Consider the following 72,089-nt stretch of genomic DNA (forward strand, 5'->3'; position numbering starts at 1 on the left):
AAATAGCGCTGTAGTGTAGACATACCCTAAGAGTTGCGTATACAGAGAAGGTAGCTGGCACTAAGCTAGAATGTGAATTTAGAGCAGAATTTAGAGCGTACTAGCTATTCCATGCTGTATCTCCTCAGGTGGACACTCTTACCATGCATTAAGAGTGCCCTGAGGAGATTTAGCTTAGTATACTTCCAAATTACATTAAAATAATGAGTTCAAAGGCACTCTTAGCGTGTCCATATGGGGTGTTAGTGCATAGTAGCTAGTATGCATCAGCTATTGCAGGTTTTTATCAGTGTAGATAGGCCCTAAGAACAAAATGAATTTTAAAAATATATTCCTGTTCTGGATCTGAAATAGCACAGCTCTCACATCCTGCCCCAACAATTACATTCAATTCCAGCTATCTGCCAAGGACAATTAGGATTTTGTTTTGTGAATGTACCTGCTCAGCTCAATGTTTTTCTTGTCTCCTCTTAGTGCTTCTTATAACAATTTTTGTACTAGATTTATTACTGTAATGACTATATATGTAGCTTGTTAGTACTTTAAGGTAAATGTTCAATTCTACATTCTACAAGTAGCGTTCATTATTTTTGTTTGTTTGTTTCTTTCTTTTCTTAGCTTTATATTTAATTTCTAGGCCAAATCCTGGGATATTTCCTCCATTTTTACTTGGATTGAAATCAATTGGAGTTTGTTTGCATGGAGGCCATATGAAGGCAGAACTCTGGATCTGCCCATATAACTGTATTTGGTATTTTCTTTCTGTGCCTCTCTCTATATATATTTCACGTGCTTTCAGCTGTGAGTCTATTCCACTTCCATTCCTATACTTTCCATTTGGTTATGCCTGAAGCCTGACATCTGTACAAAATCCCTTTTAAGTCCATGTCAATACAGGACCAAACAGAAATTTTTTTGCCAGCCTTAAGTTTGGAAAAACTTAAAAAACCAATAAATAGTCTCGCAGCACCTTAAAGGCTAACAAAACATGTAGCTAGTATCATGAGCTTTCATGGGCACAACACACTTCTTCAGATGAAGCTCATGATACTTATCTACATATTTTGTTAGTCTTTAAGGTGCTGCTAGACTACTCGTTGTTTTTTAAGTTTTTCCATTTACAGACTAACTCAGCTACCTCTCTGAAGATTAAGTTTGGAAAAGGTCAGGGATAAATACTGCCCTCTACTGTGCTGGTGTATGGAGGGATTGAAGAAGGACAGGTCAGAAGACATCAGGGCTACGTCTACACTGGCCCCTTTTCCGGAAGGGGCATGTAAATTTCACTAGTCGTCGTAGGGAAATCCGCGGGGGATTTAAATATCCCCCGCGGCATTTAAATAAAAATGTCCGCCGCTTTTTTCCGGCTTTTAAAAAAGCCGGAAAAGAGCGTCTAGACTGGCCCCGATCCTCCGGAAAAAGTGCCCTTTTCCGGAGGCTCTTATTCTTACTTCAAAGTAGGAATAAGAGCCTCCGGAAAAGGGCACTTTTTCCGGAGGATCGGGGCCAGTCTAGACGCTCTTTTCCGGCTTTTTTAAAAGCCGGAAAAAAGCGGCGGACATTTTTATTTAAATGCCGCGGGGGATATTTAAATCCCCCGCGGATTTCCCTACGACGACTAGTGAAATTTACATGCCCCTTCCGGAAAAGGGGCCAGTGTAGACGTAGCCCAGGAGTATTATTCCTCAAGGGGGACGTCTACACCGCAAAGATATTTTGGAATAACATCCATTATTCTGAAATAACTATGCGAGTGTCTACACAGCCATTCTGTTATTTTGAAATAATTGCAAAATAAAGAGTGGCTTATTCCTAAATCTATAAACCTCATTCTATGAAGAATAATGCCTGTTCTGAAATAGATTTCGAAATAAGGTGTGTGTAGATGCTCCACTGCTGCTATTTCAAAATAGCCCTTTATGAGGCCCTTTCTAAGTTATTCCTCCCCAGTGCCTCATGGGGCTGTAAATCAAGATAGCACGTCTACGTTAGAGAAACCTGCCTCAGACTAATTTTGAAACTTCCCTGCAGTGTAGAGGTGTTATTTCGAAATAAGCTATTTCGGAATAACTATTCCAGAATTGCTTATTTAGAAATTTATGTGCAGTGTAGAGGTAGCCCATGTATACATCACGGCTGGATCTTTTCCAAGCCCTGAAAAGAATGCTAAGTCAAACTGCCTGCTGATGTGCTGACATGCCCATGGTCTAATCCTGCACACCCTTAACTCAGGTCTACAGTCTTTACTCATGTGAACATTCCCTTCTGTCATCATCATAATCTCTCTCCATATATATAAAAAAATATTCTCGTGGGACAACAGAGTGACGTCATCACGTCTCTCTGCATCCTGCCTGCCTCCACCCTCCCTCTCTGCTCTCCCTCCCCTTTCCCCAGTGCTTGGGAGCCAGAGCTGCCATACCATGGCCTCCCTTCTCCTTGGTGCTCAAGGGGAACTGGGGCTGTTGCACCACAGCGTCATCCCCTTCCCCCAGCGGCCAAAGGAAGAGAGCGCAGGGCCTGGGGAAGATTAGGCCTGCTCTGCCCTGCATCCCTCCCACCAGCAGCCAGGGGAGAGCACAGGTCCTGGCAAGGCCTCAGCTCACTCCCCATCCCCAGTGGCTGTTGTGGCCTTGGCGCATCTTGGTGACTGGGAGGGCAGAGGTGGGGGATAGCCAGGGCTGGTGTGGGCTGGGAGGAAGGGGGTAGAGCCAGGATTGGCCTCACCTCGGGCTGGCTGGGGGGGCAGGCAAGAGTGACATGTTTCGGCCTGACCCTCCATGGTGGCTGGGGGAAGAGCCAGGGCTTCCTACCTCCAGAAAGGGGGGTGGGGTTGGCGAACATAGTGAACTGGGGTACAGCCCCCTAGTATTTATTTATATTACAGTAGTACCAAGGAGTGCCCTGCAGCTAGTTTGTGGGTAAGAACTATGGGATTGTAGGATCAGGGACCATAGTCTGTGGATAGGGGAAATGTACTGACTGCTGCAGACAGCAGGAGGTGCTAGGTGGGAGTATATATCACTTCTTTTCCAAGAGGTAGAAAACTGTACTTCCTAGACTACTCTTCAGGCCAGTTGTAATACATTTCCCTTGCAAGAGTCCTTTTACAGATGATGTATCTGTTCCTCTTCACTGTGCTGGCCATGGTGTGTTTCAGATCTCTGTGTATTAGTAACAAAAAGCTCCATTTTATCAGTTTATCATTTACGTTAACACAAATAGTAATATTGATGGAGATTGTACCTTCTGTTCGATAGACCTCAGCACACAGCGTACTTCAGGCATCCTTTAAGGGGCATGTGGAGCTGCAAATTTGTTTTCAAGGAAATACAGTGGAAGGAAATAGGTTAGTGTAACCTGAACTCTTCTGCTTCCAATATGATGTCTCTGTGCAGTAATTGGAATACACTTCAATATGCTTCACAATAAGCTGCATTATTCTCAGTCACCACTTTTTACTTAACCAAGAAACAAAGAAGCAACAGGGATTTGAAAAAGATGCCTGAGCAGGGTAAGAGCCTACAAATGTATTTGCAGAGCGTAACCACCAAGGATGAGGAAGACTTGTTCACTGCGGGAGGAAGAGGAATTAGTAGGAGAAATGGGCTGAAATGAAGAGGCAACATTTAGGCTGACTATCCAGCTAACACAACCTGGCAGTGAAATGCATTAGGATGTAGCAGTCACCCAAGGGAAGTGGTGAGCCATCACTTGGAGGCTGTGTCTACACTGGGCCACTTATTCTGGAAAAGCAGCCGCTTTTCCGGAATAAGCTGCGAGCTGTCTACACTGGCCCCTTGAATTTCCGGAAAAGCAGTGACGATTTACTGTACAAAATCAGCCGCTTTTCTGGAAAAGCTACGCTGCTCCCACTCAGGCAAAAGTCCTTTTTCCGGAAAAGCTTTTCCGAAAAAGCAGAAGAAACGGAAAAAAGCGGTTTGGACGCCGCGAGACCCCGTAGGAGCCCTGGACTTCCTGGTAACCCGAGCTCTTAAAGAGCTCGGAGGCAGCTGGGCGCACGTGGCAGGAGCGTGCCTCAGACGTGCGGCCTGAGCTCTGCCACGTGGCACTGTACTGCCCAGCAGCCACCTCGCAACCCAGCATGGCAGCTCTGGGTGGTGAGCCACCTGCACCCCCAGCTCAGGAGGCCCCCAGGGGCCACAAACGCTGGGCCCCATCCTGGACCCCCAGGGAGCTGGAGTCCCTCCTGGACCTCTGGCAGGAGGAGGAGGGTCTCCATGACCTGCAGTCCAGGTGCAGGAATGTTGACATTTACACCCGGATGGCCAACAACCTGGCGCAGCAGGGACACCCCAGCCACAATTGTGAGCAGGTCCGCTCAAAAGTGAAAGAGCTGTGGCTGGGGTATGTCCGGGCCAGCGAGGGCAGGGGGGCAGGACCAGATGCCTGCCCATACTTTGAGCACATGAATGCTTTTCTGGGCAAGCCAGCCCCGCAAGGCCCGGACGTGTCGGTGGACACGTGCCAGTGCCCCCCCATCATCCGGCCCACCGAGGCGGGGGAGGGAGAGGACAGCGGCAGCACGTCTGGAGGAGAGGAGGCCAGCGTTGACACCACCCAGTAGGCCCCCTCCAGCAGCTCCTCCGAGGCTGAGGCCGGGGAGGAACCCACTGGTGAGTCTTTGCAGTTTGCACTCCCAAAAGGCGGGGGGCGGAGGGCGGGGGGGGGGAGCCAGGTGCCCGGAGGGAGGAGGGGGAGAGCATGTCACTCAGGGTATGTCTACACTACCCCGCTAGTTCGAACTAGCGGGGTAATGTAGGCATACCGCACTTGCTAATGAAGCCCGGGATTTGAATTTCCCGGGCTTCATTAGCATAAGCGGGGAGCCGCCATTTTTAAATCCCCGCTGCTTCGAACCCCGTGTAGCGCGGCTACACGGGGCTCGAACTAGGTAGTTCGGACTAGGGTCCTATTCCGAACTACCGTTACTCCTCGTGAAACGAGGTGTACCGGTAGTTCGGAATAGGCACCCTAGTCCGAACTACCTAGTTCGAGCCCCGTGTAGCCGCGCTACATGGGGTTCGAAGCAGCGGGGATTTAAAAATGGCGGCTCCCCGCTTATGCTAATGAAGCCCGGGAAATTCAAATCCCGGGCTTCATTAGCAAGTGCGGTATGCATACATTACCCTCCTAGTTCGAACTAGGAGGGTAGTGTAGACATACCCTCAGGCCATGTGAGCTGCACGCTGTGTAGCATTAGGCAGCAAGCAGCACGTGCAACCATGTGCAGCCTGGTGACCGAGCGGCACATGGCAGCTGCAGGGCACGCCTGGGACCGTGCTGCTCACACACATTCGGCGGGACCAGGGGAAAGGGTGGATGCCGGCTGAAACTGGCCAGGGCCCCAGGGACTCAGCCCAGAGCCCGCAGCTCCACCAAGGGTGCAGCACGGAGAACGGCACACTGTCCCATGCCTCGCTGTGAGGCACAGCCAGCTGCTATTGGGTACACTGCAGCATCACGGTCCTGTGACCGTGGACCCCACTGAGCCCCTCGCCTGCTCCTGGAGCCTTGGCTGGCTCCCCGAGGGGAGTCCCCACTGCGGCCACACATGTCCCTGGGCTACCGGCCTTGCAGGAGGGATAATGGGAGGGACAAGGGTCCCTAAGTTTTGCTGCAAGGATGGGACAACCCCCACCCAGGAGATATCCCACGTGAGGGGATCTGAGAGCCCAGACCGCCTCTGCCAGATGTGCTCCCAGGCACTGCATGGGGATGTATCTCACTCCCTGTCAAACACCAGTGATTAGCCCAAAGCTTTTCACAGTCTCCACCGGCAGGGAGTTCCACAGGTGAACGCAGCACAAGCACCCTCCCACCCTCCACGGGGCCAGGATACAGACCAGTGCTTACAATACCAGAGGGAGGACCCTACTCCAGGGCGGTCCTCCTTGCCAACATACAACACAGGGGCAGGAGGGGAAGAGAGTGGGCCCAAGCCACACAACTGTGGGGTCACCTTGGCTCAGGGGTGGAGGGCATGCGGTGTGGGGACAGTGGACGGCCTGCCTGACTGACCCATCTTTTCTTCTCTTCCCTGAAGCGGGACCCAGCACCAGACCCTCCACTGCGGCAGCAGCGGCACCCCCAGCTGGCCAGCCCCGGAGGCGCAGGCTGCGTCAGAGGGACCAGCTTCTGCACCGCCACGTGACTGCCGTGGAAGGAATCCAGGGCTCCATTGAAGTGCGGGTGCAGGGGGACCTGCAGTGGCGGCAGGAGGGCTGGGCTGCCTTCCTCACTGAGTGCAGAGGGATGCGCACCTCTATGGACATGCTCACGGCACATTTTGTGCACGCCATCCACTATGGCATGGCCGGACCCCATACCCCCGCCATCTCTCCTGGAGCACAGCCCATGCCCCCTCCTATCCCAGCTCCTGCCCCTGCTCCTGCTCCTGCCCCTGCTCCTGTCCACCTCCCTGTGCAGGCTGCCCCGACGCGCTCTGCCCAGCGTGTGCAGGTCCCCCCCCGGAGAAGCGCTCGCAGGGGCCGCCCATCGCAGTAACTGCCCCCCTCCCTGTCCCAGTTGAAGGTCTTCCCCCCTCTCTGTCCCAGTTGAAGATCTCCCCCCGCTTGTAAATAAAAAGTTGTCTATTTTTCAGTTCATTCTTGTGTTTGTTATTGTGTTACTCTAGTAACTGTAAGAAATTATTTGAGATGCCAATTAGCCACTTAAATTTAACAGGGTTACAAACTGTGGACAACAAATTCTTTACTCTATCACCGGGGGGGGGGGGCCTTTGTAAGGGGTCATTGGATGGTGGCACATAAAGAAATACTGAGACTTTTCAGTAAAATGTAAACCACAAACTATATTTACATAGCTAACAAACAAGCAAGAATGGTTACAAGATGCACACTACAGAGTATTAAACATAGTCTAGGCGCAGGGAGGACAATTGGGTAGTGTTGCTGGCCACCTCAATCCTTTGGTCCTTCCGGGCCTCAGGAGAGGAACAGCCAGGAGATCCCTCGACGGAAGACGCCTGGAATCAGGTACACTGACTTGAGCCTTCCGCATGAACCCCGAATCCTCTTGGCTTCAGGACAGGCGATGGTGGCCTAAAACCTAGCCTAAACTAAAAAGAAAAACCCTACCTAAGCCCAACGCACCCGACAAACAGTCATGATGACGGCCGATGTGCTTTGACCCGATGCTTTACAATTGGAGGGGGAGGTAAGGGGAGGGGGGTGGGGAAGAGTACGGGATGGGAGGGAGTAGTCTGGGGAGACCCAGGCGACCCTACTACAGGTCTTGGGCAAACATGTCCACCAGGGCCTCTCTGATGCGCACTGCATCCTGGCGCACCTGGTGGATGGCAGCTGTGTAGGGCTGTTCCAACGTCTGTGCCTCGGCTGCCATCCATGCAGGGAGGAAGGCCTCCCCACTGCACTCCACAATGTTGTGGAGCATGCAGCACGCGGCCAGCACCTCCGTTGCATTCTGCTCACCCATCTCGAGACGGGTGAGCAAGCAACGGAAGCGGGCTTTTAAACGTCCAAAGGCCAGCTCCACTGGGTTTCAGGCCCGGTTGAGGCAGTCGTTGAACCGGGCCCAGTTCTGGTCCAGCTGCCCCGTGTACGGCCGCATTAGCCAGGGCATCAGGGGGTAGGCCGCGTCCCCAACGATGCAGATGGGCATAGGCACATCCCCGACAGTCCAATCCCGCCGGGGGAAGTAGGTGCCCGCCTCCAACCTGCGAAAGAGTCCAGAGTTCCGGAGGATGCGGGCGTCGTGTGCCCGGCCGGACCAGCCCCCGTAAATGTCCACGAAGCGGCCCCGGTGGTCCATGAGGGCCTGCAGAACAATGGAGCAGTACCCCTTGCGGTTCATGAAATGGCCCGCTCGATGCTCCGGGGCCCGGATGGGGATGTGGGTGGCGTCCAGGGCTCCCCCGCAGTTCGGGAACCTGAGGGCAGTGAAGCTGGCTATTGTATCATCCACGTCGCGCAGATGGATGATTCGCGGGAGCAGGACGTCGTTGATTGCGTGGACGACTTGCAGAGGGGTGCAGAGAAACACAAGGGAACACATCACATACGGCAGGGGTGAGTGTGCGCTTCCTTGGGCCCCCCCCTTGATTCCCTCTGTCCTCACACACACACACAGGCTGTGTCTAGACTACATGCCTCTGTCGGCAGAGGCATGTAGATGAGACACATAGGCAAAGGCAAATGAAGCCGCGATTTAAATGATCGCGGCTTCATTTACATTTACATGGCTGCCGTGCTGAGCCGACAAACAGCTGATCAGCTGTTTGTCGGCTTGCGCGCTAGTCTGGACGCTCTCCTGCCGACATCAAAGCCCTTTGTCGGCAGCCCCGTTATTCCTCGTGGAATGAGGTTTACCGGGGATGCCGACAAAGGGCTTTGATGTCGACAGGGGGAACGTCCAGACTAGCACGTGAGCCGGCAAACAGCTGATCAGCTGTTTGGCGGCTCAGCGAGGCAGCCATGTAAATGTAAATGAAGCCGCGATCATTTAAATCGCGGCTTCATTTGCCTTTGCTAAAAAAACAAATCTACATGCCTCTGCCGACAGACGTACCCCCCCCCCCACACACACACACACACTCTCCAGGGCCCCCCTCGCCCCACGGCCACCACCACCACCACCGGGCCTGTGCAAGAGAGGGACGGCCCAAACCCCTGGGTGACCCAGCCTGGAGTTTTGCTGTCCCTGGGCCTGGAGTGCAGCACCCTCCCCCCATCCCACTCCCCCTGGGACTTACCTCCACGACGATCACTCCGATGGTTGATCTTCCCACCCCGAACTGCTGTGCCACCGAGCGGTAGCTGTCCGTTGTGGCCAGCTTCCAGAGTGCGATGGCGACCCTCTTGTTCACGGGGATGGGTGCCCGCAGCCGGGTGGTGGCTCTCTGCAGCGCGGGGGTGAGCTAGGTGCACAGCTGCAGGAAGGTCCGCTTTCTCATTCGGAAATTCCGGATCCATTGCTGGTTGTCCCATAGTCCGAGGACCACCTGGTCTCACCAGTCGGTGCTGCTCTCCAAACTCCAGATGGGCCTCACCACGGTGGGGTGCTGATGTGACATGGTTGCCAGGGCCTCCCTGGTGAGGGAGTCCAAGGCGATCTCTGCCTCCTGGTACATGTACACCATGGCACCGGCCTCCAGCATGAGCAGCAGGCACTTGTACAGCTGAAACAGGGGCCCGAGCAGATACGTGGCCACCCACGGCTCCATAGCAGACAGAGCAGGGCAGAAAAAACAAAACTCAGGGAAAAGCAGTTGGGGGCCAAAGGGTGGTGTCCCCAAAACTCAGAGGGCAACCACCGACCCTGCGAAGGGTGTCAGTCCCTGGCAGAGGCCCCAAGGCACAGGAGCAGGAGACAAACGGCTGTCCGACGAGACCCCTTTAAGCACATGTCTGAACGGTGCTCTGGCCCCGCCCCCGGAAAGGTCTGGTGGCCTTTGCCCTCTTCAAAATGGCTCCGGACTTCTGCTTTTCCGGAAAAGCGCGCTGCCAATGTAGACGCGCTATTCCAGAAAAGTGCATCGTTATAATGGTAACTCCGGGGCCAATGTAGATGCTCCTTTTCCGGAAAAACTTAAAACGGAAAACTGTTCCGTTCTAAGCATTTCCAGAAAAAGGTGCCAGTGTAGACACAGCCGGAATGTTTTCAAAAGGCTGCACAAGAAAAACCATGTACTGCCAAGGAGATGGGGGATGGGGGTATGCCTCTGCAACTCTTGGCTTTTTCATATCTACAAGCAACATGAGGAAAGATGGAAAACCAACACTGGGAAAGTTAAAATAAAGGGAGCCATTGACAGTGAGAATGAAGCAAAGGACAGGTGAGACTGTGTTGAGTGACAAAAGGAAGGTTGAGGATGTTGAGCTTTGTCTTTGAGTATCCTGCTGACCATGGGAAATTCAACTTGTAGCACTAAAGAAAAACAAAACAACAAATGCAGCAGCAGTTTCTTGTCTCCTTCTCCTCCCTCTCCAACATAAGCCAGCCAATTGTCAGGAAATGCTACAATGCAAAATCCCCTGCAATGCAGGTACCAAACAAAATCATGACCCCAAGCTCCTTGTCATCTCCCATGAGCTGAAATGGCATCAGGCTAGTTGACTTTAAAATCTCTCCCCTCCTTCAAGTCCACAGTTACCTCTGGTAGAAGTCTTGCAGGAACAGGCAATAATGAGGATGGTGGCTACTGTTGGTAAAAATGAAGGGGGAGAGTGTGGAAAGTTGTGTGGCAACAAGGCATCTAAAGATCTGAGATGAATCCTTCAATTAATGATAGTTGCCTATTTCAATATATTATTTATTTTTGTTTCTGATTACTAACTCCTTAGGGTTTGGTGATTGCTCATTATCTCAAGTGTATAGGCCTGTTGGCAATTTTCTGATTGGTTTTGGACTTTCCAAACTGATTGACAATGGCTAACAGCAGTTCCAAACACTGTAGCTCATCAGTTTGCATCTTGTACATTTCCCTTTATCAAACTGGAAGCCCTTAACAATGTGTTGCCTATACGTTGTGGGTAAAATCCTGGCCATTGCGGTTTAGCTACTGACTTTACTGGGCTAAGGTTTCACTCCTTGCGTACACAGTTGTTAGGAATAGGTTACGTTTGGTCAGTTCCATTTGTTTTCCTCTTTGATAATTCTGATGCTGATATTAATGCAACTAATATCTCCTTATCTCGTCGATAGCCTTAAATTAGAGTCATTAATATAAATGGGATTTTCCTAGTTCGTCATAAAACTGCACTGTGAGAAGTTGTAAAAGGTAGGACACTCATTTGGGTTTTTTTCATAAGAGATGCAATGAAGTGACAAAAATTATAATTATTTCAAGATTGGGTTTCTTTGAGGTCAACAAAGTGAGGATGCTTATCTTGAGCTGCAATGAACTGTATATTTCTCACAATGGTAAGCAATGTATTGCTCGTGATTTCAAGGTGAGATTTTTTACAGGTGCAAATAGGAGAGATTTTATTTGTAAAAACTACATGCAGGATAACTTGATTATTAACACATGCATTAGTAATGCTAACATGAACAGTGCTTCCAAAATGCTTTCACACACATTCAAATGTGTGAGAAATAATACTATAGCAGGGGAGCAGTTTTAGCCTTATGGTAACCCCAAGAGGTTAAACATCTGAGACAGTTCATTCTGCTGCTAAATGAAGCATTAACAAATGCCACATGTTACATGCTATTACACAGCACAAAGGATTGCAAAACTGTGGGAAAAGCCATGATGGGGTCACAGGAGAAGGGAGAAGCAGCTTTTCTTACTTTACCTGCTCTGTGAAGCAATCTTTTCCTCTACTCGTGGAATGAGGTGTACCGGTAGTTTGAATTAGAGATCCTAATTTGAACTACCTACTCCGTGCCATGTGTAGCTGCAGGCACGGAGTTCGGACTAAAGGGGATTTAAAAATGGCGGTGCCCGAGAAGATGCAAATGAAGCCTGGGATATTTAAATCCTGGGCTTCATTTGTAACTCCAGCTGCCCTCATTTGCCTACCTAGCTCGAACTACCGAGCTAGTGTAGACATACTCATGGAGACAATTCTTACTTCATATAAACAGAGACCTACTAACTTCACAGTCATGAAAAATGCATCACAGACTATGAAATAAGCCTTTCCCCATGAAATCTGACATTTCCTGTTCCTAGCAATGCCCTACCTAAGTGGGCTTCCTACTTCCAACTGGGCAGAGGAAGGACAGGACTTTTCCCTTCCCTACAAATTGCTCTGGGGTGGTGGAAGGGAGGGATCAGACCTACTCTGATGTGGGAGGAGGGACGAGATCAGACCTACCTCTGGGTGCTGTTCCCTGCTGCAGGACATTATATGAGACTGGGCAGAAGTCTGGGATTTCTGCAACTGAAGGAGACCTGTGAACTTGGACAGGTTCTTCCCTGTGCTGCTGGAGAGCCCCATTAAGAAGGCTTCCTATCTCTGACTGGGCAGGGAAAGGACAAGATCTGTCCCTCCTCTGCAAACTGCTCTGGTGGTAGGAGGAGGGGATCAGCCCAGCTCTCCTCTCCACATTACCTCTTGGAACCTCCCGCAGCTGTAGGAAACTATGCGGTTGTCGACTTCAGAGTCCAGCACCGAAGGCAGCACAGGAGAGGGGGTGGCCCCTGCAACAGGTTTATGACCCACCATCTCTTTTTGGGTTGGGACCCAATGATTACAACACTGTTAAATTTCAAGTTTAAACAGCTAATAATATGAAATGTACCAATTTTCAAATCCTTTGGCCATGGAATTGGCCATAATGGACTGTGAATTTGGTAGAGCCCTACCTGTGAGATATGAAATACATTTTGAGGCTGGTGATATCTAATATAACTGTGCTGCTTGGTGTGATTTGTATTCTCTAAACTGACCTAGTGCATTTCCTTGCAATCAATGTTACTCTAAGAATTCAAAGTTCAAGCCATTAATTAAGTTAGGGAGCTTCATAATGACACAAATGTCTTAATGAAAGTTGGAGATCAATTTCTAGTACCAGTCTAACTCTGCTAAATGTTTTAGTGCAGTTTCCATAGGCAGTCCAGAATCCTTATTCACAGCACTACATGGCCAATGGTGACTAGATTCTAAACAAAAGTGACGAGGCACCTTATAGACTAACTGAAGTGTAGGAGCATAACCTTTCGTGGGCAAAGACCCACTTCGTCAGATGCATGTAGTGGAAATTTCCAGAGGCAGGTATAAATATGCAGGCCAGAATCAGGCTAGAGATGACGAGGTGGATCCAATCAAGGAGGATGAGGCCCTCCAATCAAGGAGGATGTAGTTGCCGCACCATAATAACTCGAACTCAGGAACTAATCCTTGTAACAAACCTCGGTGCCAACTCTGCCCACATATATACACCAGCAACACCATCACAGGACCTAACCAGATCAGCCATACTGTCACTGGTACATTCTCCTGCACATCTACCAACGTAATATATGCCATCATGTGCCAACAATGCCCCACTGCTATATACATCGGCCAAACTGGACAGTCCCTACGTAAAAGAATCAATGGACACAAATCTGATATTAGGAATGGCAACATACAAAAACCTGTAGGGGAACACTTCAATCTTCCTGGACACACAATTGCAGATCTAAGAGTAGCCATCCTGCAGCAAAAAAACTTCAGGACCAGACTTCAAAGAGAAACTGCTGAGCTACAGTTCATCTTTAAGTTTGAAACAATTAACTCTGGATTAAACAAAGACTGTGAATGGCTCGCTAACTACAAAAGCAGCTTCTGCTCTCTTGGAATTCACACCTCCAGATCAGCTGCTAGAAGTGGGCCTCATCCTCCTTGATTGAATCCACCTCGTCATCTCCAGCCTGATTCTGGCCTGCATATTTATACCTGCCTCTGGAAATTTCCACTACATGCATCTGACGAAGTGGGTCTTTGCCCATGAAAGCTTATGCTCCTACACTTCAGTTAGTCTATAAGGTGCCACAGGACTCCTCATCGCTTTTGCAGATTCAGACTAACACGGCTACCCCTCTGATACTAGATTCTAAACAGTAATGAGTAAATATCCAGGCAATACCCTCACTTGCATGCATACATATCTGTGCTTACTCTTTCCAAGTATAAACATCACTACATAGAAGTGTTAGAATTTGTATGTACTGGGACAAGGGGTTTATGGCTGTGGTTGGAGCACTTGTGGGACTGCAGGTGCTTACATGAACAAACTAAGGCGTGTACCAGAACATGTGTATACCAGAATGTATAATCACAGTTTTCCATCCATTCAAAGCCTGGCTGAAAATTTGCCCCTAAAAATGTATTCAACAGAGGAGTTGATTGGAATATGCCTTGACCCACTGGAAAATTTTTGACAAATATAAATTTTTCTTCACCATTATTTTTTTAAGTTTGCCATGGTTATTAGAATTTTTAATAGAAAAAAAACCAAACCCCCATCCCTAAGCTTTGGCCATGATATATTTTGAATTATGCAGAGCTCAGCTAGGGAGTCATAACTCTTGGTATTGCTCACAGATCCTCCAGTAGGAAATTCTATTTCAGTTCATACATGGCCCTTAATAATACCAACGTAAATCTTAATATCTGAAATTGCCAACATTCCTGGTATCCAAGTCCATCACCATTATCTCTACTGTTTATTAAGCCCCTGTTCATGTCTCCACTAATAAACTCAATGGCAAGCCTTGCATGCATCTTAATCACTGAGAATTGTTGACAAGGAACCTCAGGCTTCCAAATCAACGGTTGTATAATTGAGAATGTTATCTAGAACCCGGGGCAGAGCTTCCTTTTTGACAATAAGCTTTAAAATTGGAATTAATTTATATTTTAGTGAACACAGAACACAGATAGAGTCCTGCCAAATCTTACACGAGTAATAGTCCCTATTACCTGCACTGGGTCTCTTTTCATGGAGAAGGATGACTCACATAAGTAAGATTTGTGAGGATCAGACTTTATATTTAAAAATAAATTATTTTCCTTTTTTTAAGTAGATCAGCAGCTTAGAAGACCAAATGAAAACAGCTTTATGTCTTTTGGGTTTGCCAAAATTAATTCACATAAAATAAATGTCTTGGTGTACTTGAAGTACTTATGCATTGTGATAGCATGGTTTCTGCTGCCAAGTACATTCTTCTAAGATTTACACAAGAACATTCCAAACTATAGTTGACTCAGGGAGAAACTACAGTTTGAGTAAATCTTCTAAGAGCTATTGGGTGGGATGTATTGTCCACCTGCGGTTTTATACAGCATTATCCAACAGCCCTGAACAAATGTATAGAGGATTGGTATAGTACAAATCCAAAGCAACAGTTAATTTATTTAGCATATTTGGCTGAGAAATGTCCTTTCCTGCCACGAAATTTCTTGGAAGCACTTGTTTAAATTAAGTTCATTAAGACTGCAATGCAGGGAAAGTTTATTGAGAGTTGTTCATTGAATTACAATTCAGAAACACACCAGTGATTTTGGAGCCCACAGATTAGGCAAGCTAGGACCAAGTTGTGGGAGCAGGTTGCTTTTGAAGCAGGTTTTTTTTTTTTTCTTCAAAAATAATGGGCTCGATTCCTCACTGCCCTGTATCCTGTGTATTTTTTTAAGCAGTACAAAGTACAGGTGTATGAAATTCCTCCATCATGATTTGCTAGCTTTGTATACCATTTTGTAGAAGTTTAAATGCCTGTACATTCTGCAGAAGAATAGCATACAAGTATCCTTACTTTCACCAGGCCCAGGCTTTTACTATTTTATCTTTTCCCTTCAATGGACACACACAAATTAAAATAAACAAATGTGTTTAGCATAGAGAAAAACCAGAGTGAAGATATTGGGACAGACCATCAGCTGGTTCATTGACTTCTGCAGAACTGTACGAATTTACATTAGTTGAGGATCTATTAGGCTTTTAGTGTTTAACATTTTCATCACTTCTACAGTGAAGAGGGATGCAGCAAAATCTCTCAAAGGAAAGTTAAATAAAATTAAGGGATGTCTGAATGATACTGCACACAGTCATCAATGCTTTGGTGTCTTGGGCTATACCTAGACTGCAAAAGCAGTGAGGAGTCCTGTGGCACCTTATAGACTAACCGAAGTGTTGGAGCATAAACTTTCGTGGGCAAAGACCCACTTCGTCGGATGCATCTAGACTGCAGGCTTCTTTCAGAAGAAGCTTTTCAGAATAGATCTTTTAAAAAACTTCTTCCAAAAGAGAGCGTCCACACTGCCAAAGCACATTGAAAAAGTGGTCTGCTTTTTCGAAAGAGAGTGTCCACACTGAATGGACGCTATCTCACATTTAAGCTGTGACTACTATGGTTAGAGTGGCCACCAGGGCACCTGTGCTTTTTCTTCTTTCCTCTTCTTTCAAAAGAACTCCCTCTTACCTGGCCACACACGCCTTTTTCTGAAAGAGCTCTTTCGGAAAAAGGCTTCTTCCTTGTAGAAAGTTTTTTATCACTGTTGGAAACTCCCCTCTGTTCTTTTGATTGTTTTTTAAAAGAATGTGATTGCAATGTGGACGTAAATTAAGTTTTTGCAGAAAAACAGCTGTTTTTTTGAAAAAACTTTGTAGTGTAGACGTAGCCCAGTGACTGCTGAAAGTATGAAATAAGCTCCATTCACACACACTCATTTATCCCTTTTTATATACACAGTAGGCTCAAACCCTAAAAGGGGGATAAGCATTTACTTTGACACAAGGCAATCTCAGGTGACACAAACCCAGTGGAGTTGGTTTTGTGTTCCATCACTTGGCATAGGGTGTGTTATAAGTGTCTGGCCCTGGTGATAGTGGGGGAGGTAGAAGAATAAAGGTTGCAGCTTCAGCAGTGTTACTGAGCACACTTTCCGTGTGTGTGCATGCTCAGTACAAACCAAGCAGCCAATTGGGGACGGGGGAGACGGGAAAAGCATGCGATCCTGCCAGTGGGGCTGACAACGACTGCGGTCCTGGGGGCATGCTGTGTGTGTGTGTGGGGGGGGGGGTCCTGCTCCATACAACTGGAAGGTGCAAGGTCTCAGAAAGAAGGAGTGGGGCCAAGGGCAGTCAGCCCTTAGCACACCCTGGAGCATGGTACAGGGACCTCCCCCAGTGGCGCTCCCACAGTGTTTTAAAAGGGCCCGGAACTCCCAGCTGCATCCGCTGCTACTGCAGCAGCGGCAATTGGCAGCTCCAGGCCACTTTGAAATGTTGGGCCCCCATTCAATTGCCTGATTGCCCTTCCCCCGTCAGTGGGCCTGAATCCTGCATGCCCTCCTCTATACCTTGTCTCTGATGTCAGGGGACAGGGCAGACTGCATGTTGCTCCACCAGATATTTGGTTGCCACAGGTGGGCCAATAAAACATTACAGTAGGGGTTGTTGAAGCTACCAGCTACCCCAGGATCAGGGCAGTGGAGAGATAGCATAGAGCCACCTTCTGACCTTCTCCTTCACTTGTACTGAGTGTAAACTCTCTGCCCCTGGGAAATGGGTTCAGTATATTAGAGCAGTACTCATGAGATGATTGTTTAGAAAAAAAACTAGTTTCTTATCATGACATTTAATTTTGTGAATAAAGCAAGATCTAAATGCTGATTTAATTTTTTTCTGGCCTTTGTTTCATGATGTTAATAACATTGTAAATGCGACTAGAACATAACACACGTGATTATCTGACTAAGAAACCATATTGGGAGTCAATGGAGATGGTAGCCGTGCCTATTATTACGTTTGACCCACATTTCCCATTATAAACCGTGTTCTCATTTGGTTATAACTTTGCCAAATCTTAGCTGTTTGGACTGAAATTTTCCATGCCAGTTGTCTGCCTCATTTCAGGAGAAATGGTTTAGTTGTTTCAGAATGTGATTAGGACTTATTTTTTTTACTATCCAACGTTTTTAAAAGCATAGAAGTATTTGGTTGAAACTCTCTAGTGTTTCCCATGATTTAGAGCTGGGACTAAGAATGAGTGTGTGTGTGTGGCAGGGTGGCTTTGTGCAAGGGCACCATTTCGGGAGGGCAGAGATGCTGCAGCCGTACGTACTGGGACGCTGCTTGCTTTTCTTCCTGTTCCCCTATCAGTGAGTAAGGGGAAAGTACATGGCTTCTGTCCATGCCTCTCACTTCTGGCTGGTGAAAGGAGAGGACCGAGGAGTTATTTATGAAATCTATGTACTTTCTCATTGCTCCCTGACAGTCCGAATGACCAAAATCAAAACAGGATTTTGATGACCATCTCTAAGTGTTTATGTGACTAAGTGGAAGAATTTTCTGTCTGCTTTTCAGTGTCATTAGACATACATCCTCAGGGTAGTCCTTTTATTACAACATCCTGTGAGGAAATGCAAATGCCATTGGTTTTGTTGTCACAGGTGCAGCAATTGCTTCTGTAATATCTCTTTCCTGTTCTTCAATTTGCTGCTGAACACTGAATCAACAGATTCAGTTCTAATACTCTGGTCTTTTATCTTCTAGAAATAATTTTGCCACTGAGGTTTTTATAAGCTTCCTTCCCATCCTCATTAACAGTTTTACTGATTTAATGGCTATATTCGGTATGTCTATCATAAATTCAAAGCAGATGAGGTAGCATGCTGTAGTGATCAAATTCTTCAAGTCAATCACTTTCTTTGGTAGACGCTGCAAGTGTAGCACTAGTTTTTGTAAAGGCAGCAGCTGTTCCTGGCTGCCGCTCCTGGCTATCCAACCTCATGGGGGGAAGTGGCTGCTTCTGGGGCTTTCTGCTCCCAGCCCCACATGGGGTGGCAGCTGCTCCTGGTCTCCTGGCCCCATGCAGGACAGCATCTGCTCCCAGGGTTCCCTGCCTCTGTGATGCAGCAGCTGCTCTGGGGGCTCCCTGACTCCATTCCTTGTGGGACAGCAGCTCTACCAGGGCCCTCTGCCCTGTCACTGGCCCTGCGGGCTGCCACCCACCAGACCAGCTCCTCACACAGCTGCTCTCAATGTCTGGAGCTGGAGCTGTCTGGTCTAGCAACATCTGTGGTCCTGCCACACTCCAGATGTTGCTGGACCAGAGAGTCCCGGATGAGAGAGGTTCAACCTATACAGACAGATTGTATGAGGCTGTGATATCATGCTCTTTTAGAATTCTGCACTACTGTATGCATGCATAAGCAATAAATCATGCATACCTTTTAATATTTTTGCACAGAAAAAAAGCTTCTGCTGGAATGCGTTGCAATTCTGCCTTTTGGCACCAGAGGGTGCCATGGTGACAAAACATAGCAGCTGCTAAGGAAGAGTGACCCTGTAGGTCAGTGTTTCTTAAACTGTGTTCAGCAGCAGTCGGAGGTGTGCCATGGAGAACAACAGAATTCAAAATGGCCACCCTTAAAGCAGCAGGTGACCTTTTTTTTCTCTCAATAACTTTCTCCTGACCCTTCCCCCCCCCACACACCTTTTTTTTTATGCTCAACAAAAAATCCTTTGTGTTCCTCATAAAAAAAATATTGTTTGGTGTTCCTAGGTTTTAAAAAGTTTAAGAAACACTGCTGTAGGTCCTTCTTCACAGTGCCTGTTGGGCCAGCACAAGATGCAGAGGCACTGGGGAGACAGACAGGCTCATAAATGCTTGTGAGGGAGGGCAGATTGGGGTAGGAGCTGAAAAGGAATGGAGGCCACAGGAGGGAGGGTTGTGCAGGGCCACATGGGCAGAGAGGGAAGGGGTGTAGTGCTACAAGGGAAAAAGCGGTGGTTGATGGGGGCACAGAGATACATGGGGCAGGAGGTGTCTGAGTGAGGGTGGAGAGACACACCATGGGGACAAGGCAGATGTGTCTAACTGAATAGGAGAGGCTATGGGTCAGCCAGGGTCTGCATGGAGGAAGTTCACTAATAGTCCCTCCCCACCCTAAGAAATCCTGTTCCATACTTTTCCCACTAATTCCCAACAACCCTCCATGTTCACAACTTGGCCCCTTCCCAGCAATTACTTCCCACTCCCACAGCTTCTCCATTACCTCAACTCCACCAAGCTTTTGCACTAGTTCTGAAGAATGCAGGAAATGTGGTTCTGTACTGAAGCTTCAATGAATTATTACTCCGAGTTCTGTATTAATATGCCTAATAAGGAATCTGCATGTAAATATTTTCTTAATCTTTTTTTTTGTCTGTATTGTTATAGATATACTTGCTGACAGGGATTTTGAAATAAATGAACACATATAATAGAAACTTATGTGATTATATTGTATAATTTTGACAAATAAAAATATGCAGAATTTTGCAAATATTGAGTGCAGATTTTTTTGTTGCAGAATTTTTAATTTTTGGCATAGAATTCCACCATGAGTAATATTCTGTCACAATATCCACTGTAATAAAAATCTGAACTTCAGAAAGGTTATGGTTAGATTTGCTTTCAGGGTGAGTTAAAAAACCAAATAGCTATATTCTCTTTGAAACATGGTGAAATTATAGTACTAGAACAGATCCTTATATTCATATAATTTTAAAGACAGAGGTGCTGGAGAATATAATTATTTTTGTGCATAATTGCCACTTAAAAATTATACTATTTTGAGCTCAGACTGAGTCTAACACATTTTTATCAATGCACCCCAATTTTTGTAAATTGGTGATGAACTGTGAAAACATATGTCTCAGGTTTTGAAGTTAACCTCAGATATGTTGAATAGCTTATCTGCAACATGGCTCTTTCCTTTCTTGGCAACCTAGCTAAAGCTTTGGAGAGTCTAGATCCTCTGACTAGATTATAGTTGGGATATAAATAGACCTTCATATGTATCACACCTATGGAGGAATTGGACACTGTAAAATGAAGCAAACAACCACAAAGCAAGTAACACACGCAGAAGATCAATGCATAATTTAATAGTCTATAGGCATATCAGTAAAGCAGAATTACTGATCCAATTAAGCAGCAATTCTTATAATTAATCATTAAACTCAATAATCTTATTCAGAGATATTCTATTTAAATATTTTCCTGAAGTGTGATTTTCTTTTTTTCTTAGTTACTATGGGTACATCTACACTAGCCCCCTAGTTCTAACTAGGGAGGCTAATGAGGGCAACCGAAATTGCTAATGAAGCACGGAATTTAAATATCCCATGCTTGATAAACATAATGCTGGCCGGTCGCCATTTTGGAAACTGACTAGTCCGAAGTAACTGCCTGTATCTACATGCGGCAGAGAAGCAGGATTCCGAGATAAACCCCTTACTTTGAATTAACTGTTACTTGTCGTGGAATGGGTTGGTTTTTGTGGATCACTCTCTCTCCCCATTCCCTGCATAAAGAATCTAGGGTGTTTAATTTAGGGATTGCAATACTGAGTGTCATGGCACCTCAAATCATAGGAACAACACTGTGATCCACAAAGTTAAGTTAGTTCATGGAGGTCACCCTACCTGTTTTGGAATTCTGGCAGTATGAGTTGAAAATGTCCAGTTATCTAGAGAAACTTAAAACATTTGGGCTACGTCTACACTGGCCCCTTCTCCAGAAGAGGCATGCTAATTTAGAACTTTGGAATAGGAAAATCCGCGGGGGATTTAAATATCAGAACAAAATTAGAGATAATGAGGTTAATTCAGTCAGGGAGGGTGAGGTCCACTTCTAGCAGCTGATCTGGAAGTTTGAACACCAAGAGAGGAGAAACTGCTTTTGTAGTTGGCTATTGAATGGTTATTGGCCATTCACAGTCTTTGTTTAATCGTAAACTGATGGTATCAAATTTGCAGAAGAACTGTAGCTCAGAAGTTTCTCTTTGAAGTCTGGTCTTGAAGTTTTTTTGCTGCAGGATGCCTGCCTTTCAATCTGCTACTGTGTGTCCAGGGAGATTGAAATGTTCTCCTGCGGGTTTTTGTATATTGCCATTCCTAATATCTGATTTGTGTCCATTTATTCTTTTACGTAGGGACTGTCCAGTTTGGCCACGTATATAGCAGAGGGTGATATACAGGATGGTGTATATTACATTGATAGATGTTCAGGTGAATGAACCAGTGATGGTGTGGCTGATCTGGTTAGGTCCTGTGATGGTGTCACTGATGTAGATATGTGGGAAGAGTTAGCACCGAGGTTTGTTGCATTGATTGGTCCCTGAGTTAGAGTTACTGTGGTGCTGTGTATAGTTGCTGGTGAGAATTTGCTTCAGGTTGGCGAGTTGTCTGTGGGCGAGGACTGCCCTGCCTCCCAAGGCCTGTGAAAGTGAGGGATCATTGTCCAGGATGGGTTGTAGATCACTAATGATGTACTGGAGGAGTGGTTTTAGCTGAAGACTGTAGGTGATGGCCTGTGGTGTTCTGTTGGTTTCTTTCTTGGGCTTGTCTTGTAGTAGGAGGCTTCTGGGTACATGTCTGGCTCTGTTAATCTATTTCCTCACCTCCTCATGTGCGTATCATAGTTTCAAGAATGCTTGGTGAAGATCTTGTAGGTGTTGGTCTCTGTCTGAGGAGCTGGAGCAAATGGGTTGTACCTTAGTGCTTGGTTGTAGACAATGGATTGTGTGGTGTGTCCAGGATGGAAGCTGGAGGCATGAAAGTAGGCATAGCGGTCGGTAGATTTTTGGTATAGGGTGGTGTTTATGTAACCATCATTTATTTGCACCGTGGTGTCCAGGAAGTAGATCTCCTGTTTAGACTGGTCCAGGCTGAGGTTGATGGTGTGGTAGAAGCTGTTGAAATTCTGGTGGAATTCTTCCAGAGTCTCTTTCCCATTGGTCCAGATGATGATGTCATCAATGTAGCGTTGCTAGAGAAGGGGCGTTAGTGGACGAGAGCTGAGGAAGCGTTGTTCCAGGTCAGCCATAAAAATGTTGGCATATTGTGGGGCCATGTGGGTGCCCATAGCGGTACCACTGGTTTGGAGGTATATATTGTCACCGAATCTGAAATAGTTGTGTGTGAGGATAATCGTCTTTGCCCACGAAAGCTTATGTTCCAATACATCTGTTAGTCTAGAAGGTGCCATAGGACTCCTTATTGCTTTGGCAGATCCAGACTAACATGGCTGCCCCTCTGATAAAATGCACTCTATATACAGCTTTTTCATGTGGGTTGCCTAGATTTCACTTAATTTTGCATGCCCAAATATTCTTCTGACAACAGGTACTATGTATAAAAAGAATCTTGCCAGTGTTTTTATAAATGTAGGTTTCCTGTATGCCAAATGTTTAAAGTTCATTTGACATTTATAATGACAGGGCTTGTAAGAAAACCATCACACAATAGTGACACATTCAGTGTAATTGCTGGATGCAGCACCTGAAGTACAGTGCATATTTGCTTAACAAAAAAACAAAAAACAAAAAATTTAAAAAAAGAAGAGAGAGAGAGAGAGAGAGAGAGAGAGAGAAAGTACATGGGTGATGGGGTGAAGAGAGGCACTACTATGTGAAATGTCTGGTCAGGCACAATGGATGTATTAAATGAAGTATCTAAATATGCCACCAAAAAAATCACATCAAGAATTAGAAAGCCATTAGAATTATGAGCTAAAAATATCAAGAGGAGATATTATCATGTTTAATATACAGATATGCAATACAGGATGGTTTGAATTTGGGCCCCAGACATTTATACATGTGGATTACATTACCCTCAATGTGTGTTGATTAGTTTTCATTACAGGCAGTCCCCGGGTTACGTTCAAGATAGGGACTGTAGGTTTGTTCTTAAGCTGAATTTGTATGTAAGTCGGAACTAGTACATATTGTAGGGGAAACTCTAGCCAAACATTTCTCCAGAGCTCAGTTTTACTCTCCCACACCTCACTTCCCTCAGTCCTTTATTCTCAAGCTGAGGTGTCTGCTGAGAAAAGCTGCTCCGCATCTCCCTGGTCTGCTGGGGCGAGGGTGCTAGCTTCGCGTCTCGCTGGTCTGCTGGGGGGAAGCAGCTAGTGTGGGGTTGCCTTACCCCATTTGTAAGTAGGGATCCGATGTAAGTCAGATCCATGTAACCCGGGGACTGCCTATATACCTCTCTGTCATATGCTTTGTGCATCACACATGGATTTCAAAAAGAGATCTTCTGAAATGAAGATTTTTTCTTGCCTTTCTTGAGACTGAGTTTTGTATCCATTTGCCCATAAAACCTTGTGCTTCGATAGCAATGGCCAGATCCTCTGCTCAATGCTGTTTGAGGTTCTGGACCCATCTATTTCATTATACAGGACCTGGAGCTCTCAAATGTATAGCTTTTCTATGTATGAACTGGAAACAATTACTAAGTTTTGTTTCAAAGCTAGGAATCTTAACTTCCAATAGTGCAAATCCTTCATTTCTAGCCTTGCCAGACTGAGGGATATCACAGATTGGAACTGTGACACTTTTATGTATAAAAATCATCAGTATTATTTTTATTTGTTATTTATGTTCTAGTACAGGGACTTCTCAACCTTTCCAGACTTCTTGCACCCCTTTCAGGAGTCTGGTTTATTTTGTGTATCCCCAAGTTTCAGCTCATTTAAAAACAACTTGCTTACAAAATCAGATATGAAAATACAGAAGTGTCACAGCATGCTATTACTGAAAAATTGCCTACTTTATCATTTTTACCATATATTTATAAAATAAATCAATTGGGATACAAAAATATCATACTTACATTCAGTGTATAGTATATAGAACAGCGTAAACAAGTTATTCTCTGTAGGCATTTTAGTTTGTACTGATTCACCTAGTGGGTTTATGTAGCCTTCTGTAATACTAGTGTAAGTCCATCTGAGAGACAGCTGGGCTGTGTCTAGACTGGCCAGTTTTTCCGGAAAATCAGCCACTTTTCCGGAAAAACTTGCCAGCTGACTACACTGGCCACTTGAATTTCCACAAAAGCTCTGACGATCTCATGTAAGATTGTCAGTGTTTTGGCGGAAATACTATGATGCTCCCATTCGGGCAAAAGTCCTTTTGCACAAAACTTTTGCATAAAAAGGCCAGTGTAGACAGCCCAGATTTGTTTTCCGCAAAAAAGCCCGGATTGCGAAAATGGCAATCGGGGCTTTTTTTGCGGAAAAGCGTCCGTACCAATCTAGACGCTCTGTTCTGAAAATGCTTTTAACGGAAAACTTTTCCATTAAAAGCATTTCCGGAAAATCATGCCAGTCTAGATGTAGTCCTGGAGTTTAGTTTATGCTGTAGAGGCTTTAGCTCCTAAGGTTGCAGGTTCAGTCCCATCTGCCAATGACCTGGTCTGTTGACTTTCCATTAGGCAAATATGTAAATAAATTGATGTGCCCCTGAAAGACCTCTGTTTTCCTCTAGGGGCACATATGCTCCTGTGCCACAGCTCTAGTAGTCCTGCAGTCAGCCCTGTTGTGTTAGGCACTGCAACACCACACCGAAACATGTGCTCTGAGACATGAGGAGCACATAGTCTAAGAATCAAAAACACAAAGTCCAGTGGCACTTTTGTTTGGTTGGTTTTTTGTTTTGTTTTGTTTTGTTTAAAGCAAAAGTGGCTATTTTACTCTGCTCAATCTTTTGGAATTTGGGAATAAACTGAGCTAGGTACAGGGCAACTTTGCACAGCTGCAGGCTACTGGAGAATCTAACGCTCTATTTGCTGTTAAGGTCAGCACTGATGTATTCTGGTTCCCTCATTACACAAGACCCAGGGGATACTATGGGGCCAGACTGAGAATATTACAGGGGCTTCACACAAATGGCCAAGGGCCCAGCAGGTTTCAGGAGAAGTGTAGCTGTCATGGATACTTGTCAGATGAACAATTCCCTGTAGGAAATGATCCCACTGAATCCAAGCTCTCTGAGTTTCCAAATGTCTATAAAAGAATCACTCTGATTTGGCCCACATTTTTTTCTTTTCAGCATCCTGCAAAGCAGGGGCAGATGACCGTTTTGCGGTGCCCCGGGCAGCATAATTCCGCGGGGCCCCCCCTTTGCCACGGCGCATGGGTGGGGCTTTTTTAAGCACGGGGCCCGGGGCGGCCACCCCGTTCGCCCTGCCCTATATCTGCCCCTGCTGCAAAGCCACATAATCTTGATTTAAGAAAAAAAAAAAAATTCCTCAGCTTCCCTCTGAAGAAGTGCTGTACCTCAATCTTCTTAACATCCACCTACTTCAAAACCTTATCATTTCAATTTGTCACACACACTGCTTGTGTGAGTAGGTACATCTACACTGCAGAGTTTTTCCGGGATACTGAAGGTATCCTGGAAAAACTCTGTCGCATTCAGGGAACACGTCTGCTCTTTCAAAAAAAATTTCAGAAGAGCAGATGTGCTTTTATGGCATCCCCGAAAACCTCATCTTACAAGGAAGAAGGGATGTTCTGAAAAAGGTTTTTTTTCTGACATTTGAGCCAGTGTAGATGGGCCAAGTGTCAGAAAAGCCTCTTCCAAAAAAAGAAGTAGAAAAACCTATGCAAATTGCAGCGCACAATTTGCGTAGTTTTTTCCAGACTAGTAGTGCAGTATAGATATCGCCCGTGTGTTCACAGTTTCACTCTTATCTCATCTCTCAGCCCACTGCAATAAACCAGTATTTCTTAACAATACCACTTTCAATCTCAGACCAAATAAAAAGGGAAAAATCAGTATCACTGAAGGAGAATGTTATCATTTCCTTTTTTATTACTAACGGTTTCCATTGTTTTATGGATAAAAAGGACTAGAACATGAAAATGTATGTTACCAGTATATTACTTATAGCCATTCTGTCATTAGTGAGAGATTTTTGATGGGGTACATAAGTAGGGATGATATAACATACACATGAAATATAACTTATTTTTCTTATCCTTTAGCTAAACATTCAGAAAAACAGAACAATTGAGATAAGAACATAACTGTGTTATAACGGGCACAGTTAATTTATCTGCAAGTTATTTTGACCATTCCCATAGATGAGGGGTTGGGGGAAGATCTTATTCCAATGACCAGATTTCACTATTTTTTCCATGATTTATCAACAAGCCAGAATAAATTCATGTTAACACCTCAGCTACAGTTGCTACGCCAAATATTTACTCAGCAACTGTTGGGAACCATCAGTGTCAATGCTGTCTCCTGCAGGAGATGTCACTGGTGTCTCATAACCTGAGTAAAAAACATCTGCTGTTAATCACCACAAAAAGGTATTCCTTTTGCTTTTCTTCCATTACTAAGCAGACCGGAAATTATCAATTGCCACATTCCAAAGCAATGGCAAAACTCCTACTTTAATGTGAGCAGGATCATGCCCACTAAGGAAGTTACTGGCATGCTGCAGAGGGATACATGGAGGACTAGATTGTGATACTTAGCTGTGCTCATAAGTAGGGTGTAATGAAATCAGACCGATCTAAGAGGCACTCTTGGGGTATGTCTACACTACCCCGCTAGTTCGAACTAGCGGGGTAATGTAGGCATACCGCACTTGCAAATGAAGCCCGGGATTTGAATTTCCCGGGCTTCATTTGCATAAGCGGGGAGCCGCCATTTTTAAAACCCCGCTGGTTCGAACCCCGTGCAGTGCGGCTACACGGGGCTCAAACTAGGTAGTTCGGACTAGGATTCGGACTAGGTTCCACGAGGTGTACCGGTAGTTCGGAGTAGGAATCCTAGTCCGAACTACCTAGTTCGAGCCCCGTGTAGCTGCGCTGCACGGGGTTCGAACCAGCGGGGTTTTAAAAATGGCGGCTCCCCGCTTATGCAAATGAAGCCCGGGAAATTCAAATCCCGGGCTTCATTTGCAAGTGCGGTATGCCTACATTACCCTCCTAGTTCGAACTAGGAGGGTAGTGTAGACATACTTGGAGAGATCAAACCTTGGAAAAACACATTCCCTCTTGGAGCTCCATGGAGCACAACTTGCGTGTCACCCAATATCTCGTGTGGTACAATGTGCTCCCCTTCTTCAAAACCTCTCTGTGGTCTAGTGCAGAAAAGGGAGTGAACCAAGGCTGTGCTTCTTCCTTGCCTCCTTCAAAGTGATTCATCCACCCTAGGGGTACAATACAGGGGACCTATCTTTGCACTTCCCTGAGTTCAGGACTTGTGATTCTCACTGTCTTTTGCACCACAGTGGGATATGAGAGTTCATTATAAATTCTTCCTAACATTCTATCCAAGGTCATAGATGAACCATCTTTTTCATGTGAAGACAGTTTAGTCCAGGGCTACTCAGTTTTGGAAGCCTTGGGGCCACAGTAATGCTCACAGCACATGCCGAAGGCCACAACTTAATTGTGGTTGCATATACATGCAAATATATGTGCAAATAGCTTCTTTCACACTGATGGGCATGAACACAAAGATTAAGTCTTAAGCCACTACGCCGTACCCAAATGTGGCCAGTGTAAGCTAGTCAGCACCCCTCAGGCTCTGCTCACAAGGCTAAGCAGCCAGCACTTCCCACAATGCCCCGGCACTCCCAGTACCTCCTCCTTTGGGGCTAGAAATGCAGACACTCTGAACCCATCTGTTCCAGCCAGCCTGTCCGCTTGCGTCTTTCAATGCTCACCCCTCATGGGAGATGCCTCGCTGTTGTGGAGCATGTTCCCAGTGGAGGCCATATTCAAAGGGTCGCACTCATGGTCCATGTGTTGAGCCCTGAATAAATCCAAACTGCACCACGGGTCGCAAACAAGTGGAGCGTGGCCGCATGTGGCCCACAGGCCACGTGTTGAGTAGCCCTGGTGTAGGCCAAGGGATGGCCCAGGGAATTTTATACCCAAACAGTCAAAAGGTCAACTGAAAATCTGGGCCTAAAGATTATTTTGATCAACCACTTGAAGGAATAGTTTTTCACATTGGAAATATGCCCCATTACTCTACCCCTTCCTCTCAAATTCCTGGGAGCTTTGGTTCACAGCATTAGACTATAGTTTCAACGTAACTCATGCAAAAAATCATGTTCATAATATATGTATGCTATTTTTTCCCATTCATTATTATCAATTACTAAAACAGTGAGTCTGTTCAGGAGGCCTTGGAAGTCATGGATTCTGTGACCTTCTGGGACCTCTATGTCTTCAGCAGTGGATATGTCTGACCCCAGGGCACCTGCACCAACATCTGCTGAGATGGTCCCAGGGCCAGATAACCTCGCTGCTCCTACAGCAGCCATGAGGCCAATTGCTCAGGGAGACCAGGGCCAGCCACACCAACTGCTGTCAGGAGCATTTTGCTTCTGCCGTCATAAAACATTTTATGTTGTCTTCTCTAGAAAGAATGAATTCCCAGGCCTAAAGGTTGCACAAAAATTCACCACTTGGAGGAATAGTTGTTTTAATTTAGAATGTAGCCTGTTACTCTATCCCTTCCTCTCAAATTCCTGGGGGCTTGGGTTCACTGCATTGGTGAATACAAGGATGAATTCAGTCCTTTATTTCTACTGATAGAATGATGCTCTTATAAATATAATGGCTGGGGGTGATCAGCTAGAACATCCTCAGTGAAATTTGAGGACTATAAAAAGGAGTTTAGCAAGACAACAGTCTTATCAACAGTGAAGCTCAAATGTGCCAGCTATCCCATGCTCTCTGTGCTGCTATTCAACCACAACACAATACCATGATAGTTGCTTACATTGTGATGGTCAGAATGGGAGCTCAGTATAAAGAGAATTCATTTCACAGTTAAATATCTTTTTATTCGTCTTATTGGCCTGCTTTTATTTTCTCTCCTTCTCAAGTTTCCATTTTTCTCCTTTATCATGCTTTGGCAGTGGCACTGAGTATTGATGAGTAATCACATGCAATTATTTCCCAGGTTTCTCCTAGTACTGAATACCAAAATCTGTACTTTTCATGTACCACATGAGGCCAATTACCCCATGAACTTTCAAGGATACAAAGTGACTCCAGTGTTGCTCTAACATTAAGGAATACAATATGCAATCCAAGATATTTTTCTATTGGCATTTGCTTGCTGACATTTAAATTCCTTGTCATTCTTAAGACAAGAAAGTTATTTCTCAGTGTGCCATTGAGACCAAACTGTCATGAAGAAAACATCACACAACGATGTACCTTTTTGATGGTACAACATGATTATCCTGATCTTATATTTTGTTGTGATTTCCATTGATTATTTTTTCTGGCTTTTTTTCTCCCCCCAAATAAAGTTCTATCTTTGATGCCTTTCTTTGATAAAGTTATAAAGCTGTACCAAAGAGTTGAAATCTGTCATGGGACATCTCACTTCACACAGAATAAGTTGCAAATGATGTCCCCCTGTTCTTAAAAAGCTGCTTGTCTCTTAATCAGCAAATATTATTCCATGATACTTTGAATCTGTCATTTTTTATCTCAGCTTTTGACAGAATTCTACTGAAATATTAACTAGATTCCTAACATATGACATTGCAAATACAGTGTTTGTTCTGCACATCTTTATTAATATTTATCGTAATGTGGCTTCTCCAGTTTCTAATGGCCTTTTACTTTGGAATATCACCCCAGTAATATTATTGTGTCCATCTCACAGACTCTAGCAGGTTTTCTAAAACAACTATCCAGGGCTCACCCAGATTTGGACTATGATCTCACTGAAAATCACTGTGAATTAACTATTACTCTCATTTACATTCATATAAATCATTGAGAAATTTAAGAAAATGACTAATTGTGTCACAGATACTTAGGTAGCATGGCGTACACAATATTTGCTGAGCCCTGACTTTAAGACTTGTTTCATAAGGATGCTCTTGTCATAAGGTTTCTGTTTTCCCAACCCATATAATCAATTTTAAACTCCTTGTAAAAAAATATCCCCTGTGGTAATTTGAGAAGAACGGGGTTTCAGAATATGGATAGAGTACATATGTCCCATCAGAACCAAGGTCCCTCTCTTTAAAGGCCAGGGACATCCATTTTCACATTTAAGAACACAATAGATTTTAAAGATAAATTGCAAAGGTTTTGCTTAGAAGAACTTGTTTGCAACATAGAACTTGTTTCCAAAGAGGAAAATACCTGCAACTGTTATTTAAAAACATACATTTGGCACTGCATGTCAACAGCCCTCTAAATATAATGGTTAACTCTTTCTGATATTAAGGAATCTAAATTACGGGTTATCATTCTTCTATCAGACAAAAGACATCATATGGTCATGATATGGCTGAAGGAAGATGCCTTACCCTCTATATCCATTATACCATAGACTGAAAAAGCCATTTCTGTCTATTTACAAATATCTCATTTGAAAGCGTCCCCTAAGTTTTTTTTTTTCAGGAGCGCTTTAGTGCATAGCTAAACTTTGGGGAGGAAAACAAACTCAAAGTTTAGTTAATTTAACTAAAAAATTGAACACTATCAACATACAGGTCTTTTAAAAAAATCATTTGCTGTTCACCTATATGTATAACATTCAAAAGCCCTTAGCACCGTCTATCCAATGATGAGCTCAATTGTGTGACTAATACTGAAGGAGCACCATAAGACAAAAAAATTAAGTGACTTGCCAGAGTCATAAATCAATGACAGAGAAAACTAGTGAACCCCCTTTTCCCAATTCTCAATATTTACTTTTAACCATTAGATTATCTTAGTAACCTTAGGAACTGGAAAAGCCATTTAAAATCAAGGAGTGCCTAGAAATGTAGTGAGGCATTATTTGAATTACGGGAGGGAGCTGGGCAAAGCCTGCCCACTTTGAAAGGTCTCTTGCCCAGCCTTGTGGGAGGGACTACTGAACCTGGGATTCAACAGATTTCTGGGGACAATTAATGAGAAACAGGGTCAGAGGTGTGGGTCAGAGGTTTAAAATTAGGGAACGGGAAGGGGACACCGAGCAGAGAACCTCGGACAGTGCCCACTGCTTCTTAAGGCTGTCGAGTGAGCCAGTAGACGTCACCCAGAGGAACTGTCCAGGATGCCTGAAACTAGGGAGGAGTGGAAATAGACCACAAAGTCACAGAGCACCCCATTGTCCAGCATCCTCCTCCTGATGTTGTAGATCAGGGCTACTCAACACGTGGCCCGCGGGCCACATGCAGCCCACGCCCCATTTGTTTGCAGCCCATGGTGCAGCTTGGATTTAGATGGGCCACAACTCATGGCCCATGGGTGGGATCTTTTGAATATGGCCTCCTCTGGGAATATGCTCCACAATGGTGAGGCATCTCCCAGGAAGGGTGAGCATTGAAAGATGCAAGCAGACAGGCTGGCTGGAACAGATGGGTACAGGGTGTCTGCATTTCTAGCCCCTAGGGAGGAAGTGCCGGGAGCGCTGAGGTATTGTGGGAAGTGCTGGCTGCTTAGCCTTGTGGGTAGAGCTTGAGATAAGCTGCTGCGCCGGACCCAAATGTGGACAGTGTGAGCCAGTCAGCACAAGACTTAATCTTTGTATTCATGCCCATCAGTGTGAAAGAAGCTATTTGCATATATATTTGCATGTATATGCAACCACACTTAAGTTGTGGCCTTCGGCATGTTCTGTGAGCATCATTGTGGCCCCCAGGGCTTCCAAAGTTGAGTAGCCCTGTTATAGGTGGATGCCTTCGCCAGGACCAGGAGGTTGACATGGAGGGCCTGTGGCTTTGGGGGCCACAGATGTGGTATGCATGAAGGAAAAGGTGCGGGGAAAAGTGAAGCCAGAGCCTCAGTAAGACGCTCTGGAGGAGACAGAAAAGGTGCTGCAAGCTGGTGCACTTGAGGTAGGCATACACCAGGTTCTCCCTCATGCTGTAAAAGAGGCAGGCATCAGGGATAGAGGTGAACCACACCACGTACACACCTGTGTTCATGTCTCCATGGAGGAGCCACCAAGTGATGTCCCCAGTGTGCCATAGGATTAGGGTGGAATACACACTGGCCCATCGAGGTTCCTCACCCTCAACAGGGGTCAGGTAGATCAGCCACGTGGGGTACGTCTAGACTACAAGTCTCTTTCAAAAGTTCACAAGACATTCACAAGACTTTCGAAAAAGCGAAACACTTTTTCGAAAGAGAGCATCTTGGGCAATCTGGATGCTCTCTTTCAAAAAAGCCCTATTTGTGTTCAAGAATGCCTTTTTTTTGAAAGAGCTCTTTCAAAAAAAGGCGTTCTTCCTCGTAAAATGAGGTTTACTGCTGTCAAAAACCCCACTGCGTTCTTTCCATTGAATTTCAAAAAAATGCGATGGCAGTCTAGACGCAGGTGAAATTTTTTTCGAAAGGCTACTTTTTTTGAAAAAACTGTGTAGTCTAGCCATAGCCTTGGTGTGAAATGGAGCATGTCAGGGGGCATGGCTAGCAGGATAAAAGGCCTGCCCAGGAGCTCAGTTGAATCCCATCCATCAGAAGAACTAGACGCCTGCCTGGTGCTCCTGACCTGGGAGGCTGCTAAGGGCTTGCAGGAGGTTGAGGACTGGCCTGGACCATCAGGACCCCAGACAGACTTCGACTGGAAGGAATTACCAGCCTTGCCAGAACTGTTGAATCCCATCTCTCCAGAGGACTTGTTATGGGATCAGATACGTGCAGATGGGGAGATAGGAAGTAGCCCAGGGATATCCGACATTAGTCTGGCCAAACTGGAGCTGGTATCAGCATGTTGTGGGTAAGATCCCCCCTGACAGCAGCAGGGTGATCTGGCGTTGTTAGGGTCCTGGGCTGGGATGCAGTGGAGTGGGTGGCCCTGCATTCTCCCTCGAGACATCCAACCCCTGGGTAGCAGTCTTTCCCCTCTGCTACTCCAGGACAACATTCTTCGCTTGTCAGATCTCCACCAGAATGAGGAGACCCAATTGTTTGTGTGTCCCAAAGTGAACTACTGCTTATTTTTTGCTCCACCCTGAACCAGAGCCTGGGCTTCTAAACTGCATAATCTGCTGGTTTGTTTGTTTTCTGCTCTGCCCCACAACAAAGTCTGGGCCACTCTCACTGACCAGCAGTCTTCCTCCATGATTTGCAGTCTTCTCTCACTGCAAAATATTTTTAGGACTTGTCTATATGAACAATGAGACCATGACAAGCTGGAGTGTGAATTGACCCCACACTAAACTGCCACCATCTAACTATCATTGTGCACCCTGCTAACTTGTGTTATTTATGAGCTTTGAGCTGATCTCATTTCAAGGAGGTCTAGCTCCAAATTCTCTAACAAACAGTCAACACATGACAGCAGGGTGCATGTGGAGAGTTAGACGATAAACTGCAGCAAACTAATGGGATGTAGATTTATAGCCCAGCTTACCATGGTCTCAGAAGAGCATATTAAACCAAAACCTAACCTCTTAGGTTGTGTCTAGGCTACAAAAATAAGTCAGAAAAAGATACGCAAAGTGCGAAGTGCAATTTGCGTATCTTTTATCGCTTTTCTTCCAAAAGAGGCTTTTCCAAATTTTGGCCCATCTACAATAGGCCAAATGTCAGAAAAAAAAGCCTCTTTCAGAACATCCCTTCTTCCTTGTAGAACGAGGCTTACAGGGATGCTGAAAAAACACACTTGATTTTCTGAATTTTTTTTCGGAAAAGCAGACACGTTCCTTAGATGCAGCAGAGCTTTTCTGGGATACTTCTGGTGTCCCGGGAAAACTCTGCAGTCTAGATGTACCCTTAGTGTGGCAAAATATTTGTAACCGTGTTTTAGCCACTTTTCCCTGGAGAATTTTTAAAAACTGTAAACCTCAAAGTTCTTAGATGCAGAAAGTATTTATCATATTCAGCACAAACATAATTAAAATAGAAGACTTTTCAAGCTGTCTCTTTCATCTGCCACACTTAGAATTCTCAGAATATACCTAACATGCTGCTACATGATTTGCATTCTAAGCATAACCTGTACAGTTCAACTTTCAAATTTTAATGTCAGATCATAAAAATCTTACTGTACTGACCAAACATATTTCCTAGAACATTTAATCCCTCGTGAATCCTCCTGCATTACCTTTAAACAGACATTAAGATTACAAATCATAAATACCGAATCTGCTTTCATTTACTAGCTCACTATAACCATATCTACTCAGGCCACTATAGTTAAAATATGCTAACATTTTCATTATTCCATCTTTCTGTCTTATAGACCCTTATGACAGCTACTTTCATTTGTCTTGGGCAGGAAACATCCATATGGGTTTTTAAACATCGACTAAACCAAACTACGTAGGCTACATTTTGTTTATAATATCAAACAGCAGTTTTTCCTTAGGTATCTGTTACATTTTCTGACTCTAGTTCGGTAAAATGCAAGGCACATTTTTACAGACACTCAACCTTTGCTGTTTGCTTTCTGCTTTTGGCTGTTGCTTATCTGTAGGAAAAAGTATCACTCCTAGAGGGCAAATTTTTAACAGTGAAAGTAATTAACCAGTGGAATAATTTGCCAAGGATCATAGTGGATTCTTCATCCCTGACAATTTTTAAATCAAAGAGTGGACATTTTTCCAAAAAGATCTGCTCTAGGAATTATTTTGGGTACGTTTTGTGGTCTGTACTAGACAGAAGTTCAGAGCAGATCACAATGGTCCCTTCTGGCCTTAAAATCTATTAATACCATCTCTTTGGTGTTCTTTTCTTGTCTTGATACAATGCCCCTCCCCCCCCAATATGTTCTGTCTTAGTCATTCTGGCTGTCTTTGCTAGGCATGCCTAGTTGGACTGCCCTGGACTGCTCTATCATTATACAGTGCCATATATAACTAATAATAAAATAGAGTGTGCCTCCTTCACAAAAAAGAAGCTGCTCAGAAGCAAAATCAAACATATGGAAATAATTTAAACTATTTTAGAAAGTGTGTTGTGTTGGTATCACTGTTACATGCAATTAAGTTTCATAAAGCACAGCCTTCATTTGATCTGTCACAGCAGCATGATCTGAAATATAATATCTTGGCTGAAATAAACATTGCTTGCTGGCAAGCTCTACTGTGTACATTCAGAGTGCACTGCCAGAGATTTGTTGTAATTGCCTGTGTACTCATACATGCAACCACAGAAATTAGAGTTGGGACAGACCTTTATAAGTCACCTAGTCCATCCTCCCACAAGCACAGGATCATTGCTGACAGTATATTTTCCAGTGTGCTTTCACTACTTCCTCTGGAAGATTGCTACACATTCTGATGGATCTCACAATTATGCATTTGCCGGCATAATCACTTGAGTCCAAAGGTTAAGACATGATTATGAATCCAAAAAAGGTCATGTTCAGGAGATTGTTTCTTCTATGTCCAGGGTAGTTTGGGGGCGGAAGGAGTGCTGTAAAGTTGGCTGGGCTGTGAGCAATATCTGCGATTCTGTTACCATCAGGCTGCTAGTCTGGTCCCAAACAACAGTTTAGAGCAGGGCTACTCAGGCCCCAAAGGCCACAATGATGCTCACAGCACATGCCAAGGGCTGCAACTTAAGTGTGCTTCATATACATGCAAATATATATGAAATATATGCAAATAGCTTCTTTCATACTGATGGACATGAATACAAAGATTAAGTCTTTAGCTGGGGCGCCGGATCCAAATGTGGCCAGTGAAAGCCAGTCAGCACCTCTCAGGCTCTGCCCACAAGGCTAAGCAGCCAGCACTTGCCACAATGCCCAACGCTCCTGGCACCTCCTCCCTGGGGGCTAGAAATGCCGACACCCTGTGCTCAACTGTTCCAGCCAGCCTGTCCACTTGTGTCTTTCAGTGCTCACCATTCCTGGGAGATGCCTCGCTGTTGTGGAGTGTGTTCCCAGTGGAGGCAATGTTGAAAGGATCCCACCCCTGGGTCACGTGTTGAGCCCCACGTAAACACAAACCGCACCACGGGCCACAAACAAACGGGCCGTGGGCTGCATGTTGAGTAGCCCTGGGTTAGAGGATACTTTAAGCTCAGGCAGCTGCAATCTCACTGTTGATTCAGTGGTCAGGAAGTACAAAGCACAGTAGTGCTCTGACTACCCTCTTCTCTCCAGCCAAGCACCCAGGACCAGAGTAAGGTAAGCTGGGATCTTAGGCACACCACAATCGGGGCCACCTATGAGTCCATCCTTCTGGTCCCACCTCTGCATTTGAATTTTATTGTCCCAGTCAGAGTGGTAGTGATAGGATTCGTTTCCTGTAGATCTGGGACACTTCCATAACTGGCTGGCAGCCCTAGACAAGAGAGCAGCAGTGGGTATGTTACCCTTTGTGTGCCCAGAAGCTCCTGGAGGTCTACTTCTTGAGAACAAATGCCATGCAGTGTTATCCCTAGACTGTGTGAATTTGTGTCACTCTTCAGGGCAGGGCTGGGCTCAACAGATCCTTAAGGATTTGGTGCAGAATTTGTACAATCAGTCAGTGGCTTTTGAAAAGTGGTGTAGGGTCCAGTTGGATGAGGAGCACTAAATATAAATGCCAGGGTTAAGTCTCTCTCTAGCCGGGTGAACGTCTGGTACAGTGTGTCCTTGAATCCTTTTCTTCCTCTTGCTTCCCATTCCCACTGCAATCACATTGCCTTACCTTTACAAATGATGTACACAAATTAACAATGTTCAACGTTTTAAATTTGATTTCACACTTCTCAGCAAATTCTGTGAAATTTCTATGCTTCATCATTTACAGTTACTCACAAAGAGTATGTGTGAAATAACTGTGGAGGCAGCAGTGAAGGTAGAGAAGCAAAACATGAAGTTGTAATAATTCAGCTGTAAAAAGATTGCACAATGTACACAGGCAGTAATTTTTTTTTGCATTCAGATCTACCATAGCTCTACAGAATCCAGCAGCTGTCTGAGAAACAGGAAAATGAATATTATAGAGCTGCCAAAACTAGGTGACTCTATAATTATCAGCCTTTTTAACTTTCTCATAATTTTTCCATTTACTGACAATGGTTTAAGCATATTATAATCACATCTCACTCAAATGCATTATGCTTTATTTTTCTTCTACTAAGCTTTTAAAAGAAGGCTTTTGTTAAGCTTCAGCTGCAAAATAATTTTTGAAATCTTGTAACTTATCAGTTTTAACAATCTGTCTATTGACAAAAAAATCACCAATCACAGCCAGTGTTGTCAAAAGTAATAATTGGTGCAGTTATTTACAGGACTTCAATGATGCACAATGCATGTCTCACTTAACTGAGCAAACAATAAAATGCCAATAATTGTACCATCCCATATGTTTCTATTCAGGTATTGATAAGAATGTTATCAGACTTCGGAGAGACCGATTCATTGTGTTGTGGAGTAGATATGAAAAAAAATTCTTGATGGAAGTTGTTAATATGAATTCACTCCATGTTAAATGTATTAAAGGAATTTCTACCCATCAAGAACTAATCACATTTCATTTTCTATTTTATTTTTTCTTCTCGTGGTCAACACATACCAGCACAGCTGAGGTGTGTGATAATCAAAGTCTTCTTCATGGATGAATAAATTTAATACTCTTGTTTCATCAGTGCAGTGTATTAAAAAGTCCCTTGACATATTTAGCCTGATTGTTTAAGGTATTACACTAGGGCTGTGGTATTACAGATTTCACATACAGCATGTGGAGGGTGTATTGCTTTCATTAATCTGTAACATGACATAAAAATTAGATTCAAATAATTTTTTTGCCAAAAAAAGAAAGAAAAAAGCAGGACACTGGTAAAGTCATAACGAAATTCCCAGCACAAAAATTATAAATAAATGAATATTAATTTGATATTTGTGTTAGTGGGCTCACACAAGTAATTCGGGTATTTTGAACTGTAGGAAAATAATTCAGCAATATAGATATTTGCTTTGTAAGCATACTTGTTTATTTAAAAAAACAGTTTCAGTTTGTTTGAAATGCCAAGTTCTTTTTCTATGGCATAATTTAATATGTATATATCAAATGCACTCTCTGCTCCTGTAATTCCAAGTGTTAGTTAAATTTAAATCATGCATTTTTCCTGTGTTGATTTGTTAAGACAACTAATATTTCTGTTTGTTTGGCATAGGAGACCAAGAGAACTAGGGGTGACTGGAAATTCTTATGTGACCATCTAGTAAGCACTTGAGTTTGTTTCTGAAATTTCATAATGCAGCCTCAAGGGAGAAGGTGTCTTTCTGCTCCTCCTTTCTAGGAGATTCGCTCCTGTCAGACTCAGAAAATATTCATAAAGGCCATTGATGAGGCTGTTTGTGCTGTCTTTTGGCCACAGCTAAACATCTGGCAGTGGCAGGAGCTAGAAAGAGGCAAATGAGATAATGAAAAGGATGGATACAGTGTTAACTCAAAATGCAGAAGCAGATGGAAACCCAGTGAAGCACTTGAGTTCAGACCTATGTTCCCCAAGATATATCCCAAGGCCTTTCAAGTACCGTCTAACTTTGAACAAGGGAGAAAGGGAAGAATCCATCCTAGAAGTCTTCAGTATGGCATGAACTCTCAAATACACACACAGATGAAAGTAGCTCTGAACCTGAAGGGATTAAAATTTTAAGAGGCTTCTGGATAGCTCGAGAATTTTTTGCACCTGATTTACAGCATCTTTGAAAGAGTGCACAATGCTACCATTCTCAAATGTCAATGTCGCGTAGAAAAACTGGGTACTGAGAATCAGAAACCCCATGTTTCAGTCCCAGTACTGCTAGTGACTCTGAACAACTTTAAAACCTCTGGTCCTATGGTTCCCAGCCTCAGTGTTGTGATGATCAATTTAATTAAAATTTGTAAAGTGCTTTGTAATATTGACCAGCACAAAGCTATACAGAGAAACTGGTTTATATGGCTTTGTTTTTATAGGGACTGGGTCCTCGCCTCCCCCCCCCCCCTCCCCCGCCACATACTTTTTCAGAAATAACATTTTGAATGCAAAGTTTAAAATGTACTGCAAGCTTCCAAGTGGCAATGAAGCATTTAAACAGAATATGATCCCTCTCCCACAAAATCCAATTTGTATCCCAAACTGAAATTCCTTGTTTGGGAAAACTTATTGGAGGCACCAATACCAGCAGGGAGTAAAGGGACCTATCAGAAACCTTCTTGAGGACATTGTTTTCTGAGGAGAGAATTTTCCAAATGTTCTGCCTCCAGGGGATTCATCATCAGTGGAACAGGCATATCCTCTTATATATACTATCTAGAGAAAATCTGCTGAGGCACTGTGGCCAGAGTGAAAAAATCCTTAGAAAATCCCTGTGCTGGGGACACCAACACCCCATATTCAAGTCATTACGATGCCAACAAAGCTACCCCTTAGATTTGAGGATTTACAAGACTGATTCAGATCTCAGAGCTTCACTTCCTGATGCCTGCTATGACACCATGATCACAGGTCATTGTGGCTGGAACAACAGTTTTCAATAGACAATGCATGTTTGATGACAGATGATGATTATGTCTCAGTGGGGAGATATGAAGCATTCAGCAGCTGAAAAATTGTCATTTGATGAAGCCTGGGTCTTTAGCTAAGCATCTTACTCCCTTTTGTATTTGGAATGAAGCTTAGAATGTTCATTACACTTTCTTTCTCTTTCCCACTCCACTCCTATGGGGTGGCAGATAGTCGCTATGCTAGAGCTTGTGTAACCCTCACTCCTCTTTGTTTAACTGGCTAAACTTTTATGATATTTGTTTTAAAGTTTTCCAGGTGTCCTATCTTTAAGGCTCTAGTTCTGCTTCCCTTGACTTCAATGGAAGAGGAAAGGGCCTAAATGGACAAGTTCTGCTTTTTTCTATATTGGCTTCCATTAGACATAAAATGCTTCTGTTAGATCCCGCACATTTTGCCAACACAAGAAATCGAGAGAGATTCTTCGAGACCCTGTTCTGTAGCAGCAGCAGCAGGAGGAAAGCTCTTTAAAAACAACGGGAGTTGTGCATAGAGTTATAGAATTGGACTTTTAGACATTCCTTCTTGTGTCAATCTCCTGAGTTTCTGAGCTTCATTTGTTCAGGACAGTTTTTCTTGTAGGCCAAGCGGAAGAGAGTAACATTTTGATGCAGACTTCTTTTTAGTTTTTCAGATTGATTTACAGAATTCAAGAATAAAAGGCAGTAACACAAATACTTATTTAAGAAAGCTAACAAGCCTCCACATGACAATGAAATCTTTTATCAGAGCCTGATCCAACACTCATCCAAGCATATCTATATGTCTCCTCCAAATCAGAAATGTCATGGTTGGGAAAAGTACTAAGGAAGGACTTCCACGACCAGAATTACAATGGATTAAAAGCCTCACAGGGATGAACACTGGCCAGTACTGACAGAATTCCTGGTATGGATTCAAGGTAATTTCAGAAGCCTATTCTCCCAGGATGCAGGAAAGCAGAACTCTTCCAAATTCACAATTTCGCACACTCCTCAGTTAATATCTAACAGCCAATTGAACTATGTCAACTATTAGACAACTTCAAAAACTTTACAGAGAAAAATATGTCAGATATTAAGTCCCTGCTGGGCACAGTTACATCTAAATTAGAAAACATCAAAGCAAAAATGTGTTGATTTTGTAGTTAAAGTTTATGCAGTACATATCACCATGCTGCTAAGTTTAAAAAAATCTTCAAATAGTTTGGAGAATAAACCTGTGAGCCAAAAGCAAGTGCCTGGTTTTATGATAAATTAAAACAAAACCTCTCTGTTAAAGGCCAGACTGGAGCTTATGGGAAATTCAATTAAAGTTAAAATATGTATTTTCCAGGCCTCTCTAATAGAGTGGATGGTAATGACCCAGCCTCAATAACTTCAGACTTGCTTTGGGATATACTCAAGGGGGCAGATTTTTGTATGGTTAATAAATCATTTTGTATTCCAGTGAACAACTAGAATTGCTTCAGTACAACCACAGATGGGAAGAAAGGAAGCACTAGTAAAATGTCTCTTGGTACTGTTTCACTATAGGTAAAATTCCCTACGGAGATCTGCACAGAGGATCTTAGATCCCATATTCTGTTACTTACATGTGTGGATACCCAGCTAATCACAGGGAGGTCACACCTAGACAGAGAATAGAGCATAAGTGCCCAGATCCTTTGTGATGATCTGAATAGAGAATTTCCCTTGCATTTGTAATATTTTTGGAACAGACAAAAAGGATGTGTAGCATGAAAGAGCATGCTAGATCCAAAAATTTAATAAATCACTATTGGTTTAGGCAGAAATGGTTAGGTGCAGTTGGTGTCTTGTGATAGAAAGGAAGATACTATTTGGACCATCTTGCCTTAAATTCTATAACTAAAATGCTCGTGACAGAACAGATGACTTGATGAGTGAGTTCGCTGAACTGTAAATTGGAAACAGTACACAAACTTGCAATGTAAAATAGGTGTGAAAGGCACAATCAGGATAGAGCGCTGAGGCTGGCCCATTGGACTAGGGACTTTCATTTAAATGCATCAGAAAAAGGTCAGGAAGGCCTGCTGGAATTAATCTTAAGGTTAGGTGGAACAAAATTATATAGACTGTATATTCATTTGTCATTACAAATAGCACATGCTTATGGTAATGGGCTGATACACAACTTATGATCAAATATAAAAGAGACCCTTGTTCTATATTACATGGTGGAAGATTTACTCAGTGTTGCTTTGATCCTTCAGGGCAGAGGGCTGGCAGTGTGGGGATGCAGGAGTCAGGGCAGAGCCTTGGGGCTATAGGGGGCAGGACAGGAGGCTGGAGGTGTGGGGGGTCAGGGTCAGGACTCATGGGGGGGTGTTAAGGATGAGCTCAGGGCAGGGGCTAGAGATGTGGGGGGTTGTAAGAGGGGCTGGGGGAGCATCTGGCAGCCTCTTTCCCCTTGGGGCCGGTAGGGGCCCTTTCCCCCCATCCCGAGCACTGTGGCCAAGGGCTCACAGACAGACAGATGTACATTTCTAAAATATATAAATAGATGTATGAAGTAAGACTGCACTATGAAAGAACATTGAATCCACACAGAGGTATGGGCATGATCTTGTAAGGCAATGAAGCTCTCAACTTCCCTGAGAGTCAACTGGGTCACAGAACTGAGCTGTACTCATAAAAAAACAGAGAAATATCTTCCTACACCCATCCCTTTTCAATTTTTTATTTAATTTTACAGTTGTATTCATTTCTTGGGTGCTGTTTCTAAGATAGGATCACAAACCCAAGTCGTTTAGCAGCATGCAGGAATCCAGAACTAGCACACTGTGTGGATTTTAGCACATCATTTGATTTTCCTGTATCATGCCAGACTTAGCAACCTTTCCCAATGAATTTTCTCCAAAGTGCCCAAATTGCTTCAAATGGGCACTAAAAGCTTGTTACTTCTGCATAAAATGCCCTTTGGTTGAAGGAGAGAATTTAGAGATTACTCTGAGGCTTTCTGTGACAATACTGGTTACTTAACCTTTAGAAAACTTAGTGTTGGTAGTTTGTTCATATGCACACTGTCTCAGATAGCAACCTAGAAGAAGGTGCTCTGACTATTACTTGAAGAAGTGTGTGATGACTCATGAACAGATTCAGAATGCAATTGTAATCACAACACAAACACCGTGCATATCAACATCTTTACTTGGGAAGAAAATAAAATGAACAAACAAACAAAAACAGAACAAAGAAACAAGGCAACTGCCCATGTATTGAGCTCTGCAGCCACTATGAACTGAACTATCTAGTGCACGGGAGTCATGACTAATCCATTTCAACACTTATTGATGAAGGAAGGCTTTTGACACTGCTATGAAATTTCTCAGTGCTGTAGCCACCCACAGTGACCAAGTGGTTTGGGGCTAGTCTAGTCAGCCATTGCTATTGATATCTGCAGCTTATCAGTGACAACCTGAGGGTGGGAATTACAGTTTTCAAGGAATAACAAACATCTGCATTTATGAAGAGATTAGATGCCCTATACCTGTATTAAAGATGCATAAGTAATGGTTTGCGGGAAATTTTCCTATCAGAGTACAGACTTCTGAAACGGCTCTGTTCTCCAGTCCTGATCAAGCTATTATGTCTAACTGTTGATTCCAAGGCAGCTTGATGGGATGCACTAAAACAGCATTGTTCAAACTAAGGCAGCTGCTTTGCTGCAACATCCCCCTATAGGTTAAGTGCATATAAGGAGCTAAACAGCTTCCTATGTTCTCACAGCACAGAAGTCTTCAGTTGTGCCCAGCGTCAGGACACTGATGCATAAAGTTATGATCATACACTAGCAAAATAAAAATATACTATTTTGGTGCAGTAGTGCATTTAAACAGCTCTCAGTTCCTCAGTAAAAACTATTCTGAGTATGCTTCAGTTAAGCATGACACTGGCATTTGTCTCAAAGCTAAAAGGACTATTAACTAAAAGAGATTATAAAAAGTTAGTATGAAGTCTATTGCTATGTCATTAGTAAAAATGATATCCCAGATAATGAATTGTGCTTTTCTGTTATTGACTTGGTGATGTGGAATCACTCTTTCCATGTTCCATTCTTCAGAAGACCACACATAAGGCAATTAATATTCTCCCTTAAATAGTAGAGATGCTATCCCCACTGTGATTAAAGTAAATCAAAAATTTGTGATTTGATTATACTGAGAATAAAACGAGGATATGACTGGGATTAGAATTCCTGCTCTATAAATTCTAATGATTAGCATCCAACAGGGAAAGCGAGGGAGAAATTCACATGCCCTAAAACAGACATGAGCTAATGTCCATTGCAGTAAATGGAAAGTCTCCTCTCTATTGTGGTAGGTTTTGGATTAGATTCATTTAGTGTGTGTATTACTGTAATTCCTAGAGACCTCAAACAGTATCAGGAATTGATCATGCTAGGCACTGTACATCCATTGTCTGGAATGATTTTAGTTACCCAGTGGTCCACTTTCCATGGCCAAGTTTCCCATAGTCCCATAAAGTTAGTTTACAGCCATCAGTCCTGGCTCTCAGCATTCTGTGCTGTTATTTAGCTCTAATTTACCCCTACATGTCCTCTAACAGCCCACTAAGCAGTGGAATGTGGTAATGCTGCTAGACAATATTGACCTTCTGTGGTCTGGAAAATTCCCTGGTTCAGAACCGGTCAAGTCCCCAGGGCACTGGACTAAAGAGATTCAATCTGTATTTGTATCATAGACAATTTATTGTTCTCCTAATTAGTCTCCAAACCCTTTTTTTCCCCAGAATAACCAGCCTTATCTGAGAGTCTGACTTCATAGGCTGGACTTCATTGCTCTCTTCATGTTTTGATGCTGTACAGCAATTGCTATACTCTCTGGGGAATCTTTCCTTATGGAGACAGAGTCAGACTCACTGTACTGCCTCCTCCTTGCATTCCAGTTACAATAATGATTCTGGTAAACTGGAACCTAGTTTCCTACTGAGTATTTCTGGCAGCTGAGATTTATTCTCCAGAGACTCCTCTTTGGAGGCAAGCAGATGGTACATATGCACGTATTTTATTTTTGATTGTACCAGTTCTGAATAATTTAAAGTTCCAAATCTCTATTATACTATTGTATTCCCATTTCCCAATACAATTTTACAATTTTTTTTCTTCTTTTGCCTCAGAAATTCTTTCCCTCTACTCTATTTTGACATTTGGCTGAAACTTCCTACATTTTGCACTGCCTTCATTGTCACATGCCTGCTGCTGTTCTTTGTTACAATTTTAGATAAGTGAGGCTTTAGAACACTAAGATGCTTTTAGGAACTGTTCTGCTGGTGATTTTGTTCTTACCATTTGCAAAAGCATTTTGTGTACATAAACAGCACATTAGCCAAATGATGTTGTTATCACAGTTTCTGTCGGTCTGCACGTGGCGTTTGCTTTAGAATTACCCAAATAGGTTTACATTCCAGAGGTGGTAAGGTATTGTTGCTGTTGTTTTTGGTAGCTACACAGGAACCTGATCACATGCATGCACTAAATTATGTTTTACCTCAGCATGTTGGAGATTCAGTCTAAACCCTGGGGTTTATCTGCCACTCAGACCCCAATAAATACAATATGAGTTGTGCATGCAAATGATGACAGGATGTTGCCCTCTATTAAGAACAATTGCTAGTTATAAGGATCAAGAAAGAACATAAGAAGAAAGGCTTAAAGTGGTCTCAGAGACATGCTGGCTCTGTCTTAACCTAACAGTAGAATTTCATTAGGTCAGCATAACAAAACTCCAGGGCTGGAACAGCTTGTTTAATTCATCTGTAATGCTATTTCTTCTTTACAGAAGGAAATTTATTTGATATCCTGGAGAGGAGTCTGGGTGGCTGATCTCTTCTGCCTCAGATATGAAGAAAATTCACTTTCATTTATATCAAGTTCTGAAGGGTAGCTGAGTTAGTCCATAGCTGGAAAAACTTGAAAAACAACAAATAGTCTTGCAGAACCTTACAGACTAACAAAACATGTAGATGGTATCATGAGCTTTTGTGGGCACAACCCACTTCTTCAGATAAATGGAGTTATTAAAGGTCCAGTTTTGAAATAAATAAGGGATGGGCAGGGAAGAGCTATCCTGCCTCCAAGGAATTCAGGGCATGGGAATGGACTGAACAAATAAAAGATTGGAAGTAAGTAAAGGGAAAGGTGAATCTAGTTGCATTCAGGGTATTTTTTTTCCTTTATTTTATGGTTTGGTTTGAACTGCTCTGTGTGAATCTTTGCCTCAACTCCCCATTTACCATCTAGCACTGTGCCCAGAGACTTTTTTCTGTGTTTTAATCGGTTTTCCTTATTTGCTCTGTAACATCTAGCAACCAAATATGCTTCATGAAGTTTATCTTTTGTTTTGTAATAAAAATCACTTTTTTAAGGTGATGATTTGATTCTTGTGTCCTGGAAGGTCTGTCTGTCTATGTGTACCTGCATGCTTCCGACTTAGGGGTCAGCTACCAGCGACTGCAGCTTGTTTTTCTCTTTTCCTTTTTCAAGCTCTTTTGGGGCAAAAGAGCTTGGGGTACCTTTGGGGGTGGCTTCAAGTGTTCACCCCTGGTTTTAGGGATAAAATCATTTAATAGTGGCAGCTTGTTTGTTTGTTTATTTCTCAAAGCCAGGGAATCTGTGCCTCTGGGAAGTTTTGTAGCAGGGTTATGCTAATCTTGGGATTTGTGTTTTTAAAACACAAATATTGGCCTTGTAATTATAGGCCAACATTTACAAACCTGAGTGCCTGAAATCAGCTACTTGAAATCTGGAATTATTATTCACTCTCTTCTCTTTACAGGTGAAATTTCTAAAGAATAGTTACTATGGTACATTAATGCAATATTTTAAATGTATGAAAGTGTACAGCCCAGGTGCATATGTGGATTTCACAAGCCAATCTGAAAAGAACATTTTGATTAGTTGATTTTTAATGTAAAATGAAGCATTAATGATTCAAACCCAAAGCAAGTGAATTTATGAAAATGTGAGAGTAAAATATAGTGAATATAAATATATATTCATTATATATTCAAAACTGATATTATATATGCATATATAAATGTAGTTTTGATCAGGTTTAGATAACAGTAATGCAAATAGTCTGCAAACTCAGTCTTCAACAAGGGAATAGGAGATTATCTGTGATGCCAAGGCTGATTATATATCACCAAATATCTGTCTAACTAATGACTACTGGGAATACATTACTGATGGTATAGCAGGATTTGCCCCCTAGAATGCATGCCAATAGTTGTAGGACTAACAGCTACAGTTCCCAGAAAAGTATCTGCTTTGTACTCATCACCCAAGATGAGCATCTGGCTGGATACAAAAGTGCAACTAAGGAAATATTTATCAGTTCTTCATATAATACTTTCAGGAATGTGAAAATAATCTGGAAAATCCTAAATATCATTGTGATATGTTATATTCTAATTCATGCTCTGGACTCCCATTAGAGAATGCAGGAGTTTTGCCTAGACATTAGAATTAAGATATAATGACATAAGGAGTTAAAAACTTCCACCTATGAAGAAATCAAGGATAAATCACTACTGAGGGTGGCACTGGCTCTGTGTGCGTGGATGGTAGCAAAGAGAAGATCCAGTGGTGCTCAGGTCTTTGAAGGTTAGGGGATACAGAGCAGGGAAGAACTCAGTCTGTACCAAGTGGATGAAGCCAAGGACCAGGCAGAAAAACAATATTATGAAAATGGATTATAGGATTTCTTTCTCCTGAACCCAGAACCAGGAATAGGTTCTTCTTAGGGTCATGTTCCCCCTGAGGCTCCAGACCATCAGGCTTGGTCCTGAATATGTTCTCTAAAGCAAATATATCGAAATATTGGAGAAAGGTGGGTTGGCTTAGAGAGAATGGGTTCTAAAATAGTACAAAGGGATTTATAGGCCCAATCCAGGAAAGCACTTGAGCATGTGCATAAACTTAAACACATATGGCATCCCACTGAAGCCCCCTCAAATATTTAATGGCTCTGAGAAGGTAGTTAAACTTTAATACTGAAGAATACTTGCAGATAAGCACAATATAAGTGAATTCAAGTAATGCAGCAGACAAAGACAAAGCAATTCCGGGCTTCATATGCAAAGGCATCACTTCACAGGTCAAGTCACAGGTCTTTAAACTTCTCCCGCAATCCTACATTCAATTTTGGGCACATCAGTACTATACAGATATAGACAAATGAGAGTGAGCTCAGAGGAAAAATAGGAAAGACTGTGAAGTTGGAGTGATTGATTTATGGGGAAATCGTAAAAGAGCTAACCATGTATAGAATAGCTTCACCTACTGATGATGAAGGTGAAGGGGAGATAGAACATTCATGATAACTGCTTGGTTGCCTTCTGCATGGTATTTTCCCCTCACATCAGGATTGACATTGCCACAGGACTCTGCAATTCATTTTGGAATCACAGCATCAGAACAGACTTTTATAAATGTGCTGATTTGCCAATTTTTGCTTTTTAAAATGTGAGCAATGAAACCTAAAATATCTGTATTTGCAAATCGTTTGGTAATAAACAAGTTTAGCTTCATTTGCCAAGGATTCATTTAATTAAAAGTATCCCCCCAACAAAAACTCACAATACATTACAAATGTCAGTCTTCTCCTCCCCCAAAAAATTGTCACATAAGATTTTCCAGTTGATGCTTTTGTATTTCATTTCCTGGAGCCATTTTTGCTAGTGAAAACATGTCCGGGACATTAGCTAAGATGTAAAATGATTTTACGTGTAGGAAAAATGGTCTTCCAATATAGCACAATGTATTTGGGAAAGGTAGCTCCAAATGACCATGGAATTCGTATGCTTTCCCAAGCTGTCATGGGCCACCAGATAATGTAATCTGTACAATTATTCTTTAGTCCTGCAGAAATATTCCTGACAACTGCACAGTCATTTTATTTTACTACAGGTTGAACCTATGACTCTCTTGTCCAGCAACATCTGTTGTCCTTCTGGACCATGGGTGTTGCTGGACCAAAGAGTCCCTTGAGGCCAGGAGTGGGAGCTGGCTGGAAATCCAGCAACCAGGAACTCCAGGTGGGGCTGGCAGCAGCTGAGTAGCCCCACGCCTGGCTGGTAGTTGGGGACAGTGGGGCTGGGGCCAGTGGTTAAGGAGCCCCAATCCTGGGCTGCAGCAGTGAGGCTGGAAGCGGCTGGGGAGTTCCAGTTCTGGAGAGCCCTGGCCCAGCTGGACCCTGAGCCTAGGACCAGTGGCACTGGGGCTGAAGCCTGAGACCTGGCAGCAGCAGCTGGAGCCTGGTAGCAGTGGATCAAAAGCAGAGCTGGCAGCATTGAGGGATGCTGGTGGCAGGTGACTTTCCCTGGTCTGGTAAATTCCCTAGTTGAGGACTGGTCAGGTTCCGAGGCAGCCGGACCAGGGAGTTTCAATGTTTATAGGGTTTAGTGCCGACTGTGACACCATATTCTGAACATTGTTAAAAGAACTGATTCATTCTGCACCATGCCCCGGTCCCTTCCTGGAAATGGATTCATGTTGTGACATTTTCTGTTCTTGCTACAATCTTTGTCACCGAAATGAGGCATCTAGAATTGCATTGTCTCATTTTCACATTGCTATGCTGTACTTTGGTGACCTTTTTAATATTCAGTATTTTGAACGGCTGACCATTCCACTCCTCTTCCTATTAAAAAGGGAGAATAGCCTCTTGCAAAAGATTGGAATGACCAGCCAATTGAAATGAAGAATTCTGAAAAGGTCAATAGCGGCAGAGAAACTCCATCTATTTCACAAAATTTATTAGACATTAAAATTCAGATGCTTCCTTTCTGTGACAAAGACTATATCGACAGCAAAAAATAAAAATAGGCACAACATCAATCTAGTGTCATGCTAACCACAGTGCTAGAAAGAAAGTGGAATTGTATCATTTATCCCGTTGTTATTTTTTAGTTTTTAGTGTGTGCTCCTCTTTGGATAGCATATTAGAAAAACATAGAGGAAAGATTAATTTACATTTGACTCAGGAATCTATTTATGGCGCTACCCAGACTCCTTGAATGCTTGTGTTTATGAGAATCTCCTTAGCTACCCTAGCTTTCTAGACAAAAAAGGTAAAACTCATTCAGCTACGAGACATTACATTTTTTGCCTTCTTCAGCAATGTTGGAAACATTTTCATAAGGTAATCTCAATAAAGTGTCAGCATCAGCATTACCATTATCAATGGACATCTGGTATTCATTGTCACATACAGAAGCAGCAAATTTCAAGTCCAGGTTAGCATATTCAGTGCAGCTAATGTGCTAGGAAGGAGAGGAAATGTAGATGGGAACTAATGTTCATTTTGAATCAAAACTTGATTTGAAGCTATTTTAGAGCCAAGTGCAGTTTAAATGCACAGGAAAGGCCTGAGCTAGCAAGATGTTCAGGTATAATAGTGTAAAATATGTAAATTATATAACTGAATGCAATAATCATGTCAAGTGTGGCTATCCTCTCAATGCATGTTAAATGGAAACTCATTTAAAGAGGCAGGTGCTGCTTAAGGTCCAGAGGCACATGTGTAACTTGAAGCTAGAGAATGGTCACGCTGAAGTCACTGGGACTATGTACATGCTTTATGACACAAAATTGATAAACTGTGCTGTATGAATTGAAGAGTGCTGTGTTCAATTTATTTGTAGCTTTAAATCTGTGCTTTACATACCATGTACCACAACGGGGCTCCAATCATGACTTTAGCTTTCAGGCATTACGATAATACAGTGGTTTTCAGTCTGTGGTCTGTAAATCTCCAGGTGTTCACAAACTACATCTAAGGTTTCCAAAAGGTCAAAATTTTGAGGTGGTCTATGCATGAAAAAAAAAAAGATTGAAAACCACTGTTATGTTACAATTGACAAATAATAATACCAGTAGTTGTGTGTTAGAGATGCAACCGTGTTAGGCTGATGTAGCTGAAACAAAAGACAGAACCATGTAGCACTTTAAAGACTAACAAGATGGTTTATTAGGTGATGAGCTTTCGTGAGCCAGACCCACTTCCTCAGATCAATAAGTGGAAGAAAATCGGCACAACCATGTATACCAAAGTGATACAATAAAAAAAAAGTGAATGCATGTGAAATTGACAAATCAAATTTTAGAACAGAGTGGGGGTAAGGGGGGAAAGGCAAGTTTCTGTCAGAAAGTGACATAGAGGTGATAATAGGGGAAGTTTCTGTGAGGTAATGACATTAGGGGTGATAATTGGGGAAGCTATCTTTGTAATGGGTGAGATAATTAGAGTCTTTGTATAAACTCATACATAAAGAGTCAAATTTAAGCATGAATGACATTTTTGAAGCTTCTCCTTGAAGTCTGGAGTTAAAGTCTCTTTGAAGCAATATGCATGTTTTAAGGTCATTAAGGCTGTGTCTACATTGGCATCCCTTTCTGGAAAAGGGATGCTAATGAGACGAGTCAGAATTGCAAATCCGCGGGGTATTTAAATACCCCCGCGGCATTTGCATTTACATGGCTGCCGCTTTTTTCCGGCTCGGGGTTTTTGCCGGAGAAAAGCGCCAGTCTAGACGCGATTCTCCGGAAAATAAGCCCTTTTCCGGAGGATTTCTTATTCCTACTTGAAAGTAGGAATAAGAAATCCTCCGGAAAAGGGCTTATTTTCCGGAGAATCGCGTCCAGACTGGCGCTTTTCTCTGGCTTATCCTCAAGCTGGAAAAAAGCGGCAGCCATGTAAATGCAAATGCCGCGGGGGTATTTAAATCCCCCGCAGATTTGCAATTCCGACTCGTCTCATTAGCATCCCTTTTCCGAAAAGGGATGCCAATGTAGACGTAGCCTAAGTGAATGATCAGTCTGGCTGAAATGGCAGGCAACAGCTTTCTCTCTGTGAGAGAGTCTTATGTCTGTTTTGTGGGCATTGATTCTTTAGCAAAGTGTCTGAGACGTTTGTCCAATGTACATAGCAGACGGACACTTTAGGCACATGATAGCATAAATTATATTTCTGGATGAACAGGAATATGTGTTCTTGATCTTGTAACTGGCATGGTTAGGTCCAATAATGGTGCCAGCAGAGTAAATATGTGGACAAAGCTGGCACCGGGGTTTGTTGCAAGGGAAAGTTCCAGGGTTGGTATTAGTGTGATATGTCCTGTGGTTGTTGGTAAGAATCATCCTGAGGTTAGGTGGTTGTCTAAAGGAGACTAAAGTGCTGCACGGTTCTGTCTTTTGTTTCAGTAGTTGTGTGTGTGTGTGTTTATCTGTATATGCAGTCATGCTTATTATATATAATTTTTTTCATATATTAGTTTAAGTTTTATCACATCTCTCATTGTAGGTTGTCAATGTCATCCGAAATATTTTTTATCTTCTACAGAACCAATTTATAGATGCCTTAAGGCTTGGAGACAATAGAGTTATACACTGAAGCTAAAATTGGGTTAATGTCACCCATTCTTCAAAACTTTTAAATATGAATAACAGATTGCAATACTCTGCCATTCCAACTACCAATTAAGAATGAGAAAGGTTTTCTTAGTCTCTGAAATAAGCTTTGTTTGCTTTGATATTTAAGCAAATATACCTTCTTGAGAAAATAAAATCTTAGACATACTGGGAAAATTCACTCCCTAGTGAAGACAACGTGGTTTTATAGAGTATGCATTACATTACTGTAATTATTAAAGATGCCTCATAGTTCTATCATGATTCACCATCACTAATATTGGCATATCTTTTACTATACTTGCACACATATCTAGTTCCTCACAAGTATCTGCGGGGTTTATTCACTGTAATCAGTTTCAGCTAATTCAGTCTGCCTATTCAAGGTCTTCTGCTGTCAAAAGCCACCAAATATAATCCAGAACTAATTTTTTACACCTCACTCTCAACCATAGCATCTGACTACCTTATAAGCTTTAGACTTTATGAAGAATCATTGTATATATATACACAGGTTGAATCCTCGAGACTTGACTGGTGTCGAACCAGAGAATTTGCCAAAACACAGGAGGTCAATATTGTCTAGCAGCATTTCCAACACTTCCACTGCTTACTGGGCCCAGAAGATAGTTAGGGGTAAATCAGAGCTAAATAACAACTGGAACATTGAGAGCCAGGACTGGTGGTTGTAAACAGACTTTATGGGACCACAGTAAATTTGGCCATATCCATGATAAGTGGACATCGGGTTAATTAAAATCATGCTGGACCAGAGAGTGCCAGACTAGAAAGGTACTACCTGTATTAAGTTTCTTTCCCTCCCTCTCCTAACATTTTTTTGGAAGAGAATGGGAGGTTTTTTAAATGAATAAATAAACCTAGCACTATAAATCCATTAAATTCATTGGTTTGATGTCCAAGCTATATTCTAAGCCTGCTGACCCGAGCGATGGTTTAGCTTTTTTTTAAAGTACAAATATTAAAAGAATGTCTTAAAGGATTACTCAAGGAACTGATTAAAAATTATCTCCTTCAAGAAAAATGGCTTTCTAATATGGTGGGCTACAATTGCAACAAAACTTTTAACAAAAACTTTGGTGTGGAGTCTTCTTCCAATATAGGCTTAGCTATACATAAAGGCTTAGCTATAAAGAAAACATGTTCTATGTAGGTATTATAGGCATATCTGATCAAATGTAATATTACAAGCTTCAAAAATAAATTATGCTCGATCCATCTCACATGGTTCTCTGGGAATCAGAAATGGTTGGAACTCTGGTCTTTGCAAGCAGCTCCTCTAATCTCAACCAAGTGATCTGAGGCTTTGGCATTTCTGTTCAGATTCATATGTTAAAAGTTTGTTTCAAATCCCTGTGTATTTTCATATTGAAATTCATAGTCCAGTTACTTTGAGCACTAAGATTTGAACAAACCTCAGTGAAGTCTATAAAACCCATTTAGTTCAATGTTTGCTGACAGGTGATTTCACAATAAATACAGATGCTAGTCACATCTCTAACTGTACTTCTAGAAGGCATTGTATAAGACAATCAGATACTTAATCCTCTCTATCAACATGTGCGCACATGCAGCACTGCAAATGTATTTCTGTGATTTTGCAAATCCAAAACTGAGTGTATAAATCTACATTTTCAGTTTAAGAGGCTGCTTTTTGAATGTTTTATTTAGCTTTCATTCATGAGAAAACAGTAGGGGCTATGTAAGGGTTGTGCTAGAATGAAGGAAAAAATAGCGGGGGACAGAATAAAATCCCTGCAATCCTACATGTAACTTTCTGTTTACTCCACAGTAACACACACATAAATAAACAAAACTCACAGCACCTTCCATTCACCTACCCATCATGTCCTCTAAAAACTGAGGCAAGTTACTTATGTCAAGTGAGGCTTACAGTTTTAATGTCACAATTAAAGCTTGTGGCATATGCCAAAGTACACATTATGGAAATGATATGGTTATTGGATTGGAAAAAGACTTAATGGAAAAAAACATCTTTTGAGTAAGCTGAGGAAGCATGCTATGGGGTATCTATATATGGTACAGTGGGAAGTTTATCCTACTATTTTTATTGCTTCCTTATCCCTTTCATAAGGTGGGACTTGGGGTAAGGGGATACTTCAGTCCCAGCCATAAGATGACTGGAACCAGGCTGGGAATTATGTGGAAATGATTAAGGAAAGGATGCGGATTTTGACTTTAAGAGCAGAGTCATCATGATCATCACATTGCAGGCCACATGCCCTTGCATACCCACTCTTATAATACAGCCATAACTTCTGTCTGAGTTACTGAAGTCCTCAAATATTGATTTAAAAACATAAGGTGGAGAGAATCCATGATTTATTCTAGTTCAAACCAGCAAGTGACTTGTGGTCCCCATGATGCAGAGGAAGACAGAAAACAACCCCCTGCCTCCTCTCCCGCACACAACAAATTGGCATGGGGTAAAATGCCTTCCCAACCCCAAATATGGTAATTGGTTAGATTCTGAGCATGTGGGTGAGACCTACCAGCCAGACCGGCAAAGTATAATTCATTGCCGTGCACTTGAGTCCCCGACATTTTAAGTGAATAAAGTTGAAGAAATTGCCCAGGGAGGTTGTGGAATCTCCATCTCTGGAGATATTTAAGAGTAGGTTAGATAACTGTCTATCAGGGATGGTTTAGACAGTATTTGGTCCTGCCATGATGGCAGGGGTTTGGACTTGATGACCTCTAGAGGTCCCTTCCAGTCCTAGTATTCTATGATTCTATGATTCTAATGAAACCACATCCATTAACCTTGCTTTTTTTTCCCAACAAGGAAAAGATAAGTAACATAGGTAAGTATTGCCTCAGTCACAACTGCAATAGGCACATGCTCATCACCTTCCTCCTGCACTCTGGAAGAGGTGTCACAGTTTTAATTTTGCTAGCACTGCACTTTGTTTGTGTGTTACATATATATGTTGTTGCCCTCTTTCTAGATTAGATCTTTGTTGCTCTTAAACAGAAGGAAACAATGAAAGGTACAATACACATCATTACTGCAGTAAAATTTGGGAAGGACCAGGCAACAACAACCTGTATATTATTTGAATTGTGTAGAAAGTGAAATTGGCAATATAAGCACCAAACGTCTTGCATTTATTTAACCTGGACCCACATTTAACACAGCCAGGAGTGGCCTGAGGCCGGCTGCGGCAGCTGGCGCCCCAGGCGGAAGGCGCGAACATCAATGGACGTGATGTAATCATTGGGCACCTGGGCACCCCGTGACGTCATCATCGGGTGCCCTGGCCGGCGGTGCCCTAGATGACCACCAAGTCTGCCTATGCTCACGGACCCCTGAACACATCTATGGAGAAAGTGCCTCTTTGTATTTGAGTTTAGAACAAAAATGAGTTTCAATTACTGCATATTAAGTCTTATTTTATTAAACATGCCATCTTTTCTAGTCTTGTCCACTTTCTTCTTTTGTAATTCCCTGATAGAACTAGTCTGACCCTAAGAACAATTGATTTAAAAATCAGTGGAGCATGTTAATCAATTTTCAACACTTTTATGATGCCATAAGTGATATGGAATGCATGCATGCAATTATTTATACACATTTTCTAAACTACACTTTTTCAGCATTCTTTTTTATCATTTAAATCCCTTCGGCTATTCCATTTATCCAGCATTTACTGATTTTTTCCTTACTAAGGGAGAATAAATTGCCCTTTACAGTTCCAAGTGATTAAATAAAAGGTTTTTTCCCTCAGTAGAGGTGATCTTAGAAGTTAGTTGTACCTGTACCTTTCAGTGCCTAATTTGAAGCTATGCCAGCTGGCGATAGACCCTGGCATAGTGACTGCAGGCTCTGTCTATTATGTATGATACATATTCTGTACAGCACAATGTCATCTAATGTGATGAGTTTTAAGGCTACCTGAATCTTCAATAACTGTACATCCATACCAAATGTCTATTTTTGCATGAATAATATGACATTTTACTATTCCAGTCATAATGACACATTGACAACCACTTTATCCATTTTCAGAGTTCTCCTCCAGGAAAAGCACTTAATTCAAAATCAGGAGCAATATCCTTCCTATCAACAGGGAACTTTTATAGGCAACTTGTGCCTACAGGCTCTCAAAAGTTTTCCTCCCTGATTACATCACCTACTTACTAGATAATTTTCTAGACAACTGGTCCAGTAGTTAGATTGATAACCTGGAACTCAAGATACCGGGTTTGAATTAATTATTCTACCATTGGCTTCCTGCATGTTCTTGAGTAGTCGCTTAGTCTCTCAGGGTATGTCTACACTACAGCGCTAATTCGAACTAACTTAGTTAGAATTAGTTAATTCGAACTAAGCTAATTCGAATTAGCCCATCTAGACTTAAAAACTAGTTCGAATTAGCGTTTTGCTAATTCAAACTAGCATGTCCACACTGAGTGGACCCTGAACCGGGATTAAGGATTAAGGAAGCAGTGCCGGCAGGGCATCAGCTTAGGACTTAGAGCGTGGAGCTGCTGTCTCAGGCTAGCCGAGGGCTGTGCTTAAAGGGTCCCGACCCCCATCTGGGACAGACAGTTCTCAGGGGTTTCCCGCTTGCAAAGCAGTCCTGGCTTGGAGTGCCCTGAGTGCCCACACTCGGCACATCACAGCACTCAGCCATCAGCCTGGCTGCACTTGCAGCACGGGCTGCCATCGGGGGGGGGGGGGGGTCAATCAAGGGGCTTCAGGAGAACTTCCACCCCGAGGAGACCGCAGAGCCAGCCCAGTCCTCCCCATCGGGGGCTCGTACCCCATTCCTCCCTCACCTCCTTCCACTTACCCCTCCCTAGCCCCCCTTCCTGATGTACAAAAGGAGGGTATGTCTACACTACAGCGCTAATTCGAACTAACTTAGTTCGAATTACTTAATTCGAACTAAGCTAATTCGAACTAACGCATCTAGAACTAAAAACTAGTTCGAATTAGCGTTTTGCTAATTCGAACTAGCATGTCCACATTGAGTGGACCCTGAACAGGGCTTAAGGATGGCCGGAAGCAGTGCCGGCAGGGCATCAGAGGAGGACTTAGAGCGTGGAGATGCTGTCTCAGGCTAGCCGAGGGCTGCGCTTAAAGGGACCCGACCCCCACCCCGAACAGACAGTTCTCAGGGGTGCCCCGCTTGAAAACCAGTCCTGGCTTGGAGTGCCCGGAGTGCCCACACTGGGCACATCACAGCACTTGGCCATCAGACTGGCTGCACTTGCCGCAGGCTGCCATCTGGGGAGAGGGGGCAATCGGGGGGCTGCAGGAGAGCTTCCACCCCCAGAAGCCCGCAGAGCCAGCCCAGTCCTCCCTATCGGGGGCTCGTACCCCATTCCTCCCTCACCTCCTTCCACTTACCCTTCCCTAGCCCCCCTTCTTATTGATGTACAAAATAAAGATAACGTTTCTTCCAACATTGACTCTGTCTTTATTGAACAAAACTGGGGGAGACTGGGAAAAGGAGGTGGGAGAGGAGAAGAGAAAGGCTGGGAGAGGGGAGGGCAACTAACATGATCAGGGGTTGGGAACAGGTCCCAGATGAAGAGAGGCTACAGAGACTGGGACTGTTCAGCTTAGAAAAGAGAAGACGGAGCGGGGACAGGATAGAGGTCTCTAAAAGCAGGGGTTGGGTGGAGAGGGTGCACTCATAAAAGTTCTTCATGAGTTCCCATAAAGAAGGACTAGAGGACACCAAAGGAAAGGAATGGGTAGCAGGCTTGAAACTAGTAAGAGAAAGTTGTTCTTCTTGACAAAGCAAATAGTTAACCTGTGGAATTCCTTGCTGCAGGAGGCTGTGAAGGCTACAACTAGAACAGAGTTGAAAGGGAAGTGAGATCAAGTCATGGAGGTTGGGTCCATGGAGTAGTCTTAGCCAGGGGGTAGGAGTGGTGTCCCTGCCCAAGTTTGTGGAAGGCTGGAGAGGGATGGCACAAGACAAATGGCTTGGTCACTGTCTTCGGTCCATCCCCTCCAGGGTCCCTAGGGTTGGCCGCTGTCGGCAGACAGGCTACTGAGCTAGATGGACCTTTGGTCTGACCCAGTACGGCCATTGTAAGCTCAGGGCTCAGGGTCGGGGGTCTCAGTGGACCCCCTTGATTTTCATGCCAACCTGCTCCTGGGTGGCCAGGCTGGCAGCTCTCCTGCCCTAGAGGGCCACTTTCCTGTGCCTAGTGCGGAAGTTGTGGACGAGGTCCACGATGTCTGCACTAGCCCAGGAAGGTGCCCGCCTCTTGGGGTCCCGGGCAAGCTCCCGGGAGCCGCCAGCCTGGTCCCGGGAAAAGGGGGTGGGCTGAGGGACATCGGGTGGGTGGCTCTGTGCCGTGCCAGGTGCAGGGTCTGCTGGCTGGGTGCTGGCAGGCTTGCACCTGGCACGGGCACCGTAGCCAGCCCGTGCCCCTTTAATGGGTCCGGGGCCAGGAGGGGGGCAATAGAGTTTCCCTGGTGTTGGCCAGAGTGGCCACCAGGGAAACCTGGGGAGGGCTAGCCTCCCACTAGTTCGAATTAAGGGGCTACACACCCCTTAATTCGAACTAGTAAGTTCGAACTAGGCTTAATCCTCGTAAAATGAGCTTTTCTTAGTTCGAACTAAGCGCTCCACTAGTTCGATTTAAATTCGAACTAGTGGAGCGCTAGTGTAGCGTCTATGAATGTTAGTTCGAACTAACATCTGTTAGTTCAAACTAACATTGTAGTGTAGACATACCCTACGTTCTAGGCCCATGGAGTTTCTCCATGAGTATATTTTGTTACCTCCCTATCTAGTCATTGGCTACGTCTACACTGGCCCCTTTTCCGGAAGGGGCATGTTAATTTCAGCAATCGTAATAGGGAAATCTGGGAGGGATTTAACTATCCCCCGCGGCATTTAAATAAAAATGTGCGCCGCTTTTTTTTGAAGTAGGAATAAGATCCTCCGGAAAAGGGCGCTTTTTCCGGAGGATCGGGGCCAGTGTAGACGCTCTTTTCCGGCTTTTCTAAAAGCCGGAAAAAAGCGGCGGACGTTTTTATTTAAATGCCGCGGGGGATATTTAAATCCCCCACGGATTTCCCTATTACGATCGCTGAAATTAACATGCCCCTTCCGGAAAAGGGGCCAGTGTAGACGTAGCCATTATGTTTGCAACAGGAATATTGTTGTAATAATAAAAGTTCTTTCTTTTCTTTTTATTAACCTGGCATTGGTTAATTGTGTGCCCTGATTTTTATTTTAGGGGTGAGATTTCCCAAATGATCTTTCCCCTGGTTTCTTTAGCAACATTTGGGTGGTGGCAGCGGAAGATTTATTCCCAATATCTAGGTTTTTAAGATTTTGGGGGAAGTTTTATACCAAAGCCTGGTAGATAAGGCTTTGGGGTACACTTGCTGGCCCCCACTTTTGCATTTATCATGCCAGAGTGGGGAAGAAGCCATGACAGGGGGTCTCACTGGACCACCTTGATTTTCATGCCAACCTGCTCCTGGGTGGCCAGGCTGGCAGCTATCCTGCCCTAGACAGCCACTTTCCTGTGCCTAGTGAGGAGGTCATGGATGAGGTCCACGATGTCCGCACTAGACCAGGCGGGCGCCTGCCTTTTGCGGACCCGGGCAGGCTCCCGGGAGCCACCAACCTGGTCCCGGGAAGAGGCGGAGGGCTGGGTGGCAGCAGGTGGCTGGCTCGAGCCGTGCCAGGTGCAGGGTCTGCTGGCTGGGTGCTGGCAGGCTTGCACCTGGCACGGGCACCGTAGCCAGCCCGTGGCCCTTTAAGGGGTCCGCGGTCGGGAGGGGGTCAGAAGAGTTTCCCTGGTGTTGGCCACCAGGGAAAGCTGGAGAGGGCTAGCCTCCCAGTAGTTCGAATTATGTGGCTACACAGCCCTTAATTTGAACTAGTTAATTTGAACTAGGCATTAGTCCTCGTGGAATGAGGTTTACCTAGTTCAAATTAAGCGCTCCGCTAGTTCGAATTAAGTTCGAACTAGCCGATCGCTAGTGTAGCGCCTATCACAGTTAATTTGAACTAACGTCTGTTAGTTCGAATTAACTTTGTAGTGTAGACATACCCTCTGTCCTTCAGTTTTGCGTCTGTAAAAATGTGACTAATCATACTCCCCCCACATCAGAGGGGCGTTGTGACAATAATTATGTTAATAATTATAATGTGCTCAAAAATTACACATCATAAAGTGACTTAAAATAGGTTGACAATTGTATGTGTTGGCCGTTACTTCTATGAGCAGAGGTACACAGGCATAACTATAAGAGTGTGTCTACACTACAGCATTATTTCGAAATAGCTTATTTCAAAATAGTTATTTCAAAATAGCTTATTTTGAAATAACGCATCTGCATGCAAAATGCATGTTGAAATAGCTTTTTGCTATTTTGAAATAGTGCGTCCACACTGAGTGAATGCTGAATTGCATTTAAGGTCAGCCAGAACCAGGTCCAGCAAGGCATCAGATCAGGAGTTACTTTGTCTGGCTGCTGCCTGAGGCTATCTGAGGCCTGTGCTTAAAGGAACCCTCCCCTCTCCTCCCCCCCGGACAGCCTGTTCTCAGCTTTCCCCACTTGCTTTCCTACCTTGGGGTATGTCTACACTAGCCACCCTAGTTCAAACTAAAGTGGCTAATGTAGTCATGCAAACTTGCAAACGAAGCCCAGGATTAAAATATCCTGGGCTTTATTTGCATGTTCCCGGGTGCCGCCATTTTAAAATGTCTGGTAGTTTGAACTCCCTGCCCGTGGCTACACACAGCACGGGCTAGGTAGTTAGAACTAACGCCCCTAATTTGGATTACGTACTCCTCCTGCCACGGGACAGCAAAGCATTTTGTCTCTGCATGCTCTGGTTGCCCTCACTTGGGACACCACAGCACTTTGCAATATGGAGTCAGAGCTGCCCCTGGGCACTCTGGTGCTTCTCGTGGATGCACTGCTGCGAGCCTGGCTGCACTTTCTGTAGGCTGCCATCTGGGAGGTCCATCAGGGGGGCTGTCAGTATCCAGGAGGCCCTGCGGGAGAGCTTCCAACTGTAGGAGCACTAAGAGCTCCCTGGTCTGCCCCACTGGGGGCTTGTGCCTCATTACTCCCTCATGTCCTTCCACTTACCCCTCCCCAACCCCCCTTCCTGATGTCAAATAAATACACACATTTTCATGAACACAAACACTCTTTATTTAACATAACTGGGGCGGGGAAGGGAATGAAACTCTGGTGAGACTGGGGAAAGGAGATGGGAGAGGGGAGGAGAGATGGTGGGAGAGGGGAGGGGGAAACCTGGGAGGAGGGAGCTGGAAGGGGGAAGCAAGGGGAAGAAGGGGGAGGGGTTCGCATGTGGCCTTTGGTGGCCAGGCTGGCAGCTATCGAGCCATAGACGGTCACGTTCCTCCATCTAGTGCGGAGATCATGGATGTTGGGGGCATTCCCCCCCCCAACCTGAGTAAGATCCACCCTGGACCAGGAAGGTGCCCACCTTTTCCGGGCCCTGGCAGGCTCCTGGGAGCTGGCAAGCTGCTCCTGGGGAGCAGTAGAGGGCTGGCTGCCAGTGGCTTCATGGCTCATGTTTTGGGGCCACTGGGTCAGGGGCAGTGACTGCTGGCTCTGGGGGCTGGCAGGCTTGGAGTTGGCACAAGTGCTGTGGCCAGAGTCAACCCCCTTTAAGGGCTCCAGGGATGGGGGAAGGAGAGGAGTGTTCTTGGTTGAGTCTGGAGTGGTCACCAGAGCACCCTGAGAAGGCTGAAGGCCCCCTATTTCAAAATAAGTGTCTACACAGCATTTACTTCAAAATAGCTATTTCGAATTAGGTGTTATTCCTCATGGAATGAGGTTTACCAAATTCAAAATAAGCTCTCCGCTATTTCGAATTTATTTTGAAATAGCAGTTTGGCTGTGTAGATGCTAGTAAAGTTATTTCAACATAACCTTTAGGGTATGTCTACACTAGCTCGTTAGTTCGAGCTAGGTAGGCAAATGAGGGCAACCGGGGTTGCAAATGAAGCCCGGGATTTAAATATCCCGGGCTTCATTTGCATGTTCCCGGGCGGAGCCATTTTTAAATCCCCCTTAGTCCGAACTCCATGCCCGCAGCTACACGCAGCACGGAGTAGGTAGTTCAAATTAGGATCTCTAATTCGAAGGTAGTTCAAATTAGGATCTCTAATTTGAACTACCCTTACTCCTCGTGGAATGAGGTGTACCGGTAGTTTGAATTAGAGATCCTAATTCGAACTACCTACTCCGTGCCGTGTGTAGCCGCGGGCACGGAGTTCGGACTAAGGGGGATTTAAAAATGGAGGCACCCGGGAACATGCAAATGAAGCCCGGGATATTTAAATCTCGGGCTTCATTTGCAACCCCGGTTGCCCTCATTTGCCTACCTAGCTCGAACTAACGAGCTAGTGTAGACGTACCCTAATAGTGTAAGTGGTGCATTCACAGCAAGGCCCCAGGTTGAGCTTATGAGGGCCTAATCAGTCAACATCACACTCCTGCACTTCTCCTAGATCACATGAGTCTAAATGCCAATGACTTATATTTATTCCAATTGCCCTTCCATCGTGATGGTAGATCCAGATGAGCCAAATCTCAGTGGCACTATAACCCTCATGCACCAAGTTACAATGCCTCTCCCGCTCAGATCTGGTTCACCTGCAATAAGTGAGTGAAAGGCAAGTGATGGGAACAAAAGGAGTTAGGGATGGAGGAAGCAACTGTAGCGCAAGACAGGAAGACTGTGGAGCAAAAAGAGCACTGGTGAGTGGCCAGGAAGGTCCTGGATGATACATATAGGGCTGGGAAGGGTGGAGAGTCTACTTATTGGCATTGGGGGTGGGAGTGTTGGGGAACTACAGGATAAGGGGCTGGGAGTAAGATGTGGGAGCTCTGGGACGAAATTTTAGATTTCAGGATCACAGTGGCAGCTCCTATGCTATTCTTGAATCACAATCAAAGGGCCTTGTTGCACTACTTCAAAGACACAGAACCTTGAAATGGTTAATTCACTTTATGTGCTCAAACATCAGTTCATACAATGAAATGTAGCAGAACTCACAATGTGAAGAAGAATTTCCAAGAAACAGATTTTTGCTCCCCTTAGGAATTGAACAAACATAGCAACAAAATCAACCCCACAACTATTTTGCAATCACCACCACATACATCTTAGTGTGGGTAATAGCATTTGCAAGAAAAGGTAATAAATTTTCTTTCACTTTCTCTGTACACCTCAATCCCTTAACAAGCTGAAAACTCAAGTCCCAACAACAGATAGAATAGATTCACCTCCTTTTTTCCCTCCCCCTTTGACAACATTTCCAACTATATGTTAAAATCTTCTTTGTAATCTTGCCAATTTGTATTTACCATATTTTCCATTTGGAAGCAACAATCTCTTACCTATACACCATTCTGCCAAATCTGTAGAAAAATTACCTTGCTGTCAATGGAATGCTCTGATAATCATCTTCAAAACTACTTCCTAGACATTCTGGTAGCCATTTTTTAAGTGTTCCTTTGAGAGAGGTCAGGAAGCTTTGTCAATAAAATGTCATAGCACAAAGAGATCTCAAAAAGGTCCTAATTATGGGCTATCAAAGCTTAAATTGTGCATACACTCTTCCCCCTATTACAGGAAATTACCTCAAGTCTGATGTAAGCACTTCAGTAAATCAAGTGTAGTAATTCAAAGACCTGGAAATGACAATATTTGGCTGTGGCTTACAAAGCACAGGCCAGTTAATAAAGATCTCTAAATTCTAATTGCCAATGACATAATACAGCTTCATAACCAAGTGCTCCAGATATATGACCTAACATAGCATATGCTAAAATCAAAATTTTCTTTTATTGAGCTACTCTAGCAACTCAGTCATAGCAATTAATGGCTTGCAAAACAGCAATATTAATTTAGTACTGATAGTTGCCACCAACCCATACTGTTTAAAGTTAAAATTAAATTAACACTGTAATAGATTGGAAAGAAAACTTAAAATGCTGTTGACAAGCCACAAATATTTTAATGCCAAACAAAATTATGGTCATAACCTCTTTCTCTTTTTATTAATTCAATGCAATGCTTTAAATCAAATTAACCAATACTGATAAATGTTCCAGAAGTTACTTCAAGGCAAATAGTGATTGGGTTGCCGTGTAGATTAAAGCCAGGAAGCCATGTGAGAGTTACGTAACTCTAGCTTCATGTTTTTTTGCCAATTTCATGTTCAGTTTTAAAATTCCCCTTATAGAATTAATCATATACAGGCAGTCCCCGGGTTACGTACAAGATAGGGACTGTAGGTTTGTTCTTAAGTTGAATCTGTATGTAAGTCGGAACTGGCGTCTAGATTCAGCCGTTGCTGAAACTGATCAGTTTCAATAGCGGCTGAATCTGGACGCCAGTTCTGACTTACATACAGATTCAACTTAAGAACCCCAGGCATCCCTAAGTCAGCTGCTGCTGAAACTGATCAGCGGCTGATTCAAGGAAGCCTGGGGCAGGGGCTTCCTGTAGTCAGCCACTGGTCAGTTTCAGCAGCGGCTGACTTGGGACGCCTGGGGCAGAGCAGCTGGGGTGCTGCTGGGTTGGTCCAGTAGCGCCGCCGCTCCTCGGCGCTACTGGACCAATCCAGCAGCAACCCAGCTGCTCTGCCCCAGGTGTCCTGATTCAGCCGCTGCTGAAACTGATCACCAGCGGCTGAATCAGGACTCCTGGGGCAGAGCAGCTGGGGTGCTGCTGGGTTGGTCCAGTAGCGCCAAGGAGCGGTGCTGCGGGACCAACCGGCAGCGCCCCACCTGCTCTACCACAGGCCCGGGGCTTTGCTCCACGTCTCCCTTGTCTGCTGGGGGGGGGCACTAGCTGCACCCCCCCCCCCAGCAGACGAGGGACACGGGGAACAAAGTCTCAGTGGCGGCGGGGTGCCGCGCCTATGAGGCTTTGCTCTGGCAAAGCCTCAGAGGCGCGGGACCCCTCCGCCTCCCGGCTTTGCTCCAGGTGTCCCTGGTCTGCTGGAGATGGTCCCCAGCAGACCAGGGGCACCCAGAGCAGCTTTTCTCACCCCGGAGGTCGAGGTGGCGGGACTGCTGCGCTCTGGTCGGTCCCACTGCCTGCGAGCTCCGGGGCGAGAAAGCCCCGTTCGTAAGTTCGGATCCGACATAAGTCGGATCTGCGTAACTCGGGGACTGCCTGTATATGATTAAGGCATCGGCCAAATTACTAAGGGAGCAAAGAGAGAAATGTAGACAAGACCTTTATTGCATTTCATAGAAATTAGATCTGGAGAAGCCCCAGTTGTTCATCCAGGATACCATGTTACAACATGAGAAAATTTCAGGGCCTCCCTTTGCATCTAACCCTAAAGAAAGGAGAGCATTTAGGGGTTCAAGTTATATAAGTGCTGCTAGGATCCCTGGGTGGAAGTGGTTTACATTATGTTCAGGGTTAGCAGTTTGGTTCAGTGGTTCTCAGCAACCCCACAAAGCAACAAATACCCTTGTACAATTATGATCCTCAAGGCTAAGAAGCCCTGCTTGAATCTTTCTCAGGAACCTGAGAGAGAAACCAATGAAGGGTTGGATGTTCCTTTCAGTGTATTCTTTGGTGCTTTTTGAGCAAATCTACATGCCTGGATTATCAGAATGGAGATTTAACCTGGAACTTCTGAATCTGAAAACATTCTCTCTTCTACTGCTGAGCTACAAGTAGAGCCTTCCCATGGGTAGGGAAAATCAGAGCAACAGCCCCAGGTGTTTGAACTAACTCCGTAGTGTAGACATACCCTAACCTTTTGTCTTGCATCCCAATCAATATGGGTATGTCTACACAGCAAAGTTATTTCGAAATAACGGCCGTTATTTTGAAAAAACTTTCCTAGCATCTACACAGTCAAGCCGCTATTTCGAAATTAAATTGAAATAGCGGAGTGCTTATTTTGAATTTGGTAAACCTCATTCCATGAGGAATAATGCCAAATTCAAAATAGCTAAATAGAAATAAGCGCTGGGTAGACGCTTATTTTGAAATAGGGAGCCTCCGGCCCTTCCCAGAGTGGTGGTCACTCTGGGCACAACCAGGAAAACTCTTCTGCTCCTTCCCCACAAGCCCCGGAGTCCTTAAAGAGGTAGATTCTGGACACAATGCCTGTGCTGAGCCAACAACCCAGGGGCACCCAGTCCTCACCGCTCCCCAGGAGCCTGCCAGGGGCCACAAAAGGTGGGCACCTTCCTGGTCTAATGCAGAGATCATGGACCTCATTGAGGTTTGGGGGGTAGGCCTCCAATGTCCATGATCTCTGTAGTTGATGCAGGAACGCGGCCGTCTACAGGCAGATGGCTGACAACCTGGCCACCAAAGGCCACATGCGCACCCAGAAGCAGGTGTGCATAAAATAAAAAAGCTGTGGCAGGCCTATGCCAGGGCCTCAGGGGGCAGCTCCCAACCAGGGGCTGACCCAGATCCCTGCCCCTATTATGACGCCCTGGACTGCATCCTGGCGGGGGTCAGACGGTCCGTCTCCCCCAGGTGGTCATTGACTCTGGGGCAGAGGGCTCTGCCCATGACATGGAGGAGGAGAAGGAGGAGAAGGAGGAGGATGGACAGGAGCCTAGAGGGAGCATGCCCCATACCCAGGACCCCCGAGCCGTTCCAGCAAGCCTGTTGCCAGTGTCATCCGAGGCTGCGGAGGCCTCGACATGTGAGTGCCATCACTGTTCCCTTATGCGGGGGTGGGTGGGGGTGAGAGGGAGACCAGGGACTTTGCATGTGGACCTTGCTGACCACGGAGAATGCAGAAACCTATGCATGTGCCGTGCCACCCTGGGCATGTGGCTGCCACATAGGGGCCCTGGCCTGTTACCCACATGCGGGTATGTATGAAGGCACATGACATGCTCTTGACCCCAGGGAGGGACACTGCATGATGGCCTCCCTCCACAAGCCCCCTCTACTCAGAGGCAGAGCACATCTCCCCTCCTCCCCATCCCCACACTAGATACAGCACAGGGGCATAGGTGTAGTCCTGGGGATAGCAGGACATGCCGAACATGGCCTGTGTGCATCCACATCAGCTCCAATGGTGTGGAGACCTGCTGTCCTCACCATGCAGAGGGGAGTTGGGCTTCACCCACTGTGTCCCCAGGGAGAACTGACCACTTCTCTTGTTTCTCCACAGCTGCAATAGCTATGAGTGCAGGGCGCACAACCGTGCCCAGGACAGCCTCCCGCACCTGGGCCAGCAGGCTGACCTCTAACCAGGAGGAGTACCAGCGGCAGCACCTGGGGATCCTGCAAGGCCGGCACCACACCCTCAACCACTGGATGCATGAAGACCTACAGCTGCGGCGGGAGAGCTGGTGGGAGCTGCTTACCCAGGGCTGTGCAATCTCTGACCACCTGCAGACACTGGTGCAGAGATTGCTGCCTCCTGGTGCTCCAGCCCAGCTGCTGTCCCAGCTACCGCTCCTCCTCCCACTCCTGCTCACCCTCCCACTTCTTCCTCCAGGGAAGCTGAGGCCCCCATTCCTGCAGTGCTGGGAGACAGGTGGACCAACAAGACCCCCAACCCTGAGCTTCTCCTCCCGCTTTAAGCTCCCTCCTCCCAGGTTTACCCCTCCCTTCTTCCACCGTCATTCCCTGCCACCCCAGTTTTGTTCAATAAACAGAGTTTGTTTTTGTCAACACATGTGTCTTTATTTAATGGTAAGGGGGGCTAGGGAGGGGTCCGTGAAAGGATGTGAGGGTGAAATGAGGCAGAAGCCCCCAGTGGGGCACACCACGGACACACTTTAGTCCTCCTCTGGGTGGAAGCTCTCCTGCAGGGCCTCCTGGCTACTGATAGCCCCTCGATGGGCCTCCCAGCTGGCAGCTGTGTGGGGCTGCACATACAGGCCAGCCAAATGGTTGGCCTCTGCCATCCAGCCCGGCAGGAAAGCCTCCCCGTTCCTCTTGCAGAAATTATTCAGAACACAACACACTGCCACCATGTGCAGAATATTCCGCTTCGATAGGTCCAAGCAGGTGAGGAGGTATCTAAAACAGGCCTTTAACCAGTCAAACGCCCTCTCCACCACAATATGGGCCCTGCCGAGCTTGGCAGTAAATGCCTGTCAGGAGGGGTTGAGGTGTCCCACGTAGGGCTTCAGCAGCCAGGGTTGTGAGGGATGGGCTGCATCCCCCACCAGGTACACAGGCAAGTCCACGTCACCGACCCTGATGTGGCAGGTGGTGAAGAAAGTTCCGGCATGCAGCCTTTGGAACATGGAGGAGCTGCAGTAAACCCGTGTGTTGTGTGCTTTGCTGGACCAGCTCACACTGATGTCCACGAACTGGCCTTGATGGTCAGACACAGCCTGCAGGATGACCGAGAAATATCCCTTCTGGTTGCTGTAGAGGGAGGCCTGGTGGTCCAGGGCACGGATGAGGATGTGCATTCTGTTGATGGCCCCCCTTCCACAGTTGGGGAAGCCCAGGGTGCCAAATCCCTCGATCACATCGGTGAGGCGGATGACACTGTGGAGCAGCACTCTGTTGATGGCCTTGACCACCTGCAGAGGGACACACAAAACCACTGAGAGTCACTGGGGTGCCAGGGTGGCTGAGAGTGCTCCTTCCCCATCACTGCCCCATGCCCCCACTCCCTGGAGCAACCCCCCCCCTGCAATCCTGGCCACCACGGGCAGCCCTTAGTACAGGTGGGACGGACCAAACCCTCCCATGGAGGGGACTTGTACTACCTCCCCCCATTTTCCCTGGGGCAGCCCATTACTTCCTTGCCTCCCCCCCCCCGCCCCGACCAGGCACAGTGGCTGGAGACTGCCATACCTGCATGAGTACTGCTCTGACGGTGGATCTCCCCATGCCGAATTGGCTCACCACAGTACCATCCGGTGTGGAGAGCTTCCAGAGGGTGATGGCCACACGCTTGTGGAGAGGAATGACGGGCCTCATGTGCATGTCCCATCACCACAAAGCAGGAGCGAGCCACTCACAGAGCTCAAGGAAGGTGTCCTTCTTCATCCTGAAGTTCTGGGTCCGTTATTGGTCTCCCCAGCGCTCCAGGACCATGTGCTCCCACCAGTTGCTGTGGGTGTCCAGACACCAGATGCGGCGGGGAACGCTGGCATCTGGGAGCTGCAGCTGCTCCTCCCAGTCCCCCAGGAGGGTCCAGAGGATGGCGTGCGGGTCAGGCTGCAGCAGGTGCTGCAAGGCAGCCTGCAGAATGTGCAGCCAGGCTTGCAGCAACACGTCCAAAATGAGCACCAGAGTGCCCAGAGGCAGCTCCAGCTCCATGGTGCTGAGTGGTGTGGTGTTCCAAGTCAGGGTTTCAGCTGCCCTTAAATGCGATCCAGCATCCAATCAGTGTGGACACGCTATTTTGAAATAGCAAAAAACTATTTCGAATTAGTTTTTGGGTTTAGATGCGTTATTTCAAATTAGCTTATTTCAAATTAATGTAGACATACCCTCAATGATCAGGATGCCATTTGTCCCAATATTCAGGTGGGAGGCAAGTGGGGGAGGAGAATGGAAAGGCAAGTGGCAGGTGGACAGGGAGTGAAGAGACAGACAGGTGAGCGGACTGGGGGGCGTTGGACAGCAAGGAAATAAGTGGGCAGGTGAGAAACGGGGAGGAAAGATGAGGAGATGAGCGGCAGGTGTGCAGATGTACCAGGTGGATTTTGTAGAGATTAGTGAGGAGTCTGATTTGTCCAAAGGCCCCACCCCTCTAGGGACAACCTTGGATACAAGACTCCATTCTGATAAGCAAGGATGAAGGCAGCATCATAAACCTGGGTCTGCGGCTTAGCCATCCTAATGGTGGGGACAGGGTGCCACACTCTATGGCTGTGGTTTTCATACACTGTCTTCTTTTTCTCAAACTATAGGTGTTCCAGGATTTTCGTTGGAAAGTTATTCAACTGCCAGTAATTTCACGTGGTCTAATTCTTTGAAGTCCATATTCAGAAACAACATACTTGCTTCCCCCTCACTGATCTCAGAGCTTGAGCATAGGCTTGTTCACTAGTTACAACAGAATGAATAAACATTGGGCATTTCATGGTTTGCTGACAGATTTGGCCCTTCCATGGGCTTCGCCATGTAAAGACTAACTCCAATGTTCTAATGAAAGTATGAATAGTTTATAGTTTCTCAGGGAGGAAATGAGTAGAACCTTTGGTAAACTGGTTCAAGAAAACTAAAGTCCTATGTACCAAATCATGATGTCTAGAGTTTTAATAAACATGAAGTTTGTGTTTCAAAAATGAGTTTTCAGCTTGAGACATAACAGCCTTTGAACCCAAAAGGCAAACACATTAAAATAGCTCATCAACTTCAAATATAAAAATGCATTTACAGATGTTAAAGGCTATGGGTTTGCATCTCACGTAGCTGGAGTAAGCCTAGAGTGTGCCCAAGGACTCTGGACCATGCAGTAATAACTCACTCACTGAAAAGAAGTATACATTTTGATTTGCAGTAGAGATTTATAGCCTTTTCAGAAACTTTATGAAAATATTCACCATCCATATCAATGCATTTTTGCACACTATACAAAAAGTTACTTCACTGCCTTAAGAAGGGAACAAAAAAAACGCTAGAAATCCTTTTAATTGTTTAGGAGGTAGCTGAACAATAGCGAAGTTGCCTTTGCCTACACTCTCCCCTTCTAATTGCTTCCCACATCTAAGTAGACAGAAGTGACATGTTTAAAAGCACATTCAGAAATAAAAGCTGCAATGATTGCTTTTGTAACATGGTATTTCAAATTTACTAAAGTATTATATAATAACACTACTTAATGTAGCACTGCTAAACCCCTTTGCATTTTTAAGTGTTGTACAAATTTTAACCAGCTGATCCCGTATATACTGATTTCATTTTGTACCATTCCAATATGCATCAGTTATAAAGAGTGAAGAACATTAGACATCTAAGGAAACTGGAAATACTAACAACCTCATGAAAGGCTGCCCTTTTGGGGCTGACTTGGTGCAGTGTGGAACATTTCAGGACCCAATGTCATCAAACTAATAGCCGCAGTTATCAAGGCCTATCCAACTGCACCCTGATCTGGATATGAGTTGGAGGAAGGATGGAAGGGGATCTGGTGTGGCGAGGGTGTGGGATCAGGGCAGGAGGGGTGGTGTGTGAAGGGGGATCAAGGAAGCTTATCTGGGAAGCTCCCCAGGTTCACGTATGGCTCTATGCACCCTGCCACTGGTGAAGTGTGGCTTACCAAATGGTTTCCCAAATATTAGAAGGGAAAAGAGGGAGGGCAGAAGGTAGATGTGTTATAGTGGGAGATTGCACACCAAAGCAGAGTGCAAGAGGAGAGAAGAAAGAGTCACTTATGTAAACAGTGTGGGTATAATCCAAAAATTGGTCCTGTATGGACAAACACAAGCAAAGATAAAATGGTCTCCAGTAGCTGTGATTACAATCCCCATTTATTTCAATTGCTGTTCCTCTTCTCTGTAGCCATCCCTAACACAGAGGAGTTTTTTACTCCCAATTCTTCTCTAGCTGCTCACACTTCTTGGCTTATAAATGGCTTACATGATGGTTGGTACATATCAGGGGAAAGGTTTAAAGAAGTAGCTCCATCCAGCCTTTATATGACCTAGAAGTATTGTTTCAATTATTTTTCAAAATACAGGTTATTAAGAAAAAATATTTTCCCTCAAACCATGAGAACTAAAGAGTGATTATTTCTCCCAGAAAGTAAAACAAAACCACAGAGTCTTTGCTTTTTCTGAGCAATAAAACAACAAGTCAATCCTTCCTGAGCTTTCCTGGGAGTTTCTCCAACGCTACTCAGGTTAGTGAGACAGAACCAGATACCGCTACAATTTCTTGCTTTTCAGAACACTTACCCTGGAGAAAACACATAAAAATTGCCATCAGCAAGCATTTTCATTCTGTTTTTACTTCTACTTTACAATATAGTG

The sequence above is a fragment of the Pelodiscus sinensis genome, chromosome 9 (assembly GCF_052426305.1).
Source record: "Pelodiscus sinensis isolate ZL-2025 chromosome 9, ASM5242630v1, whole genome shotgun sequence".
Lineage (NCBI taxonomy): Eukaryota > Metazoa > Chordata > Testudines > Trionychidae > Pelodiscus > Pelodiscus sinensis.